Source organism: Salmo salar, chromosome 09 (genome assembly GCF_965601325.2).
Source record: "Salmo salar chromosome 09, fSalSal1, whole genome shotgun sequence".
Taxonomy (NCBI): domain Eukaryota; kingdom Metazoa; phylum Chordata; class Actinopteri; order Salmoniformes; family Salmonidae; genus Salmo; species Salmo salar.
Genome location: NC_138299.1, coordinates 102,188,907 through 102,260,165, shown reverse-complemented (window position 1 = coordinate 102,260,165; position 71,259 = coordinate 102,188,907). Strand labels below are relative to the sequence as shown.

At 42.6% G+C, this 71,259-nt stretch overlaps 4 protein-coding genes and 2 non-coding genes across 14 annotated transcripts; 5 read left to right on the top strand and 1 right to left on the bottom strand.

Moving 5' to 3' along the window:
- Nucleotides 1-14,397: 14,397 nt before the first annotated feature.
- LOC106612272 (dynactin subunit 4) lies at nt 14,398-28,779 on the bottom strand. Of its 7 annotated transcripts, none has more exons than XM_082956108.1 (15): nt 27,392-27,478; nt 26,354-26,424; nt 26,165-26,200; nt 24,869-25,047; nt 24,232-24,275; nt 23,512-23,619; nt 22,765-22,785; nt 22,186-22,259; nt 21,373-21,485; nt 17,827-17,936; nt 17,622-17,695; nt 17,452-17,506; nt 17,102-17,209; nt 16,294-16,391; nt 14,398-15,920 (listed from the first exon to the last, which is right to left on the bottom strand). In XM_082956108.1, the coding sequence occupies exons 2-15, from the start codon at nt 26,386-26,388 to the stop codon at nt 15,704-15,706; spliced, it is 1,272 nt and encodes a 423-aa protein (XP_082812234.1). In that variant the 5' UTR covers nt 26,389-26,424; nt 27,392-27,478; the 3' UTR covers nt 14,398-15,703. The 7 variants fall into 7 exon arrangements, with proteins under 7 accessions (XP_082812234.1, XP_082812233.1, XP_045580209.1 ...); XM_082956107.1 differs by having other exon boundaries at nt 27,388-27,402; XM_045724253.2 differs by lacking the exon at nt 27,392-27,478 and adding an exon at nt 26,730-27,177.
- On the top strand, nt 27,582-40,726 carry pld7 (phospholipase D family, member 7). Of its 2 annotated transcripts, none has more exons than XM_014213278.3 (12): nt 27,582-27,933; nt 29,330-29,452; nt 29,974-30,957; nt 31,435-31,622; nt 36,267-36,450; nt 36,845-36,959; nt 38,055-38,182; nt 38,512-38,715; nt 38,910-39,049; nt 39,278-39,443; nt 39,619-39,718; nt 39,934-40,726. In XM_014213278.3, exons 1-12 carry the CDS (start codon nt 27,847-27,849, stop codon nt 40,125-40,127), a joined length of 2,613 nt encoding a protein of 870 aa, XP_014068753.2. In that variant the 5' UTR covers nt 27,582-27,846; the 3' UTR covers nt 40,128-40,726. The 2 variants fall into 2 exon arrangements, with proteins under 2 accessions (XP_014068753.2, XP_014068754.2); XM_014213279.3 differs by lacking the exon at nt 27,582-27,933 and adding an exon at nt 27,977-28,115.
- Nucleotides 40,727-40,839: 113 nt separating this feature from the next.
- Nucleotides 40,840-44,193, top strand: LOC106612273 (DNA-directed RNA polymerase II subunit RPB7). The gene is made up of 8 exons (XM_014213289.3): nt 40,840-41,028; nt 41,365-41,474; nt 41,816-41,975; nt 43,186-43,236; nt 43,327-43,392; nt 43,515-43,586; nt 43,731-43,764; nt 43,851-44,193. The coding sequence occupies exons 1-8, from the start codon at nt 41,017-41,019 to the stop codon at nt 43,862-43,864; spliced, it is 519 nt and encodes a 172-aa protein (XP_014068764.1). The 5' UTR covers nt 40,840-41,016; the 3' UTR covers nt 43,865-44,193.
- Nucleotides 44,194-44,449: 256 nt separating this feature from the next.
- Nucleotides 44,450-67,712, top strand: eef1g (eukaryotic translation elongation factor 1 gamma). 2 transcript variants are annotated; one of them, NM_001141640.1, is given in 11 exon segments: nt 44,515-44,529; nt 45,739-45,816; nt 46,112-46,192; nt 46,933-46,996; nt 54,534-54,676; nt 58,807-58,950; nt 60,718-60,847; nt 61,342-61,561; nt 65,027-65,199; nt 65,819-65,943; nt 66,453-67,712. In NM_001141640.1, coding segments are annotated over 11 exon segments (1,329 nt in total). In that variant the 5' UTR covers nt 44,515-44,517; the 3' UTR covers nt 66,612-67,712.
- Nucleotides 46,565-46,637, top strand: LOC123724156 (small nucleolar RNA SNORD36). Its single transcript, XR_006756836.1, has one exon. It is a non-coding gene; the product is annotated as a small nucleolar RNA SNORD36 (small nucleolar RNA).
- On the top strand, nt 48,995-49,067 carry LOC123724155 (small nucleolar RNA SNORD36). Its single transcript, XR_006756835.1, has one exon. It is a non-coding gene; the product is annotated as a small nucleolar RNA SNORD36 (small nucleolar RNA).
- Nucleotides 67,713-71,259: the final 3,547 nt, after the last annotated feature.

The following is a 71,259-nucleotide window of genomic DNA, read 5'->3' as shown; positions in this document are numbered from 1 at the left end:
ATGTTGTTTTTGAAAACATGTAAACGGCCAAACATCCTAAAATTATCAATTTTGTCTTGCTGATACTCGAAAAGACATTGTTGGTGTCTTGGCTGACACGAGAAAGTAACTTAGATAGTCAGTTCAGAGCAGGAATTGGAATTAAACTCCTGCCACTGCATCCTGATCCTTGTTTTCAGTTGACTGGCGAGGAGTTTTGTCCCCAGCTGGCTGAAGCGTCTGTCCAACAGACATGGGTTCAGGTAGTATTTGTTTTCTTTCAACTGCCTTTGCTGCACTTGATCGAGCTTCCCTGGCTGCAGTACAACCAACCGGGATAGTCTCAAAAGTTCAAACCTTGCCCATCTGGCCCTGCATGCAGTCTCAATCCAACGCTTAAAAGTATTTGAAAGGAAACAAATACTATTTGAATCTAGGACTGCTGTCCAAAGCTGGTCTTCTTATGAGGGGTGTGTCCTGTACTCTGTCTTGTTCCCAAATGGAACACTGTTCCCTACATAAAGCCTCACAGCCCCCATTCAAAAGTAGCACACTATAGAGGAATAGGATGTAATTTAGTACATTTGATTCCCAGCCCTCCCTCCTCGAAGATCCCAAATCCAAACCCAAATCCAAAGGATCTATGGAGTGAAGGGTAATGATGATAATGATACAATAGTACCTGTTTCAAATAATGTATTTTTTTTTACTTTCTGGTTATTTAAAGTATTTTTCACACAAAATATTTCTGATGACCACTTTACAGCAACATATAATCTTTCTAGCATTCTTTGGGAATGAGCTTACGCCTTCCTATGATATGCTTTCTATTCTCTCTCTGCCACATATCCTGTGGTCTCTCACATCTGTCTCCTCTGCCACATATCCTGTGGTATCTCACATCCGTCGCCTCTGCCGCATATCCTGTGGTATCTCACATCCGTCTCCTCTGCCGCATATCCTGTGGTATCTCACATCCGTCTCCTCTGCCGCATATCCTGTGGTATCTCACATCCGTCTCCTCTGCCGCATATCCTGTGGTATCTCACATCCGTCTCCTCTGCCACATATCCTGTGGTATCTCACATCCGTCTCCTCTGCCACATATCTTGTGGTATCTCACATCTGTCTCCTCTGCCACATATCTTGTGGTATCTCACATCCGTCTCCTCTGCTGCATATCCTGTGGTATCTCACATCCGTCTCCTCTGCCACATATCCTGTGGTATCTCACATCCGTCTCCTCTGCCGCATATCCTGTGGTATCTCACATCCGTCTCCTCTGCTACAAGCAGCTGATTTTTAGCTTTGACTCTCCAATTAGCGTCTACAGCTTTGTTGGCATGCACGCACACACACTGTTCACAAGGTTTTACTGCTAACCTACAAAGCATTACATGGGCTTGCTCCTACCTATCTTTCCGATTTGGTCCTGCCGTACATACCTACACGTACGCTACGGTCACAAGACGCAGGCCTCCTAATTGTCCCTAGAATTTCTAAGCAAACGGCTGGAGGTAGGGCTTTCTCCTATAGAGCTCCATTTTTATGGAATGGTCTGCCTACCAATGTGAGAGACGCAGACTCAGTCTCAACCTTTAAGTCTTTACTGAAGACTTATCTCTTCAGTAGGTCCTATGATTAAGTATAGTCTGGCCCAGGAGTGTGAAGGTGAACGGAAAGGCTGGAGCAACAAACCGCCCTTGCTGTCTCTGCCTTGCCGGTTCCCCTCTTTCCACTGGGATTCTCTGCCTCTAACCCTTTTACAGGGGCTGAGTCACTGGCCTACTGGTGTTCTTCCATGCCGTCCATGGGAGGGGTGCGTCACTTGAGTGGGTTGAGTCACTGACGTGGTCTTCCTGTCTGGGTTGGCGCCCTCCCCTTGGGTTGTGCCATGGCGGAGATCGTTGTGGGCTATACTCGGCCTTGTCTTAGGACGGTAAGTTGGTGGTTGGAGACATCCCTCTAGTGGTGTGGGGGCTGTGCTTTGGCAAAGTGGGTGGGGTTATATCCTGCCTGTTTGGCCCTGTCCGGGGGTATCATCGGATGGGGCCACAGTGTCTTCTGATCCCTCCTGTCTCAGCCTCCAGTATTTATGCTGCAGTAGTTTATGTGTCGGGGGGCTAGGGTCAGTCTGTTACATCTGGAGTATTTCTCTTGTCTTATCCGGTGTCCTGTGTGTATTTAAATATGCTCTCTCTAATTCTCTCTTTCTGTCTTTCTCTCGGAGGACCTGAGCCCTAGGACCATGCCTCAGGACTACCTGGTATGATGACTCCTTGCTGTCCCCAGTCCACCTGGCCGTGCTGCTGCTCCAGTTTCAACTGTTCTGCCTGCGGCTATGGAACCCTGACCTGTTCACCGGACATGCTTGTTGCACCCTCGACAACTACTATGATTATTATTATTTGACCATGCTGGTCATTTATGAACATTTCAACATTTTAACATCTTGACCATGTTCTGTTATAATATCCACCCTGCACAGCCAGAAGAGGACTGGCCACCCCTCATAGCCTGGTTCCTCTCTAGGTTTCTTCCTAGGTTTTTGGCCTTTCTAGGGAGTTTTTCCTAGGGAGTTTTTCCTAGCCACCGTGCTTCTTTCACATGCTTTGCTTGCTGTTTGGGGTTTTGGGCTGGGTTTCTGTACAGCACTTTGAGAATATTAGCTGATGTACGAAGGGCTATATAAAAATACATTTGATTTGATTTGATTTGATTCACAGACTAATTCACAACCACCAACACCCCATATTAACCTGCTGATTTAATTAACTTGGCCTTCGTGGATCCTCCACATGCCATAAACTACAAAGCCCATCCTTAAAGACCACTCACCTCTCCCACCACAACCAGGGTTATGACATAGTTTAGTCTCATTGAGATCCACATCAATATAACAGCACATATTTACAGTAGTCACAGCCAAAGGGTGGAATAACTAACTAACATTCACTCACCATTGGAGCTACAGCATCATGAGATTAGATTTTAAAGCTTGGTTAGTGAACGCCACAGGATAGCCACTGTCTGTTTCAGAGAGAGGGAGAGAATCAGAGAGGGGGAGAGAATCAGAGAGGGGGAGAGAATCAGAGAGAATCAGAGACAGAATCAGAGAGGGGGAGAGAATCAGAGAGAGAATCAGAGAGGGAGAAAATCAGAGAGAATCAGAGAGAGAGAGAGAGAGAGAGAATCAGAGAGGGTGAGAGAATCAGAGAGAGCGAGAGAGAGAAAGAATCAGAGAGAGGGGGAGAATCAGAGAGAAAGAGAGAGTGAGAGAAACCTGGCTCTCAAGAGAAGACAGGCTATGTGCAGACTGCCCTCAAAATGAGGTGGAAACTGAGCTGCAATTCCTAACCTCCTGCCAAATGTATTAGAGACACATATTTCCTTCAGATTACACAGACCCACAAAGAATTTGAAAACAAATCCAATTTTTATAACACATATCTATTGGGTGAAAAATTACAGTGTGTCATCACAGCAGCAAGGTTTGTGACCATTTGCCATAAGAAAGGGGCAAATCGAAGAACAAATACCATTGTAAATACAACCCTTATTTTTGTACTTTAACTAATTGCACATAGTTACAACACTGTATATAGACATAATATGACATTTCAAATGTCTTTATTCCTTTGTAACTTTTGTGAGTTTAATATATACTGTTAATTTTTTATGTTTATTTCACTTTTGTTTATTATCTATTTCACTTGCTTTGGCAGTGTAAACATAAGTTTCCCAAGCCAATAAAGCCCATTGTATTGAATTGTAATTTAATTGAGAGAGAGGGAGAGATAGAGAGTGATAGATGCAGTGGTCTGTGTCCAGTTAACCTGCTAATTAACTTGACCTCAGTGATTCTGATTACTGACTGTGGTCCTTGCACACACTGTAAACTATAAACCCCATTCCCCAATAGGTTAACCAGCAGGTTAACCAGAGCATAGACCCATTGCATCTAGCACTCTCTCTGTCTATTTCAATACTGCGCACCGGAAAGTTCCCGTTTTTCTTCTCGATCTTTCTTTGCGTTCTCTGATGAAAAGGGGCTGGATTTTTGTTGTCAATCCCGTTGGCTACCCCACTTGGAGGTTCGTGCTCTCTGCTTGGCTCATAGTCAAGTTGTCGGCCGCAGAGGAGCATTGCGATTCTACAAGTAGAAACGGCAGGTTCGTCGGTTACGCAGCAGGAACCACTTTTTGTTCTAGCAAGAGAAGGAACGGCCTCATACTTTGATTTGTACCTATAGGGAGTCTATCAGCAGTCAGATTCTCTGTGTTTCATGCTTTAGTAAAATAAACATGGGGTCTACTTCACCCCCCCCCCCCCCCCCCCCCCCCCCCTTGTAATGTCTGTTGTTATTTTTGGTCAGGTCTCTCTCTCAAAAAAAAAAGAGACGACCAGTTTCCAAGAGAATAAACCTGGTAGAATAAGTTGTGTTGTGGGGTTTGGATGAAGGCCTGGGGAATGCTGAGAGAAGGAAACCAGACGGAGACCCACAGACCTCTCTAACAAACAACTAATGTATGTTTAGTCTGGTAGCATGGCTGTCTGCTGGGAGTCTGTAGTATCACAGTAGTATTAAACTGGTAATAGGGTCATGTAATAAAGAACACACGCAGGGGAGGATGAAACCACACCACAGACCCATTACCACCACAGACCCATTACCAGCACAGACCCAGTACCACCACAGACCCATTACCACCACAGTCCCATTACCACCACAGACCCATTACCACCACAGACCCAGAACCACCACAGACCCAGTATCACCACAGACCCAGTACCACCACAGACCCAGTACCACCACAGACCCAGTACCACCACAGACCCAGGATCACCACAGATCCAGTACCACCACAGACCCAGAACCACCACAGACCCAGAATCACTACAGACCCAGAATCACCACAGACCCAGTACCACCACAGACCCTAAACCTCCACCACAGACCCAGTACCACCACAGACCCTAAACCTCCACCACAGACCCAGTACCACCACAGACCCAGTACCACCAGAGACCCTCAACCTCCAGGACAGATGGTGTAATGTATTCCTGCTCTATGTAGACTATGTCCGTTTTATCAATGTGATATTGCGCTCCACAGTGATAACATGATGTAGGTTAATTAAATAATACATAAAAAAAATGTGTGATTTATTTATTAGCTTAGTGGTTATTAAGGGCAAATCATGCAGTTTAAATTAGGCCTCGTGAAATCATTGTCAAAAGTGCAAAGAAGATTATTTATAGATACTGTTCTATGTAGGTCTAGATTATCTATAGATACTGTTCCATGTAGGTCTAGATTATCTATAGATACTGTTCCATGTAGGGCTAGATTATTTATAGATACTGTTCCATGTAGGGCTAGATTATTTATAGATACTGTTCCTTGTAGGTCTAGATTATTTATAGATACTGTTCCATGTAGGTCTAGATTATTTATAGATACTGTTCCATGTAGGTCTAGATTATTTATAGATACTGTTCCATGTAGGTCTAGATTATCTATAGATACTGTTCCATGTAGGTCTAGATTATCTATAGATACTGTTCCATGTAGGGCTAGATTATCTATAGATACTGTTCCATGTAGAGCTAGATTATCTATAGATACTGTTCCATGTAGGGCTAGATTATCTATAGATACTGTTGCATGTACTGTTGAAGTCGGAAATGTACATACATTTAGGTTGGAGTCATTAAAACTCGTTTTTCAACCACTACAAAGTTCTTCAAACTATAGTTTTGGCAAGTTGGTTAGGACATCTACTTTGTTCAGTAATTTTTCCAACAATTGTTTACAGACAGATAATTTCACTTATAATTCACTGTATCACAATTCCAGTGGGTCAGAAGTTTACATACACTAAGTTGATTGTGCCTTTAAACAGCTTGGAAAATTCCACAAAATGATGTCATGTCTTTAGAAGCTTCTGATAGGCTAATTGACATAATTTGAGTCATTTGGAGGTGTACCTGTGGATGTATTTCAAGGCCTACCTTCAAACTCAGTGCATCTTTGCTTGACATCATGGGAAAATCAAAAGAAATCAGCCAAGACCTCAAAAAAAGAAATTGTAGACCTCCACAAGTCTGGTTCCTCCTTGGGAGAAATTTCCAAACGCCTGAAGGTACCACGTTCATATGTACAAACAATAGTACACAAGTATAAACACCATGGGACCCCGCAGCCGTCATACCGCTCAGGAAGAAGATGCGTTCTGTCTCCGAGAGATGAAGGTACTTTGGTGCGAAAAGTGCAAATCAATCCCAGAACAACAGCAAAGGACCTTGTGAAGATGCTGGAGAAAACAGGTACAAAAGTATCTATATCCACAGTAAAATGAGTCCTATATCAACATAACCTGAAAGGCCGGTCAGCAAGGAAGAAGCCACTGATCCAAAACCGCCATAAAAAAGCCAGCCTACGGTTTGCAACTGCACATGGGGACAAAGATCATACTTTTTGGAGAAATGTCCTCTGGTCTGATGAAACAAAAATACAACTGTTTGGCCATAATGACCATTGTTATGTTTGGAGGAAAAAGGGAGAAAATTGCAAGCCGAAGAACACCATCCCAACTATAAAGCACGGGGGTGGCAGCATCATGTTGTGGGGGTGCTTTGCTGCAGGAGGGACTGGTGCACTTCACAAAATAGATTGCATCATGAGGGTGTAAAATTACGTGGATATATTGAAGCAACATCTCAAGACATCAGTCAGGAAGTTAAAGCTTGGTCGCAAATGGGTCTTCCAAATGGACAATGACCCAAAGCATACTTCCAAAGTTGTGGCAAAATGGCTTAAGGACAACAAAGTCAAGGTATTGGAGTGGCCATCACAAAGCCCTGACCTCAATCCTATAGAACATTTGTGGGCAGAACTGAAAAAGTGTGTGCGAGCAAGGAGGCCTACAAACCTGACTCAGTTACACCAGCTCTGTCATGAGGAATGGGCCAAAATTCACCCAATTTATTGTGGGAAGCTTGTGGAAGGCTACCCGAAACGTTTGACCCAAGTTAAATAATTTAATGGCAATGCTACCAAATACTAATTGAGTGTATATAAACTTCTGACCCACTGGGAATGTGATGAAAGAAATAAAAGCTTAAATCAATCATTCTCTCTACTATTATTCTGACATTTCACATACTTAAAAAAGTGGTGATCCTAACTTACCTAAAACAGGGAATTTTTGTAGGGATTAAATGTCAGGAATTGTGAAAAACTGAGTTTAAATGTATTTGGCTAAGGTGTATGTAAACTTCTGACTTCAACTGTACACCTCCAATTGATTCAAATTATGTCAATTAGCCTATCAGAAGCTTCTAAAGTCATGACATCATTTTGTGGAATTTTCCAAGCTGTTTAAAGGCACAGTCAACTTAGTGTATGTAAACTTCTGGCCCACTGGATTTGTGATACAGTGGATTGTAAGTGAAATAATCTGTCTGTAAACAATTGTTGGATAAATTACTTGTGTCATGCACAAAGTAGATGTCCTAACCGACTTGCCAAAACTATAGTTTGTTAACAAGAAATTTGTGGAGTGGTTGAAAAACTAGTTTTAATATCTCCAACCTAAGTGTATGTAAACTTCCGACTTCAACTGTATTAAATACATTCACGTTACCAAATAATTGATTAAAACACACTGTTTTGCAATGAAGGTCTACAGTAGCCTCAGCAGCACTCTGTAGGGTAGCACCATGGTGTAGCCTGAGGACAGCTGGTTTCTGTCCTCCTCTGGGTAAATTGACTCAATGCAAAACCTAGGAGGCTCATGGTTCTCACCCCCTTACACAGTAATTATGACAACTTCCATAGGATGTCCCCCAACCTATCAGAGCTCTTGCAGCATTAACTGACACGTTGTCCACCCAGTCAAAGGATCAGAGAATGAATATAGTACTGAAAGCATAAGCTACAGCTTGCTTTCTAGCACTGCAGTGCATAAAATGTGGTGAATAGTTGACTCAAAGAGAGAATAGTTAATTAATTACTTCAAAAATGAAGGAGAAGCTAATTTGGCCCACTGAAACACCCAGCTCAAACATAGAGCTAGCTATAGCTATCCAACACTTGAACTCTTCCAAGTCGAGGTTTTAATTTTTTTAACAAGGCAAGTCAGTTAAGAACAAATTCTTAATTACAATGACAGCCTACCAGGTAACAGTGGGTTCAGGGGCAGAACGACAGATTTTTACCTTGTCAGCTTGGGGATTCGATCCAGCAACCTTTCGGTTACTGGCCCAACACTCTAACCACTAGGCTACCAGCCGCCCAAAGGTAAGCTTTTAGATGTATTCATTTATTGCCACCGGCACCCGTTAGTGTAACTGCTAAACTGCTTGCTAACTGTAATCTGTAGTGCATGATTGTATCAGGTTTATTAATGCATTAGTTATGTTGACTTGATGTTACCTAATATGGTGACAGTGATGTAGGTTGTGTGTAGTGTTATGAAGGTTTGGCTTGGAAAGGTTTTTTCGCCTGGTCACATACAGCAAATGTGTTGTGCACTGAAGTCCACAATGGAAGGGAAAAGGTGAGAGGAGGAGAGCACGTAGATGCGAGAAGGAATAATCCAATGATCAAATTCTCATTTGCAACTGACTAATGATTACACCATAGATCAGCTAGATGCAGGCAAGAGTGTGCATGGCGGTAATGAATGTGTCACTGTCTGTCACCTTGATTACTCAAATTTCTCTCGATCTGTGCACCTACGTTGTAAACTTGAATTCATAGGCTAGGTTGTATCAACCTCATGATGGGTATTTGGGAACATTTCAGTATCATGTAGTAGCCTAAACCTATCAATGTTACATTGAACTGGGTGAATGGAATATGAATGACAAGTCATCCAATATGCTGTAACAGAAATAAGGCCAAAACAATGTATCCTCATCCCTCATGGCCGCCACTAGTATGACATTTATTAATTTGTGGATGCCAATCGCCCATTTCACATGCTATATGTTTGCAAACAAATTAGCAAACGTACAATATGTATATAATAGAATTTGCTAAAAACGTACATGTTACGAATTCTAGCTAGGGGGTTAACGTTAGCTTGCTAACATTAGCTAGGCTAGGGGTTAGGGTTAGGGGAAGGGTTAGCTAACATGCTAAATAGTTGCAAAGTAGCTTAAAAAGTAGTAAGTAGTTGAAAAGCTGCTAAAATGCTAAAGTTGTCCATGATGAGATTCAAACTCGCAACTTTTGGGTTGCTAGACGTTTGCGTTATACACCCACCCACGTCCCTGGATTTACATGTACTATGTTATGCTTAGTCTATGAGACCAGGCTGTTTGGCCTACAAAACTAATATGAACACTCCATGAAGGGGAGACTCTCATGAACACCACTGTCAGGGGATTCGTCTGAAGGTAAATAAACACAAACGAATGGAAGTATGAAGGTAGTTTTGTGCCTTAAAAAACATGAGCTGGCGCACACACAGAAAAATGTGTTTGTGTGGAGGTGCTGACTAACGGCGAATAATCTATAAACTATCAAAATAAAGAAAGTCGCACACTCCATTTATAATCTCCCAGCAATTAGGGCTAGGCCCATTTTTTCTCCTCTTCCTGTCGGAATGATGTGCCCAAAGTAAACTGCCTGTAGTTTAGGCCCTGAAGGCAGGATATGCATATAAGTAGTTTTATTGGAAGCAAAACACTTTGAAGTTTGTAGAAATGTTAAAAAACTGTAGGAGAATATAACACAATAGATATGGTAGGAGAAAATCCAAAGAAAAACCTATCGGAAATAAAATAAATTTGAGAGACCATCCTCTTACAAATGCAAGAGAAAGGTCATATTGAAATGTAGCTCCATGGATGCAATTTCTATGGCTTCCACAGGGTGTCAGCAGTCTATGTTCAAGGTTTCAGGCTTGTAACTTCAAAAACGAATAAGAAATATCCGTTTTCGTAGAGGGACACAGTCTTGGAAATTCGTGTTTCCATTACGCACCTGCTAAAATCGGTTTCCTATTTAACATACTTCTTTCCGAAAGAAATATTATAGTTTGATTACATTTTATGGTATCTGAGGAGTAAATAGAAACGTATTTTCACTTGTTGAAACAAGGGGTAGATTTTTGGATTCCTTTCTCTGCAAGTTGAACGAGTGGATTACTCAAATTGATGGCGCCAACTAAACAGACTTTTTGGGATATAAAGAAAGATTTTATCTAACAAAACGACACTACATGTTATAGCTGGGACCCTTTGGATGACAAATCAGAGGAGGATTTTCAAAAAGTAAGTGAATATATAATCGTTATACGTGAATGTATGAAACCTGTGCCGGTGGAAAAATCACAGGGCATGCTTTCGCTGTAATAGCTACTGTAAATCTGACAGTGCAGTTAGATTAACAAGAATTTAAGCTTTCAGCCAATATAAGACACTTATATGTACGTAAATGTTTAAAATCCCGCTAGCGGGACACCTAGCCCTATAAAATGGGTATTTACCAACGCTTCGGCATCACTGTGCCTTCCTCAGTTTTGTGCCAACAAAAATAAAGGGTTAAATATGTGTAAAAAGAAAAATAAACTTAGCAGTTTCTGAGAGCTCTAACCTCTTTATATATATATAGATTTACCAAAATATAAGTCTGTCTGTGTGACTGACTGACTGACTGCACCCGGCCAGGACCTCTCCTGTCCACAATTATGTCATTCACAATGACTGCATCTCAAATGGCATCCTATTCCCTATATAGTGTACTACTTTCGACCAGGGCCCACAGGGTATAGGGTGCCATTTGGGACGTAACCCAACCCTCACTCCCATACCTCACCACCAGACTATGCTGCACAACACAGTAAAATAACAATAAGGAAAGGTAGACATAACACACCTGAAGGCAGTAAAACACACAGAACTAATCTAGATAGTATCTGTGGAAGAGCCTGGACATAGACAGGGAACTGATCTAGACAGGATCTGTGGAAGAGCCTGGACATAGACAGGGAAGACGACAAGTACCACTGTGACTGCTGTATTCAGTCATATCCCCCCTCACAAATCAAATGTACAGCAGCATACAGTATACTGTGAGACACACCGAACACGGGTATGTTTTCTCCACTAATAGAAATCATTAGAGAGAGCCATGGTAGTGGCCCAAATGATACTCAATTAGTGCACTACGGAAGGAATAGGGTGGGATTTGGGTCGTAACCTAGCTGTCAGGTGGGCCACTAGATATCCCACAGGGCCCTGGTGATGGCCTGGATACATCACCTTACCTCTGGGGCCAACCAACCAGAGAGAGGAGGAGGAGGAGGAGGAGAAGGGGGGGGGGGGGGGGTTACACAAAATACCAGGATACGTTTTTATACACAACCCCTTCAGGTTGAGAGGAGGGTCTGATTAATCACCATTGTTCTCTGCTCAGCGGACCATCCCCATGCTAATTACAGGTAATATATGATGTCTGGATCAGATGGAAGGATACAGACAGTCCTCAGGGTCTCCTGTTCTGACTAGAACCTGGCCCAACCTGACAAACCTCTGGAATAAATCAACCTTTTTTCCTCTCTTTCTCTGTCATCCTTTCTTTCTCTGCCTCTTTCCCCCTCTCTTTCCATTGTTGACTTTGTGGACCTTGCAGTGAAAAGGAACTCTGACCCACCCACCCACCCACGCTTCCTCCCTCACCCTCAACGCCCTTCTCACCCTTACCCTCTACAACTGTGACATCAGATACAGCTCTGGCCAGTGCCACAGAGAGGAGACGCCACTGGGGAGCCATTTTGGAGACCCCAGGGCTCAAGTGTCTGTTATTGTACTGCAGTATGGCTGTCTGGGGAGTCTAGATGCCCCTTAGTGGAAAGGTTGGAGAGGAAGGAGGGGAGATGGAGAGAAGAACAGAGGAGAAGAGTTGGAGGGGAGATGGAGAGAAGGACAGAGGAGCAGAGTTGGAGAGGAAGAGAGGGGAGATGGAGAGGACATAGGAGAAGAGTTGGAGAGGAAGGAGGGGAGATGGAGAGAAGGACATAGGAGAAGAGTTGGAGAGGAAGGAGGGGAGATGGAGAGAAGGACAGAGGAGAAGAGTTGGAGAGGAAGGAGGGGAGATGGAGAGAAGGACAGAGAAGAGTTGGAGAGGAAGGAGGGGAGATGGAGAGAAGGACATAGGAGAAGAGTTGGAGAGGAAGGAGGGGAGATGGAGAGGACAGAGGAGAAGAGTTGGAGAGGAAGGAGGGGAGATGGAGAGAAGGACAGAGGAGAAGAGTTGGAGAGAAAGGAGGGGAGATGGAGAGAAGGACATAGGAGAAGCGTTGGAGAGGGAGAGAGGTGTCAGGGATTGGCTTAGTAAAAAAGGGGGTGAGGGTAGGAATGATGTGGAAAGGAACACGTAGAGGAATGTCTTAAGCTGTGGTTTTCAGCAGCACGTCAAGAGGATCTGTTGATAGGTTACAGGCTCAGCCACAGGTGTGTCCCTATTGGCCCTGGTCAACAGTAGTGCACTGTAAAGGGAATAGGGTGCCATTTGGGTCACACACACACAACATTCAGCTTCTTGTTTTGGGTTAGCAGTCATCTCTGGGGTTTTCTCATGTCTCTCAGTAGTCTAGTTGACATTCAGCTTCCTGTTTTGGGTTAGCAGTCATCTCTGGGGTTTTCTCATGTCTCTCTGTAGTCTAGACGCTGCCTGATGTGAGGTTGTTGACTGACGTTTTCCTGATGTTGACAGATCACTATTCCACACAGCCTTAAGTAGTTCTATAGTACTAGAACAGTAACAGTAGTAGTATAATATAGTAGTTTTACTACTGAGTCTTAAAAACGCAACTACCACACAGCTCAGCCACCCACATGTTAACCTGCCTGCCTTCCTGGCTCAGTCTGGCTCCATTTACCGAAATTAGTTTACAGAACATTTACTCTACCAGATGTGAGATCGTTAGGTCATTATTTACAGTAGGGATACAACGGCCTCTATCATCAGCAGCTCTCTCTCTGTGAGTGTGTGTGTTAGTTGGATGTTTTTCTTCTAGTGAAGCAACATCTCCTCCAAAGTGTCTTTTCCCCACAAAAACGTAAAGTGTGTTCCATTTACAAACAGCACCGACCTCAAATCCTTTTCGGTAATAATTCATATTTAATCTGTCCGTGAGGACTATTTTCTGCTAAGAAAACTTGTATCATAATATTTTCAGTTTATTTATAGAGAAGCAAGAGAGAATGGATACTTACATCATGGAGGATACCTATATTGGTCGGCAGGTAGCCTAGCATTTAGAGTGATGGGCCAGTGACCAAATTATTACTGGTTAGGATCCCCGAGCCGACTAAGTGAAAAATCTGTCAATGTGCTCGAGCAAGGCACTAAACCCTAATTGCTCTGAGTAAGAGAACCTGCTAAATGACTCAAATGTAAATTGTTCATTTCACTTAAAACATCCTCCCTTTTTTTACTTTTAAAAAGCAATATTCCAAATATAAAAATACACACACAAAAATATATACAATAATAATGTTATTTTTTAGACATCCGCAAACTTAAGAGTAGGACATTCAAGGAGTTTGTCTGATGGGAATCCGTCACGTCATCGGCCTCCCTCTTTGCTTCAGGAACAATAAGGTCACTATTTTAATCCATTGCACACAAGGTCCAACCGAAAATGTGGCTTCTGCTTTTAACCCAACCCCTCTGAAAGACACACATTTTTACATTTTAGTCATTTAGCAGACGCTCTTATCCAGAGCGACTTACAGTAGTGAATACATACATTTCATTTTCATTTCATGATTTAAAAAAATAAATAAAATTGTACTGGCCCCCCGTGGGAATCAAACCCACAACCCTGGCGTTGTACACACCATGCTCTACCAACTGAGCCACAGGGAAGGCTGTACACAAAAGAGGAGCAATAGAGACCCCCCTCCCACTTGTGTGGGAGGGGCCAGTTAAAATGAGGTGAAAAGGAAACTGGAGTCCCACTTTAACCCTAGATAACTGTCCCTCTAATGTAGTTGTCAAAACAGTTGATATACCAGTCACACTGTTGACAGTGACTCGAGGCTGCCACCTACAGGATGTAGTTACATACACACACCCACTATATATATAAAAAAGCCCACAGCTTCACCTTGTGGTGGCATAGTCTACATGCACTAAAATGACAGCCAAATTTCTTGAAGAAAAACAATAAAATGTAAGAATCAAAAAGGTAAAAACACAATAGAATGCTTCAGTTAAAGGCCATTGACTGCCGAAAAGTAATGATTTTAACTCAAATTGTAGAAATAAAAGTATCAAGTTTTTAAATTGTGAGCGAGAGTTGTGATCTTGGGTTTTTTTGGTTGGTTGGTCCTCGTCTCTCGGAGGTTGAGCCCTGGTGCCTTCGATACCTCTCCAATAACACATTAAACACAAGGTGTTTTTCTGACATTATTTTATTAGCCAGTACAGATTAACCGTGTTGTAAAGGCTCTGTCTAACAAACCCGAGGAATTCCTTCTAGACTTCACACAGAGACAAATTAAAATGAGTGCCAGTGAACCACAATGCACAGCAACCAGCCACTGTTGGTCAGATCTTCAGTACAAACCATCCAATGAATATATATACACACACTTTACATTTTATGAAAATGTACGATTGATCGATAGTGTTTTTAGGTAATGTATCTTACCTCAGACAGACACGTTTACAGATCTCACTACTTCAATACTGCTAATAGAACAACTGACTGACTTCAGTACTGAAGACAACAGCAAAATAACTCCTAACTCCTCAGTCTAACCCTACCTTCAACCCAGAGAAGAGTTACAGTAATGACAGTTTAATCCTACCTTCAACCCAGAGAGGAGTTACAGTAATGACAGTCTCACCCTACCTTCAACCCAGAGAGGAGTTACAGTAATGACATCACCTAAGAGACATTTATTAGTAGATAAGATGTAGCCTGGCATAGCATGCAGGTAAATATTCTTCATCCTTAGGAGAAGGAAGATAATGCCTAAGTTGAAGCGTGAAGCAGGAAAGGGTCTCTGGAACTGCTTGGTGGTACAGAGAAGTGTTACTAGTCGAGTACGTGTGTGCACGAGATATGTGATCCAATGCATGTACGGTGTGTGTGTGTTTGTCTGTTAGTGTGTTCACTCTCAACACTGCTCTACAATATATAATGACTATACCAAACATTAGGAACCTGAGGTGCAACCCCCACCCATCCCCTTTAGCCACCAGAACAGCCTTAATTCGTCAGGTCATGAACTCCAAAGTTGACTCTAGTCCCACAGTTGTGTCAAGTCGGCTGGATGTTCATTGGGTGTCGGATCATTCTTGATACATACGGGAAACTGTTGGGTGTGAAAAACCCAGCAGCGTTGGAGTTCTTGACTCAAACCGGTGCGCCTGTCATCTACTACCATACCCTGTTCAAAGGCACTTAGAACTTTAGTCTTGCCCATTCACCCTCTGAATGACACAGATACACAATCCATGTCTCAACTGTCTCAAGACTTAAAAATCCTTCTTTAAACTGTCTCCTCCCCTTCATCTACACTGATTGAAGTGGATTTAACAAGTTACATTAACAAGGGATCATAACTTTCACCTGGATTCACCTGGTCAGTCTGTCATGGAAAGGGCAGGTGTTCTTAATGTTTTGTATACTCAGTGTATATATGCATTTTGTGTTAACGTGTGTGTGTGTGTGTGTATTCAGTGTGTGTAACTTCACGCTACGAGCGGCCCCAGGCTGAGCTCTACGTGGTGTGTGAGCCATATTGCCTCGGTGGGGACATCGTCCTCCTCGCTCGGCCTTATGGGAGCCGCCAAATTCCGGAAGTCGTGGCGAATCTTAAAGGACACCGTGACATCACCGTCCTCCTCGCGCTGAGGGACCACCTTGATGAAGAAACCAATCTTATTGGATTTCCTGAAGGCCACCACGCTGGAGGGGAGACGAGGGCCAGAGAGGGAAGGTTAGGAGACGAGGGCCAGAGAGGGAAGGTTAGGAGACGAGGGCCAGAGAGGGAAGGTTAGGAGACGAGGGCCAGAGAGGGAAGGTTAGGAGACGAGGGCCAGAGAGGGAAGGTTATATTCCCCATGACGTACACTTGTTTTAACCTAGAGCTGATGTCCTTTCTCCTCAGTTCTGACCATATCGTCACTTATAACGGTGTATGTACCAGTGTGTGCGTCTGTGTACCAGTGTGTGTGTGTGTGTGTGTGTGTATACGTGTGTGTGTGTGTGTGTACCAGTGTGTGTGTGCGTGTGTACCAGTGTGTGTGTGTGTGTGTGTGTGTACCAGTGTGTGTCTTACTCTGGGTCGTCCTGGAAGTCCTGAGGCTCAGCCAACTCGTCGTATTCTGCTGCAGCATCCTTCCCTGCCAGGACCAACTCCTTGGTTGGAACCATCACCTATAAAACATCATAAACAACAGAGGTCAGGGGTGAGAGGTCAGCAGTAGGGTTAAAGGAAGGGTATATTCCCGGAAACTTCTTAAATGTACCAGTAAACCACCAGAACGTTGGTATCGTTCAAGGATTTTCTGTCATCTATAACAAGACATCAAGTGGCACTTTTGGGTAGCTGTCTGGCCCTCCGTGTGGCCTTACCACAATATAATTAAATAAGATGATTTTAAAAATAGGGAAAAAAACATAATGACAAAGTTGTCAAACATTTAAATATAAAACATCTACTTAGTGAATAACGACGGTGTTTAATATGAGGGGTTCAGCATGAAATATCATTTTTGGGGGTTTGTTTACTATGTTCATTTGCATTTGTTGTTAAATGTTTTATGGCCAAATTGGTCACAGTTGTGAAAAAAAGTCAATAGTCGGAAGAGTGGCTGAGAGAAAATAATGTAATTGTTGATTAAATGTTTTTTTCATTAATTACACTATTTTTCTCTTGAATCATATGGTCATTCTACTAGAAACGTGTGGACACGCATGAAAAAGTAACACACACACACACACACACGAATACATTATTTATTCAAGTATAAATTACCAAAACTGCGTGAGAAAATCTATGGCAATCAGTTAATTACAAAAATGACTGAAGATTTCTGGTATCTTTGGTAAATTACCGGTAGCTTTGCAACCCGAGTCAGTATTACCTTAGCAGTGCTGTTGATGTCCTCTGGGTCTCCCTCCTCACAGCCCACCAGGGTGACGTGGGTAATGTTCTCCACTGGGTTGGTCAGGGTGAGCAGCACCTGGCTCTCCTACAGACAACACGATACCACTCATACTGTAAATCATTCTGCTCTCCTACAGACAACATGATACCAGTCATACTGTAAGTCATTCTGCTCTCCTACAGACATGATACCACTCATTCTGCTCTCCTACAGACATGATACCACTCATACTGTAAATCATTCTGCTACCCTACAGACAAAATGTGACACAGGATGTCTTCAAACATGTTTTGGGGCCTGTTCCAATACTTGAATAATTGACTTGCCTTCTGGAAGCGCAGGTTTGGAATGGACATTATTCTGACTTCAGGGAGGTAACTCCTTTAGGATTGAAAATAACATCACTTTACTGAGAAATAATACATCAACACCAATAATCAGAGTAGAATACAAGGTGAATGGGTTCAGTACGGAGGAGACGCTAAGCAATGCTTACACAGCCACCAGCTGGATTTTGAACTTTATTGAGGTTGGGTTGAATTCTGGCTTGCTCAGATTGTGCTCACATTTCTAGGAAGAAAAGCAACATTTTTATCATGAGAAATCAAGAGAAATAGGCAGCAAACAACAACAGTAAAATAGTAGTAAAACGCCCTTCCTGAGAAGGGTAGTGTGGTGTAAAGTACTGTGTCATGACCAACCCTGCATCGCAGAGAGCGCTTGATCAGCAGGTGTTTGTGTTTGGGGTGGAGCTGAGAGGCTCCGGCAGGCTGGAAGTCAGGCTGGAGCAGCCGCTGACGCAAGGTGGTCACTGTAATACATAACACACACCAGGGAGCTAACACAACACGGTCAACTAGACAACCCAGGGAGTTAACTAGACAACACCGGAGTTCACAACCCAGGGAGTTAACTAGACAACCCAGGGAGTAAACTAGACAACACGGTCAACTAGACAACACGGGAGTTCACAACCCAGGGAGTCAACTAGACAACCCAGGGAGTCAACTAGACAACACGGGAGTTCACAACTAGAGGTTGACCGATTAATCGGAATGGCCGATTAATTAGGGCCGATTTCAAGTTTTCATAACAATCGGAAATCGGTATTTTTAGACGCCGATTTTTTTTTTTTTTTACACCTTTATTTAAACTAGGCAAGTCAGTTAAGAACACATTCTTATTTACAATGACGGCCTAGGAACAGTGGGTTAACTGCCTTGTTCAGGGGCAGAACGACAGATTTTTACCTTGTCAGCTCGGGGATTCAGCCCTACGTGGCAGTGTGGAAATGATCTCAAATGCAGAAATTTATGAAAATTATGAGCCTGCCTGTTACACGAATGCAGTAAGAAGCCAAGGTAAGTTGCTAGCTAGCATTAAACTTATCTTACAAAAAACAATCAATCAATCATAATCACTAGTTAAACTAGTAATATCGTCAACCATGTGTGGTTATCTAGCCTGTCCTGCGTTGCATATAATCGCTTAGGTACACGTTCCTCCAACCATAAACATCAATGCCTTTCTTAAAATCAATACACAAGTATATATTTTTAAACCTGCAAATTTAGTTAATATTGCCTGCTAACATGAATTTCTTTTAACTAGGGAAAATGTGTCACTTCTCTTTCAACAGAGTTAGTGTATATGCAGCAGTTTGGGCCGCCTGGCTCGTTGCGAACTGTGAAGACTATTTCTTCCTAACAAAGACAGCCGACTTCGCCAAACGGAGGATGATTTAACAAAAGCACATTTGCGAAAAAAAGCACAATCATTGCACGACTGTACCTAACCATAAACATCAATGCCTTTCTTAAAATCAATATACAAGTATATATTTTTAAACCTGCATATTTAGCTAAAATAAATCCAGGTTAGCAGGCAATATTAACCAGGTGAAATTGTGTCACTTCTCTTGCGTTCATTGCATGCAGAGTCAGGGTATATGCAACAGTTTGGGCCGCCTGGCTCGTTGCAAACTAATTTGCCAGAGTTATACGTAATTATGACATAACATTGAAGGTTGTGCAATGTAACAGGAATATTTAGACTTATGGATGCCACCCGTTAGATAAAATACTGGACGGTTCCGTATTTCACTGAAAGGAAAAACATTTTGTTTTTGAGATTATAGTTTCCGGATTCGACCATATTAATGACCTAAGGCTCGTATTTGTGTGTTATTATATTATAATTAAGTCGATGATTTGATAGAGCAGTCTGACTGAGCGATGGTAGGCACCAGCAGGCTGGTAAGCATTCATTCAAACAGCACTTCCGCGCATTTTGCCAGCAGCCCTTCGCTGTGCTTCAAGCATTGCGCTGTTTATGACTTCAAGCCTATCAACTCCCAAGATTAGGCTGGTGAAACCCATGTGAAATGGCTAGCTAGTTAGCAGGTGCGCGCTAATAGCGTTTCAAACATCACTCGCTCTGAGACTTGGAGTAGTTGTTCCCCTTGCTCTGCATGGGTAACGCTGCTTCGAGGGTGGCTGTTGTCGATGTGTTCCTGGTTCGAGCCCAGGTAGGAGCAAGGAGAGGGACGGAAGCTATACTGTTACACTGGCAATACTAAAGTGCCTATAAGAACATCCAATAGTCAAAGGTATATGAAATACAAATCGTATAGAGATAAATAGTCCTATAATTCCTATAATAACTACAACCTAAAACGGCTTACCTGGGAATATTGAAGACTCATGTTAAAAGGAACCACCAGCTTTCATATGTTCCCATGTTCTGAGCAAGGAACGTTAGCTTTCTTACATGGCACATATTGCACTTTTACTTTCTTCTCCAACACTTTGTTTTTGTATTATTTAAACCAAATTGAACATGTTTTATTATTTATTTGAGGCTAAATTGATTTTATTGATGTATTATATTAAGTTAAAATAAGTGTTCATTCAGTATTGTTGTAATTGTCATTATTACAAATAAATAAATAAATTAAAAAAAATCGGCCGATTAATCGGTTGGGCCTCCAATAATCGGTATCGGCATTGAAAAATCATAATCGGTCGACCTCTATTCACAACGCAGGGAGTTAACACAACATGGTCAACTAGACAACAGAGGGAGTTAACACAACACAGCAGATTGCAAAACAACCAAAGTTTACCATATCCCTGATATAACTGTAGACTTCAATATTAGAACATAACTCTCAGTAAAAGTTGTGTATAAAGCTAATAATTAGTTGCTACATCCATGTTGGACTTATAAATTAATGAGATAAACCCATTTATATTTTTCATGAATCAATGGGTCTCTCACTCATTTGTAAGTTAAGTGATTCATGAAAAATATAACTTATAAATGAATGAGATATTTTTTTGTTATATTTTTCATGAATCACTTAAATGAATGTGATTATACCCATTGATTCATGAGGAATATAACTTGTAAATGCCTCATGAGCTTCGTTCATTAGTCTTTACCAATCACAAACTAAAATAGAACCTTGTTTTACTCCAATGTAAATGTAAACACTGAATAGCCTCATAACATGGTTAAAACTACAATGTTGATATCATGGATGGTCAGTTATTTCATCCATAGCTCTGTTCATTAATTTGAGAGTTGTTACATTTCTCCAGCCCCTTCTCTTCAATGTTTTACTAAAAAGCTGTGGGGAGTATGGTTTGTTATCGTTTCAATTAAGGATTCTAGCTTTAAAAAGTAGTGGTCATTGTTTCCCTCAGGTAGGTTGATGGGTCTGGTGTAGGGTTAGTGTAGTGTTCCAGGTCGGGGGAATAGTGTAGTGTTCCAGGTCGGGGGGAATAGTGTAGTGTTCCAGGTCGGGGGGAATAGTGTAGTGTTCCAGGTCGGGGGGAATAGTGTAGTGTTCCAGGTCGGGGGGAATAGTGTAGTGTTCCAGGTCGGGGGGAATAGTGTAGTGTTCCAGGTCGGGGGGAATAGTGTAGTGTTCCAGGTCGGGGGGAATAGTGTAGTGTTCCAGGTCGGGGGGAATAGTGTAGTGTTCCAGGTCGGGGGGAATAGTGTAGTGTTCCAGGTCGGGGGGAATAGTGTAGTGTTCCAGGTCGGGGGGAATAGTGTAGTGTTCCAGGTCGGGGGGAATAGTGTAGTGTTCCAGGTCGGGGGGAATAGTGTAGTGTTCCAGGTCGGGGGGAATAGTGTAGTGTTCCAGGTCGGGGGGAATAGTGTAGTGTTCCAGGTCGGGGGAATAGTGTAGTGTTCCAGGTCAGGTGTTAGTGTTTGGCTTAGGGGTGGATAGATCTTACCCTCAGGTAGGTTGATTGGTCTGGTGTAGTAGTCTTCAGGCAGTGGTTCCACCTCATCTAAGGCCTGGGCTGGCTCTATGTTAATCTCCTTTTGGTCTTCACCTTCCTTCAGACTGGAATAGCAGAAAGGGACAGACACAGTTGAGGGCCATCACAGGAGACGGGGACAGACACAGTTGAGGGCCATCACAGGAGACGGGGACAGACACAGTTGAGGGCCATCACAGGAGACGGGGACAGACACAGTTGAGGGCCATCACAGGAGACGGGGACAGACACAGTTGAGGGCCATCACAGGAGACGGGGACAGACACAGTTGAGGGCCATTACAGGAGACGGGGACAGACACAGTTGAGGGCCATTACAGGAGACGGGGACAGACACAGTTGAGGGCCATTATAGAAGACGGGGACAGACACAGTTGAGGGCCATTATAGGAGACAGGGACAGACACAGTTGAGGGCCATTATAGGAGACAGGGACAGACACAGTGAAGGCCATTATAGGAGACAGGGACAGCTGTATTTATTAACTCTAACACAAGGCAGTGGCTTTATCCCAAACTGCACGTCATTCCCTAATTAGTGCACAACTTTTGACCAAATAGCCTATACAAAGGTAATGCACTACAATGGGCAATGGGTGCCATTTGGGACTCAGTCCTTGTATAGGCTATTTGTGATGTGCTAACATCAACATGATTTGTCACGTAAAATGTACAATAAATAAAATGGTACAGTATAGTATTATCTGAGGATGTGATACTCATACTTTATGAACAGTAACGTTTTTGTATATTCATGTAATACTCACGAAAGACCAGCCAAACTGGTGATAGGAGCTCCAGGCCTCTGTCTCTGTAGTCTGGTACCCAGACCATACTTCTCCTTTACAGAGCAACACAACCACAAATGTCAACTAACTCACAGACAAGACATACCACCATGTGGTAGACTTAAGGGAGAGGAAACACTGGCATTTCTATTGATGACTGATAAATGTTTATGTTTTTTCCTTTACTTGGGAAAAGAGAGGCAATTTTTCCTAATAAGACGCTTTCAAAAAATCAAATTAGGAAAACATGAACATAAATGGCAAAAAATAGAATTGGGATCAAAACCAAAGACATAAACCAAATCTAGGGATAATTAATACTCTCTACTATACAACAGGCTAAAACAGCATAGAATGCATCCTATTGCTTCTCTTCCCCTCCAGTCAACATAAAGGATCCAATTGTGCTCCTGGTAATATCTTTCTCCTGAGGGGACACTCATGTGATCAGGGAGATCACTCAGTTACAGATTAGATACGGAGAACTGATGGGGGGGGGGGGGGGGAGAAAGAGAGAACAGTGTTTGGACTATTAAAGTTGTGAAAAATACAACTCACCACCACATGAATAGTGTGTTGCTGGGGGAGGGAGGGGTTAGAAACCAACATATCAGCGTGCAGAAGCAAAGAAAAAGAAGAACGTATCAAGTAAAATCAAAGCAGTTAAAGCAAACAGCTAGCAGCTAGCTTATAGTGACTACCTACTATATAGCTAGCTAGCACACTGCTAGCAGCTAGCTTATAGTGACTCTTCAGCTGCAGTATCTACTATATAGCTAGCTAGCACACTGCTAGCAGTTAGCTTATAGTGACTCTTCAGCTGCAGTAACTACTATATAGCTAGCTAGCACACAGCTAGCAGTTAGCTTAGTGACTATTCAGCTGCAGTTGCTACTATATAGCTAGCTAGCACACAGCTAGCTTATAGTGACTCTTCACCAATCACAGGGTCTGAAATCAATGTTCCAGTATGCCCCAGGTTCTAATCTAAACCAATCCTTCTGCCTATACACATTAACTAGACATGCATGTCAATCAATGTCAACATACTGTAACAAAATATTACAGTACAAATGTAAAAATGTACGCTATTCAGAAATAGCTGCCTTGTTAATTTCAGCAGGGTTAATAACACAGCAATAACCATCACAAACAAATAAATATGAAAAGCATGACTTGTGTCATTATAAAAGGTGGGAGCCGGGCTTATTGAGAGAGGTTACCGTGTTCCAGAGAGAAGTGCAAAGGCTTAGCATGTTATCTGCCGGAGTGTGTGTGTGTGTGTGGAAAGATGTGCGTTTGTACCGAGAAGGCCAGTGGCATGTAGGGTCGTCTCCTGGACAACTTCTTCCGGTCCCTCTCCAGTTTCTCTCTCTGGGCCAGCTGCTGGTAATACTCTATCAGTTTATTGATCTGGAGGAAGAATACCCAATAATACCATGAGTATCTGGAGGAAGAATACCCAAAAATACCATGAGTATCTGGAGGAAGATTGCACATAACATGAGTCAGAATGTCATAGACTAGCCCCATGCAGTGCTACTATTCTTATAGAAGGGGAAAGCATCGGCCTACACAGAGAACCATGTATACAGCATATTCCTCTCACATCAAGAAAATAGAAAGCATAACATTTCAACTTTAGAAAATCTGACTGCACGAGTCTGACTGCCAACTAATATTCTGCAGTGCTATTATACTTACAGAAAGGTGGAAATTATAGTCCAGAGAACCATGTATACAAGATGTATCATCAGCATACCATGTATATTACCAGCAGGAAAATAAATAGCAGAAAGCACAGTCATAAAGCCAACATTTAGGCCTGGAGCCTGTATCAGGAGTGTGCTGTTTGTGGTTGATCATACAGTGCTTTTTTTGTAATACAGAATCAATTACAATAGACAACTTCCCTGTGTCATAGCATTCTACAGCCTAGGGGTTGTCTAGCTCAACCGAAGCTTTCCCCATGTGAGCAACACTTGAGAGAGAGAAAATAGATCAGACCAAAGGAAGGCAACACACCCGTTGAGTATGAGGGTTGTCCGGCTCTTGCCATCCTCCACTGGCTGAAGTGAAGACACACACAAAAAAATAAAAGAAGTGAAATAGTACTCCAGAAAACACCCAACAAGTCAATCACACAACAGACATGTAAGGCTACTAGTCATGTACATGATAAGGGACACATCTCTATTCAGAGTAACAAATCCAAACAAAGCTCCATACATCAGATATGAATTAGTTTACATTTTACTCATTTAGCAGACGCTCTTATCTAGAGCGACTTACAGTAGTGAACGCATACATTTCATACAATTTCATACATTTTTTTCTGTGCTGGCCCCCCGTGGGAATCGAACCCACAACCCTGGCGTTGCAAACACCATGCTCTACCAACTGAGTTTAGCATTTGAACCATTCTAACATGGCCTATTGTCAGTCCCATATCTCCCCCTCATCACCAGTGCAGGGGGCACTTCATTCAATAGTTTTGTAACTATGATCACTAGCAAGGTTTGCGATTGATTTGGTTGAAGCTACTTCTCACACTCACTCAGCTACGGAATAGTTGGCCATGCCTAACACTGGCCCAATGTAAATAGTCAATAGCCCAATACCTCCCTTTCATCATCAACAGTAAGGTAGGCCTGTCACTCACCCACAGACTTGTCAGCCATGCCCACATCTCTGGATGTCCAGCGACAGAAGCCACAGGCCAGGTAGTAGGCCTTCTTCATGGCCGTCTTGCTGGGGTCGTCAGGAAGAGGGGCTGGGATGTTGGTTGCCCGGGTGGACAGGGTGTGCATGCAGCATGGGCAGTCGAAGCAGTTGGCACATCTGGGGCACGCAGAAGAAGAAGGTATAGCTAGTTATAAACACTACCTTTGTTCTTCAACCGGAGTAAACAATCGCAGTACTCAAACCCAATGCTAGCTTTTATGGCTTTCCTTTTTCTTTTCAAACCTTTATTTAACTAAGCAAGTCAGTTAAGAACAAATTCTTATTTACAATGACGGCCTACCGGAGAACACTGCCTTGTTCAGGGACAGAACGACAGATTTTTACCTTGTCAGCTCGGGGATTAGATCCAGCAACCTTTCGGTTACTGGCCCAACGCTCTAACCACTAGGCTACCTGCCGCCCCTACACTCTAACCACTAGGCTACCTGCCGCCCCTACACTCTAACCACTAGGCTACCTGCCGCCCCTACACTCTAACCACTAGGCTACCTGCCGCCCCTACACTCTAACCACTAGGCTACCTGCCGCCCCTACACTCTAACCACTAGGCTACCTGCCGCCCCTACACTCTAACCACTAGGCTACCTGCCGCCCCTACACTCTAACCACTAGGCTACCTGCCGCCCCTACACTCTAACCACTAGGCTACCTGCCGCCCCAGGTCACCCTGACCTCACGTAAACTAGGCTATACCTAACTTTAATGTAACATTCAACCCCATCGAATTACATATAGAATAGTGATGGAGGAAAAATGTATAGTTACATATCGGGATATTAATTGACGATATATCATATAGTTTTGACAATATTGCAGTATACTTTTTGGGCTAATTGGCTGTACCTGCACCAAAACTGCAGTATTTTTTCTTCATATCTTGCTCTCCATCCTCTTTTTAAATAGGGAGCCAATTTGTTTTTAACATTTTCATTTCCACGACTCATCCAAACTATTTTTCTCCTTGCTCTCCATGTCCCTCTGCAGCAGACATATGGTGAGCAATATGTTAGGAACATCGAACCGCAATAAAAATCACAGTATTGAATCGCAATACATATGGAATTGTGAGAGTTGTAAGAATCGCAATACATATCGTGTCGGCACCTAAGCATTGTGTTAATATCGTATTGTGAGGTCCCTGGCAATTCCCATCCCTAATATAGAATATAAACATTAATTATAGATAACCCTAAGCTTAACCTCTATGCCTAACCTGAAGTTTTCGTTCAGCTGGTTGAATATCCTCTTCCTAGAACAAAACAGAGAGCTGGGAAATGTAGGCTGGATGCAGTGAGAAGTCATGCAGTGACCATTGTCAATGGCTACACAGTAAAGAATAGGTCTATGCCATAGACCGTATATAACAGGTCTAGACTGATGCTCAGTTGCAAATGTTTCTCACCTGTTCTTCTTCAGCTTTGCCTCCGCTGAAGGCATATTCTCCAGGCAGCTTGGACAGTAATGGGAGTCCACCTAGAAACCAAAAAGAGGCAGCATTCAACAATCTGTTTGTGGAAATACATGCATGTGCATAGCTATCCCTCGTAGCTAGCTAGTAGTTATAACGGCAGAAAGTAATTATTGTTTCAGAATATACCAGTGTGCGTTTGACTGCTAACAGATACTGGTCCAGCTTCAGTAATAAAAGTGAGTTTCTGTGGGCAAGGGTCACTGTTCGTTGTGTGGCTGTGTAAATTAAGAATCAAAGCTCTCTGACGTGGCACGTATCAAAATAGATAACTAGATAGCTACAAACAATTTTTTTTTAATTTAGTTACCTAAATAAGACATGTGGTCACTGCCTGGGTGTGGTGATGAATAGCGTACGTTAGCTAGTCTGCTGTTAGCTGGCTAACTAGGAGGTTTTTCAAACAGTTGTTAGGTTTTAGTTGTATTTCCAGTGGGAATTTGTGTCACTGTTAATTGGAGAAAAGAAGCCCATAGTGAACACCGACCAAATAAACACTATATGATTATGATGTTTGGTTAGCTGTCTCGCTTGCTTGTTAACCTTTAGCTTAGGTAGCTAGATAAAACGTACACAAATTTGAAAGTAGGACGGAAGTAAAAACGGCAACGGCCAATCAGACGACAGGGTTGTTGAATAAATGTTGATTGACGTGCGGTATGACAAATACATATTTTGTTATTGTACAGGGGCTGGACCTGGGTTAACCAAACTCTCCAAAACCGCTAACGCTACGAAGCTAGCTAGATTTAACACTACGATAGCAATAACTAGCCACGGTAGTGTTGACATACCTCGTGAGACACACATTCTAAAGAACGCAATTCACTGCAATACCGACAAAAATACAGTGTAGACAACGGCGATCGGATTTTTTTCTCTCCGTGAACAAGATAGAGAACCCTGTCAGGCTGCAAAAGGGACGCCATCTTTTTGACTGAATCCTCTCGCGTCGCCGTCACGGTTACCTACTGTTGTCGTTTGCTCGATGTCGCCCCCAGGTGGTGGATTATGATATTGGACATTTTCGGTCAGGTGAAGTTTTATTTTCTACCAACAGGGGGCGGGGCAGCTTTATCTCCATGCCTGCATTTGTCAATGCTTTTTTGTTGTTGTGGCAACCACCAACCATCATCAAAGACAGGAAATCGCGGTTACTTCAATTGTATTGTTTTGTAAGTGTGGTGTCTTTTAAGTTTAGCTAACAAACCTAAATGTTGAAACAAAAATAAGTTACCGTCGGGTGCAATGCGTAGCTGTCACAAGTAGGATAGTTTACAAGCTAGTTATTTTTTTGTTAATTTACAAACGTTTGTTGACTTTCTAATAGTATTTTTTTTTTTTGCGCGCGCGCGAAAACATTAACGTTAGCTAGCTAGGCTAACTTTTGTGACTTGGCCCGCTCTGAGGCTGTAGCGACTTGAAAGATGGAGCTTCGAAGGAAATCTACTCGAGTTGGGATGCAAGTCAAAAGGTCGACCCGTCTCAGAAAAAATACCAGCACATTTTTAGAGGTGGGTGATTTTTTTTTTTTTTTGGGGGGGGGGAATTGAGTGAGTTAGTTTTTCCGCCTTCCTCTCTCTTCCTCATCCGACTTTTCATAGCCACGTAGCTAACAAGGTTGACACTAGTGTAGAAGTGCGAGAGTACAACACGTTCAGCTGGTTTGATTGTAGCTGGCTGCGATAAACTCCTGGTAAGTTTAAACTACCAAGCTAAAATCCTTGAATATACATTCAAAGCTTTAGGTGAATCACTATATTAGACGCCAGGTTTTCAAGCTTTGAAAGCTAGGTAATAGTTTCCCCTTCGAGTTTCTAACTTCGTTTCTGTTGGATCAGACTGGTCTCATAGACTAGACGTAACATCGTAAACTAAAGTCGGGCTACTCAAATTAGTATCTTATGTTTGTTATGGTTACAAGATGGAAGATTACTTGAAGTTAAAGCGAAAGGACGATGGGTGGGTGTATAACGCGGAAGTTTAGCTATCCAAAGGTTGCTTGTTCAAATCCCAGCACAGACAATTGAAGCTTATTAGCAACTTTACAACTGTTACTTATTACTTTTTTAGTTACTTTGTAACTACTTAGCATGTTAGCTAACCCTAACCCATTTAGCTAACGCCTACCCGTAACCCCTAGAGCTAACTTAAGCCAGCTAACGTCAGTTAGCGTTAGCCCCTTAGCTAACGTTAGCCACAACAAATACGTTTTGCAAATTCGAAACATATTGTATATTTTGGCAGCTCGTAACATATCATACGAATTGCAATTCATATCATACAAAATGGATGATGGACAACCACAAATTACTACATGTCATAGAACAAGGGTACTTAAGTAGAAGAGAAGGTCCAGTCATAAAATATCCATGGTGGCAAAAGTACAGATGGATGTTGTAATTTATCAGCATAATAACAAACACCCACCTCGTGATCCCAAACTGTTCACACTCCTTGTTGGAGAGAACATTTCGCAGTTTTAAAACAAATTATCCACAATTCTACACATTTTGCATGTGGCAGAGATTGTTTTTGCTCTTTTTAAAGCTACTATCCTGAAATTCTACGCATTCTTATGTGTCTTTATATGATACCTGTGGTCGAAGCACGGCTTAGTAAAAAAATAAATAATACATATATTTCTTTTTCTGGACCCCACAGTCCATATTGACCCCTGTCTGGATCCAGTCTGTAGTCCGCCAGTTGATTATGGGCCCATAGGACATCCACAAATTAACACATTCCATATGAAAACGTAACATATCACACTAAATGGAGCGTCTCGGATTTTACATAAATAATTTATACAAAATGCTCAGAACACGTTGGTTGTATCCGTTGGAACTAGGAGTTGCAGTAGTGTCATGTGCAAAATGACCACCGACTTGATTGTGTGACTCATTCTAGGATACAGAGGAAGATACAGAAGAGCTTCAGAACCAAGTTATGATGGATGATGATCATTCTCCAGCCCTGTCAGAAGATGATGCCACCATAACGCGGTCTGAGGACTCCCACCCGGAAGTGATGGTAGGTTTTAACTATACATCTTTTTTTAATTTCTTTTTTTATTATTTATTTTGCCGTATACACAACTTGGCCTTGCCCTGTATAATTTAGCCTACTCCTCACAGGAAATGAAAACATTTAAAGCTCTATGACCGTGTCTTGATTTAAAGTTTCTTACTGTTTGCATGAAAGAAACTAACTGTAGTGGAGACACTTTTTAAACGTTGGCCTTGTCCCGTATGATTTACTCTTCACATCAAATTAAATCATAAATGTCTTTTAGTATGTATCGATCATTTCCTTTCTGTTACTTTACATTGATGAAACTGTAGGTAGTACACTGTGAAATGATTCATTTTAAATGAAAAGACTTGTATTCTGCTCTCGCCCCTGTCACTTTTTATTATCTACCATCTCTTCAAATGATTCACACACACCTTGCAACAAGCAACCTAAGATTAGTTTTTTTCCTGTTTTTAAACTATTAATTTCTGACATTCTTTCCATTCCTGACCCCGTGGGGAAATTATTTTTTAAAACAGGGAGCTAAGAATTGGACTGTAATGTTGAACCGGTTAGACCAAGAGGAAGACTCTGAGAAGAAAGAGGATGAAGAAAAAGAAGACGCACGCAAAACTGGGAAACAACAACATGCGTCTCGAATTCCTGCTTTTCACAAAACATTAGCCAAAAAACGCCCTACCACCAGCAGCAGCAGTCAACGCTCAGATCCACCTGCCCTATCTATTACCAGCAAAGAGTCTTCTAACCAGGCAGCTTTAACCGTTGCAGCTTCAACAAGCAACAGTGGAGAAATGTCAAGATCAAAACTGCCCAGTATTAGAGAAACAGGTCTCCCTCTTCCTACAGTCCGTCTACATAAACTCAATCCTCAGACCCTGTCTCATGCTGTTAGCTCCTCAGAGCAAAGCCCCAGCTCTCTGGATATTACTCCACCTGAGGGGGATCAGGAGCAGCTCCATCCCATGACAGCAACCCTCAGACCGGCCCTCAGGGCTGAAGCAGGGGACTACGATGACCCGGGAGAACCACCACTCCATACCACTGAAGCTGCACAGAAGGCGATGGAGGAAGAGTTTGAGGCTGAGGTTAGAATGGATAGTGGCGACGTCCCTTCTGGTCATGCTGAAAAGGAATCCCTAGAGACAGATGAAGGTGAGGAGGATGAGACTGGTCTGAATCAGCATGATGATGATGATGATGATGATGAGGAAACTCCCTGTGAGGCTGAAGCCATGGAGATTGATTTTCTGTTAGAAGAGGATGGAGATGGGTTGGACTCCTCCCCGTTGCTGGAGGAGAAGGAGCTTGAGAAGCCCAGTGTTGAGACTGAGAGCTTCAGGAAATTGGAGGTTGTTCGTGAGAATCAAGATAAGTCTGCCAACAAGGAGAAGGCTTCTGGGAAATGGTCAAAAACCCTAGAGGATACAACCGACGCTGATACCGCAGTCCCCTCTAACAGAGCAGTGCCTCGTAGAACAACTAAATCCAGTCAGTCAAACAAGGTGAGGTGTCTAGATACCAGTTCTTTCTCTTGATATTACCCATCTTGGTATGCCACACCATCGGCATCATCTGTATTGTATTTATTTTATCTGCAATTGTATATTTCCTTTGTTTTGATTGTAGGCTATGCACAGAGCCGCAGACACAATGACCCCATGGAGATAGTCATTATCTTATGTTGGGCTAATCTTAACGACATCCAAACGTCTTAGCAGCCTGATCTTAATGACATCCAGACGTCTTAGCAGCCTAACCTTAACGACATCCAGACGTCTTAGCAGCCTAACCTTAACGACATCCAGACGTCTTAGCAGCCTAACCTTAACGACATCCAGACGTCTTAGCAGCCTAACCTTAACGACATCCAGACGTCTTAGCAGCCTAACCTTAACGACATATAAACAATCCCTTCTTGTAATAGTTAACAAGATCTGTTCTCTTTCTCATGTTTAAATCTCACTCTCTTAAATTTGTAGACGTCGTGGTGCTGCAGCTTTGTACTATTCTGCCTTTTCCCGTCCACTCTGCTTGTGATTGGGGGATTCGGTCAACACGTATGGCACTATGGGATGCCTCTGTCGGTGTCACAGTTGATGGGACAGTTGGAGCTGCACTGGCTGGAGGGACTGTGGGTGCCACACAAGCCTTGTAACTCAGATTGTCGGTAAGAAAAAAGTGTGACACAAGATAAATTGTAACATATTTTATTTGCCCCTTAACAAATCTATTCACATGTTTTTATATGTCATTTATAAGTAATTAATTGTTTCACAGCTTTTGGTGGATGTTGGCATGGGGAACAGATCTAGACTTTTATTTTTTAAATATTTAGTGCACTGCTTTGGACCAGAACCCTTTGGGGTCATTTGGGATGTACCCTATGGGTGGCTCTGGTAAGAAGCAGAGCACATTATTTTTTATTTTTTTTTTTTATTTCACCTTTATTTAACCAGGTAGGCAAGTTGAGAACAAGTTCTCATTTAGAATTGCGACCTGGCCAAGATAAAGCAAAGCAATTCGACAACATACAACAACACAGAGTTACACATGGAGTAAAACAAACATACAGTCAATAATATAGTAGAAAAATAAGTCTATATACAATGTGAGCAAATGAGGTGAGATAAGGGAGGTAAAGGCAAAAAAAGGCCATGGTGGCAAAGTAAATACAATATAGCAAGTAAAACACTGGAATGGTAGATTTGTAGTGGAAGAAAGTGCAAAGTAGAAATAATGGGGTGCAAAGGAGCAAAATAAATAAATGTATTCTAGGGAATAGAGTGGCATTTTGGGACACAGCCATGGGTTTGTTACCGTTGGCATCATCTACCACAATGACATCGTCATTGAGATGTCCAATCCCTTAATCCCCTTAAAGAGCGACTGTTTTTAAAAAGCAACAAATCCCTTTGGAAAAAAATGCCTGTATGGCATTAATATGAGCCAGAAGCAGCTATTCTAGTGTTACAATTGACTACAAAGTGTAAAAGGATAATTTTGGTCAGAAAGTCAATCTCGTCTAAAACGGAGCTCGTAACATCCATGCGTCACAACGGGTAAATGAAGGTTGGGTTTTGATTTGACGATGTTCATTTGCCCACTAATGTGGGGTGTGTTAACTCGTAATGACACAACGACAAGGTTCCAGTTTAACAACGTTTACTAAACCGTATTAGCACACTACATGGTTGCCATTAGCACTGAGGCCAGGTTCATCAACAACGAGACTGCTGCGCAGGCGTACTAATAAGAGTGATAGCCCCGTAATAACAGGGTGATAGCCCCGTAATAACAGGGTGATAGCCCCGTAATAACAGGGTGATAGCCCCGTAATAACAGGGTGATAGCCCCGTAATAACAGGGTGATAGCCCCGTAATAACAGGGTGATAGGGATACTTAAAAACGTGAATGTAGCAGGGTGAACAGCTGTGATGATTGCTTTCTATCCAGTAGCATAGACAGTGCGACAGACATGTCCAGCAGCTCTGACTATTGACATAAAACAACACGGCACATGTTTGTTTTTTTACTTTAGAAATACAGCACCAAACACCTTAGTTGGATGTAAAATTGCTCAACAAAAAACATATTCTACAAAAAAGTCAATTCAAGATATCTGTAATCGATTTTTATCTTAGATTCATTCTGGGGATTTTATAGGAAGTGAAATAGACTTCCTACAGTGTCTCATCGGGGACAATCATTTACCAAACGCAAAATTGGTCAGGAAACACCTTCTCCACCAAGACTGAAATCACATTTTTTTTCTAATGAGTAACAGAAAAACACACTAGCCAATCGGTGTGTTCAGTGGCTCTTTAAGAAGACCTGTAGCTGGGTCTGTTATCTCCTCTGTCCCTCTCCCACCGCAGAACCTGTCTGGTTCACCACCAGCCCAACACCTGTTATCTCCTCTGGCCCTCTCCCACCGCAGAACCTGTCTGGTTCACCACCAACCCAATGTCTGCAGTTGGAGATTACTGTGTTCACCCAACACAAGAACAGTCACGAGCCTGCTTCAATTTCCCTTTGTGCTGTACAGCTAACTCCTATGGTCATTTTGACTATACAGTACAAACTGATCTGGGACCAGGCTAGCAGGTCACAGCTTTCTCATGTCATAATGTCTTAACAGTCTGCACAATGAAGTTAAAGGTGTCAGTGGACTTTTGTGAACCAAGTCCAGTGAGTAGCAATGTCCAGTACCAATATAAAAGACACTGTCTGAGCCCATGTACTTGGCATGGGCTCCCGAGTGGCTCAGCGATCTAAAGCACTGCATCTCAGTTCAAGAGGCGTCACTACAGTCCCTGATTTGAATCCAGGCTGTATCAGATCTGGCTGTGATTGGGAGTCCCATAGGGCGGCGCACAATTGGCCCAGTATCGTCCGGCTTTGGCCGAAGTAGGCCGTCATTGTAAAAAAGAAATTGTTCTTAACTGACTTGCCTAGTTAAATTAAACATTTTTTAAAAATGGTTCACTGTTGATAAAGGGATCTTTTTCTGCTCTGCTGTTGAAGGCATCTCTAACACTTTCGGTAGGACACATCATGGAAATAGGACACATCCAATGTCTCCAGCCCACAGTTTTTATTTTATTTTACCTTTTATTTAACTAGCCAAGTCAGTTAAGAACAAATTCTTATTTTCAATGACGGCCAAGGAACACTGCCTTGTTCAGGGGCAGAACGACATATTTTTACCTTGTCAACTCGGGGATTCGATCGTGCAACCTTTCGGTTACTAGTCCAGCGCTCTAACCGCTAGCCTAGAGCTTTGGACAAGTAACCGAAAGGTTGCAAGTTTGAATCCCCGAGCTGACAAGATAAAAACCCACTTTGTTGTTCAATGTGTTATTTAATGTCTCTGCCTGTTTGTTCTATCAACCAATCACATTTTATTTGTCATATGCTTAATTGACAACCGGTGTAGACTGCAGTGAAATGCTTACTGACAGGTCGTTTTCCAACAATGCAGAGTTAAAGATTTAAAAAATAGAAATAGTGACAGTGAATAAAGAGGAAATATAACATGGCTATATACAGGAAGTAGAAAATAACATGGCTATATACAGGAAGTAGAAAATAACATGGCTATATGGCTCCAGCAGGTATATCTCACTGGTCATCCCCAAAGCCAACACCTCCTTTGGCCGCCTTTCCTTCCGGTTCTCTGCTGCCAGTGACTGGAACGAATTGCAAAAATCGCTGAAGCTGGAGACTTATATTTCCCTCACTAACTTTAAACATCAGCTATCTGAGCAGCTAACCGATCGCTGCAGCTGTATATAGCCCATCTGTAAATAACCCACCCAAGCTACCTACCTCATCCCCATATTGTTTTTATTTACTTTGCTGCTCTTTTGCACACCAGTATCACTACTTACACACCATCATATGCTCATCTATCACTCCAGTGTTAATCTGCTAAATTGTAATTAATTTGCTACTATGGCCTATTTATTGCCTTACCTCCTCATGCCATTTGCACACACTGTATATAGACTTTCTTTTTATCTATTTTGTTATTGACTGTACGCTTGTTTATTCCATGTGTAACTGTGTCGCACTGCTTTGCTTTATCTTGGCCAGGTAGCAGTTGTAAATGAGAACTTGTTCTCAACTAGCCTACCTGGTTAAATAAAGGTGTGGGGGAATATACATACATGCATGCATATACAGGGAGTACCAGGTAATAACGTGGCTATATACAGGGAGTACCAGGTAATAACGTGGCTATATACAGGGAGTACCAGGTAATAACGTGGCTATACACAGGGAGTACCAGGTAATAACGTGGCTATACACAGGGAGTACCAGGTAATAACGTGGCTATACACAGGGAGTACCAGGTAATAACGTGGCTATACACAGGGAGTACCAGGTAATAACGTGGCTATACACAGGGAGTACCAGGTAATAACGTGGCTATACACAGGGAGTACCAGGTAATAACGTGGCTATACACAGGGAGTACCAGGTAATAACGTGGCTATATACAGGGAGTACCAGGTAATAACGTGGCTATATACAGGGAGTACCAGGTAATAACGTGGCTATACACAGGGAGTACCAGGTAATAACGTGGCTATACACAGGGAGTACCAGGTAATAACGTGGCTATACACAGGGAGTACCAGGTAATAACGTGGCTATACACAGGGAGTACCAGGTAATAACGTGGCTATACACAGGGAGTACCAGGTAATAACGTGGCTATACACAGGGAGTACCAGGTAATAACGTGGCTATATACAGGGAGTACCAGGTAATAACGTGGCTATACACAGGGAGTACCAGGTAATAACGTGGCTATATACAGGGAGTACCAGGTAATAACGTGGCTATACACAGGGAGTACCAGGTAATAACGTGGCTATACACAGGGAGTACCAGGTAATAACGTGGCTATATACAGGGAGTACCAGGTAATAACGTGGCTATATACAGGGAGTACCAGGTAATAACGTGGCTATACACAGGGAGTACCAGGTAATAACGTGGCTATACACAGGGAGTACCAGGTAATAACGTGGCTATACACAGGGAGTACCAGGTAATAACGTGGCTATACACAGGGAGTACCAGGTAATAACGTGGCTGTATACAGGGAGTAGCAGTACCTGTACATATAGGTGGGGTAAAGTGACTAGCAGCGGTGTGTGGCGTCAGTATGCAGGTGTGGGTATATGTAGTGTGTAGACTTAATATAATTGACATGTGTCTGGTACATTGCTGTAGCCCTAATAGAATTGCTCTCAGAGGACCAATAGCATTGTTTGAATTGAATTGCTCTTCTCTAATCAGTGTGAGCCTGGTGGAGAGCATCCCTGAAGGTCTATCCTACCCACTGGATTCCTCGTCCCTGCCAAGCATCTCTGATACATGGACGAACCTACTGACCAGGGCCAACAGCTCTGTGGACATAGCTGCCTTCTACTTTACCCTCCGAGACACTGACCTGGGACGCACAGAGCCTAGTGCTGCACAGGTAGGAGAATACTGACCTGGGACTCACAGAGCCTAGTTATGTACAGGTAGGAGGAGAAAAAGGTTGATTTGTATTTTTAACACATTGTGGGGGGTTTACCATTTAATACATTTAAAGGAAAACATTTTAATCTATTCCTTTGTGTTTTGGTGATAATATACAAATGAATCACACAATCATCATAACAAATCTCAAATGACTTCCCCATTCCAAGGTTACCGGTGGATGTTTAGGATAGCTGTACCGTTGAGCTCTTTTGTACATTGTTTTCTCACCGACCAGTTCTATTTTTGTGTGTGTGCGTGTGCGTGTGTGTGTGTGTGTGGATAACACACAGCATTTTTTTTTTATTTTTATGTGTCGTCACTTTGACATGCATGTTTTTTTTTTACAGGGTAAACAGGTCTTCAAGCAGCTGATGGAACTTGAAGCAAAAGGAGTGGAACTTCAGATTGCTGTTAATGGTCCTCAGACTGATACTCGAGACGCGGCTGATTTAACCAGAACGGGTACATGCAGCAGCTTGCACATCTGTCACTGTTACCACAGCTGGCCCTGCTTGCATGGAATTTTGTTCTTCACGTTATGCATGTATTCTGTAAATTACTTGCAAATGGACTGTATGTGGTTGTCTATCCTACCTTAGTTGACTGATATGTGGTTGTCTATCCCACCTTAGTTGACTGATATGTGGTTGTCTATCCCACCTTAGTTGACTGATATGTGGTTGTCTATCCCACCTTAGTTGACTGATATGTGGTTGTCTATCCTACCTTAGTTGACTGATATGTGGTTGTCTATCCCACCTTAGTTGACTGATATGTGGTTGTCTATCCCACCTTAGTTGACTGATATGTGGTTGTCTATCCCACCTTAGTTGACTGATATGTGGTTGTCTATCCCACCTTAGTTGACTGATATGTGGTTGTCTATCCCACCTTAGTTGACTGATATGTGGTTGTCTATCCCACCTTAGTTGACTGATATGTGGTTGTCTATCCTACCTTAGTTGACTGATATGTGGTTGTCTATCCCACCTTAGTTGACTGATATGTGGTTGTCTATCCTACCTTAGTTGACTGTGATATGTGGTTGTCTATCCTACCTTAGTTGACTGATATGTGGTTGTCTATCCTACCTTAGTTGACTGATATGTGGTTGTCTATCCCACCTTAGTTGACTGTGCTATGTGGTTGTCTATCCCACAATAGTTGACTGTGCTATGTGGTTGTCTATCCCACCTTTAGTTGACTGTGATATGTGGTTGTCTATCCCACCTTAGTTGACTGTGATATGTGGTTGTCTATCCCACCTTAGTTGACTGTGATATGTGGTTGTCTATCCCACCTTAGCTGACTGTGATATCTGGTTGTCTATCCCACCTTAGTTGACTGTGATATGTGGTTGTCTATCCCACCTTAGTTGACTGTGATATGTGGTTGTCTATCCCACCTTTAGTTGACTGTGATATGTGGTTGTCTATCCCACCTTAGCTGACTGTGATATGTGGTTGTCTATCCCACCTTTAGTTGACTGTGATATGTGGTTGTCTGTCCTACCTTTAGTTGACTGTGTCTAACCTCCTGCTTTGTTTCTGTGTTCAGGTGCAGAGGTACGGGAGGTGGATCTCCATTCAGTGACGGGAGGTATCATCCACACCAAGCTGTGGGTCGTGGATCAGAAACACCTCTACCTGGGCAGTGCCAACATGGACTGGCGGTCCCTCACACAGGTATTTCCTGAAGTACTGATATAAAATACCCTCCTCTCTAGTTCATTTAGTTTTTTATAGAAAACATAATCTGAACTGTTGAACGGGGAAACTGATGAAACCGTATGTTAGTTGGGAGTCCAGGCTGTATAAAATATGAGCGATTTTTATTTGTTAATTATTTTTAAAATATTTTTTTTGTTATTTTTTTTATATCTTTTTTTTTGTATAAAAAAAAGATTTCTTAAAAATATATATATTCTTTTATTTTTTAACAATTGATGTGTCTCATCATATATCAATGCATTGATCGATGATTGATTGATTTCACGATTGATTGATCATCTCAGGTGAAGGAGGTGGGAGTTTCTGTGGAGGACTGCAGCTGCCTGGCACAGGATGCATTAAGGATATTCGGGGTGTATTGGAACATTGGTGCTCAAAAAAATGGCTCCCTACCCCCCTTCTGGCCTGCCCGATACTCTGCCCTCTCTAGCTCCAAGCACCCCTTGAATCTCAAACTCAATGGAGTCCCTGCACAAGTATATCTCTCTGTGAGTTGGATCTTGTAGTTTTTGCTACATTCCAAATGGCAACGTATATCTCTACATAGTGCGCTACTTTTGACCAGAGCTCTATAGGAGAAAATGGTGTCCTTTGGGACACAGTCTTTGATTAAATAACCCTTTCCACTCATTTTGCATAATGCTACTGATAGTTAAATAAACAAACTGTCCTATTGTTTCAGAGCGCTCCACCCCAGATATCAGCTTATGGACGCTCAGACGATCTATCCACCATCCTCTCTGTCATCGCAGATGCCCAGAAACATGTCTACATCTCAGTCATGGACTATCTTCCGCTGTCCCAGTTCACTGAGCCACTCAGGTGACTGTCCGTACTCGGCTGAATCGTAACTTCCACTTAAGTAGAATTTTCACTTCTCCCATTGACATCAATGCTGGAGTGAAAATTCAATTTAAGTGGAAGTTAAGATTCACTCCTTAATGATTCTCTAACTTTGGATCAGATTTGTTTTTCATGAAGACATTTTATTGGATGTGTGTTGTGTATATGTTTTAAACGTCTAACCAATCAGGTCCATTTATGTATTAGGTTCTGGCCTGCGATTGACTCAGCCATACGGGAAGCAGCGTGTACTAGAGGTGTGGAGGTCAATCTACTGGTGAGCTGCTGGTCACACTCTCCAGGCTCCATGTTCCTCTTCCTACAGTCTCTGACTGTCCTCAACAGATCTCCCCTGGGATGCAACATCAATGTGGTACGTATGCTGTTTTAATTTCTCCGTTTTTTGGGGGGGGGGGAAGAATACCATTAAAAAATACTTGTAGACAGCTGAAGCAAGCACACAATTTTCTTCATGAAATGTATCTTTTTTTCTAGTTTTGCATTTGGTTGTTGAAATTCATGTCCTATTTCCATGATGTGTCCAACAGAAAGTGTTTGAGGTGCCTTCGACAACAGAGCAGAAGAAGATCCCTTTCTCAAGAGTGAACCATGCCAAGTACATGGTGACCGATAGAGTCGTCTATATCGGTACTGTACATCACAATCACTAATCATTGGACAAAATGTCTTGTTGCTTTTATGGATTTGATTCTGCTGCAAAACCAATGTCTACTGTTTTTTTTTTTTTTTATTTTTTTACAATATAAACATTACATTGCACATAGCGTTCTGTTGTACACAGAAACTTTTTTTGACCTGCTGTATAAATACACTAACTTGTATCTTGTATTGTGTGATCACAGGAACCTCCAACTGGTCAGAGAACTATTTCACCCACACTGCAGGTATTGGGCTGGTGGTGAACCAGACAGGTTCTGTGGTGGGAGAGGGCCAGAGGAGTTTACAGGTCCAGCTACAAGAAGTCTTCATGAGGGACTGGACATCTCAATACACCCGAATCCTTTCCAATGACGATGTCAAACACTGTGGTAGATGATGCTAATGGTGATGACTCGGGACTTCATCCCAAATGGCACCCTATTCCCTATATAGTGCACTACTTTTGACCAGAGAAAATAGTGCACTATGTAGAGAATAGGGTGGGTGCCATTTTGGGACACAGACCCATATCAGTTTTAGATAATTGTTTTGGCATTTACTTTCACCGGCGCTCAGTATGCTGCCTATCATAAGATGCTTACCTTGCATTGCTTATTTTTTTTGTTTTTTTTTACCACTCCCATTTGACAATTCTGTTGTTACATGCAGCATTTGACTGTATATATTTGCCATTTTTTGGTGTATACATATTTTCTACTTGAGTTATTTGCTGTAACTTTTTTCCCCCCTTCTGAATGGAAGTGTCAATATTGAATGAATCTTGAAGTTCTGTTTTTGATGAATTTCCTTTTCTTTGACTGACTGATGCTGTCAGTGACACAAGGCATGTGTTGTCTATAAGGGAAAAGACTGATGACCTTTGTCATGCCAGGTGCATTTTTGTGTTATATCATATGTTTATACATTTTTTTTTTAACCAAAGATGTTTCAACTTCATTCTTATTCTTGAAATTAAATATTTGTTATTATTTTTAAGTCAACAAATCCTTGTCTTTTATCATAATCAGCGATCACATTATTGAGACCAAAAAAGCTAATGATCTTCCAGTCTGTTTTAAGCCGATGAAATATACACAGGGCTTTTATTTTGAAAGCCGACGTCACACAAATCTTCTGCTCCGGAAGTAAAAACTTTTTTCCCCCCAGAAGTTGAATATAACCACCTTCCTGTGATTTGCTGCTGGATTTAATCATTTAGAGACGATTAATTCCTTTCTGATAAATTAAACAGAAGACTACAATCAAGAAAGAGTGAGCGGGGAAAAATGTTTTATCACGTAAGTAGTTAGATTTGTATGATATTGTGACGATAACAAGCACCACCATGTCTAACTATGCTATCTCTGGTGCTAGCTTTGTTAACCGGTTGGCTAGCTAACTGCTCTCTTAACGAAATCTTGCCAAAACGAAAACAAATCAACGTCCATAATAGTTCTGCATATTTAATGGGTTTATACCTGTCTGGTGATGTTAATTTGTTAAAACCAGCTATGAATCAGATATCTACATGGTTCTTAAACTCAATGAAAGTAAGTGCTAGCATTCTCAGCAATAGGTACAGTAATTTAGTACTATTGTAAAACAAACTGTACACTAACGTATAAAATTCACAGATTTCCCTGGAGCATGAGATCCTGCTCCACCCTCGCTACTTTGGTCCCAATCTCCTGAACACTGTGAAACAGAAGCTCTTCACAGAAGTGGAGGGAACATGCACAGGGAAGTGAGTGGCATTGTATCAGTGCGGCTTTCCTTTCATTAGCCTGGAACCGATAAATCAGTATTGCTGAGTGTAGTGATATTCAGTGTGGACTCCAGGCTAAATTTCAAAGTAGAATAAAGACGAAACAGTTTACAGTTTCACAACACTGGGTAGGTTGTTTTGACCAGTAACAAGTTGATTTGCTTGCTCAGTTAATTTTTACATTTACATTTTAGTCATTTAGCAGACGCTCTTATCCAGAGCGACTTACAGTAGTGAATGCATACATTTCATACATTTCATTTCATGCATTTTTTGTATTTTTTGTTGTTGTACTTAATGACACTGACTCTCTGTTCCAGATATGGGTTCGTCATTGCGGTGACCACCATTGACAACATTGGTGCAGGTGTCATCCAACCAGGCAGGGGATTCGTGCTTTACCCTGTCAAGTACAAGGCTATTGTCTTCCGTCCATTCAAAGGCGAGGTGGTAGATGCCGTGGTCACCCAGGTCAACAAAGTAAGGAAACTAAATAAAGGCTATGTCACAAATGGAAACGTATTCCCTATATCGGGGATCCTCAACTAGATTCAGCCGTGGACAGATTTAAAATAAATATATATAAAATTAATTTACAAATTGTTTGAAGACTGCAAATTGACTAAATGAAACAGATATATTTGACTAAACCAACCAATTACGACCACATATCTCTATTATGCGTGAGAATACTTTGTAAATTTGTAAATCTGTTCCAATCACTTGATTTGCTGGTGTTTTTACATTCTTATGTCCAACAATTAATAATAAAGGGCCGGCAGGTAGCCTAGTGGTTAGAGCGTCGGGCCAGTAACCGAAAGGTAGCTCAGTTGGTAGAGCATGGTGTTTGCAACGCCAGGGTTGTGGGTTCGATTCCCACGGGGGGCCAGCAAAAAAAATGTATGAAATTGTATGAAATGTATGCATTCACTACTGTAAGTCGCTCTGGATAAGAGCGTCTGCTAAATGACTAAAATGTAAATGTAAGATCAAATCCCTGCGCTGAGAAGGTAAAAATCTGTCGTTCTGCCCCTGAACAAGGCAGTTAACCCACTGTTCCTAGACCGTCATTGTAAATAAGAATTTGTTCTTAACTGGCTTGCCTAGTTAAATAAAGGTGAAATAAAATGTAACTTTGGGGGGAGTGAAATTACCCGTGGGCCAAATTCAATGTTCTAGGTACAAAAAAAATACAAAACATTTACTGTACCTAGACCTACATGATGTCCTAATGAGAATAACTAGAGGTTGCATGAAAACATTGAATGCTGACAGACACTGGAGTAGTTCATTGAACTGGGACAGTGGAAGATGGTCCATGACTGAGATGTGGACATATTTCTGGGGACAAATGACAGAGAGGATGGTGGAGAGAACATCTGAGCGTCCATTAGATGATACCTGTATGTGGTGTGGAGCACTCTGAAAGAATGGGACAGTTAATTTAACTATTATAAGCATTATGCAAAATATGAGTGGAAGGGGTAAGTTTTTCAAAGACTGTTTGAAAAATAACACCCTCTTCCCTTTTTATAGTGCCATACTTTTGACCAGAGCCAATAGGGTGCCATTTGGGACACAGCCGAATCTTATTTGATCTTATTAACATCTGAATAAGGACTGACTAGAATAGATCATATTGTTTTCATGGTGTGTTGAAATTTTATACAAAATGTTCTGTTCTTTTCAGGTTGGCCTTTTCACAGAGATCGGTCCCATGTCCTGTTTCATCTCTCGTCACGTAGGTCCACATGGAAATGTTTCTTGTTGTTGTTGAATGTTTTTATTGATAAACTCTTAATGTCAATATGGTTACTTACTGTTTCTGCAGTCCATTCCCTCAGAGATGGAGTTTGACCCCAACTCAAATCCTCCCTGTTATAAGACCACTGATGAGGTGAGACCTAAAACTAGCCCTGCTTTTCACTAAAATTGTGGTCGTCATTTGAAAATGAATATTTAGTAAACACAACTCTTGGCCACGTCATCTTATTAAGGATTCTGTCTTCTCCCCATTAGGACATTGTAATCCAACAGGATGATGAGATTCGGTTGAAAATCGTGGGAACAAGAGTGGATAAAAACGACATTGTGAGTACGCTGTCAAATCACCATAAACTAAGGATGCTGCTACCTGATAGGCCCAAAAAAATCCTCACAGATTGCAAGCCACCTCTGGCTATCTAAAGAGACCTGCGAGTTGTAACTTGGAATAATTGCTTTCTTCTGTTTCAGTTTGCCATTGGATCCCTCATGGACGATTACCTGGGTATGTTGGCGTTATTAGTCTTCTTTCATAGGTGTCAAATAAATGATTGAATTGATCTGCAATTTAGTTTTTTCTCTGTTTCTCAGGTCTTGTCAGCTGATGTCCCTGCAGTGCTATGCTGGTTTATCAACATACATCTCTTATATTTCATGTAAATGCCCCTACAATACAGTATTGTCAGTACAAATATTTTCCCAGGTTGATCATGTGTTATTGCTGCACATAGTCAAGTCCTGTAGTTAATGGGGAAGGATCAATGATCCTTTGACACAGTATGAATACGTACTATTGAAACCACAGAGCCTGGTGATAAGCAGGTGGTTATGTTGTCGTATTAAACGCTACTGTATCGTCTGAGTTACCCTTCAGTTGCTGTTTTATATTGTATTTCGACAACTGAAATAAACGTGTTTTTTTTGATAATGTGAACCTTGTCTCCATTGAGTGTTCTGTCATTGTAAAATATGCTTTTGCCTTGGTCTGCTCCATTTTGTATGTGTTGTGCTTTTTCAAATGATAATGCACACAACAAATAGAATAGTTATCCATCATGTTCAATCAATGGAAATTAATTGAAACCTACGTAGAAAAATGTAATAATTTTATTGTGTAAATGTAAAGTCGTGCCCATATTTTCTTATTTGGGAAAAAAAATTATTTCTTTTCAGTTAAAAGTTTGATTTCAGCGACGCGCCCGAACTGGCAGTACATACGTCACTGGTGCGCGACCACGTTCTTTCTCTCGTCCTAAAGATGGCGGCAGGGGTGAGTGAACTGGAGAGGTGCCTTGTCACACAATTATTACTTGCGTTTTAACAACCATCTGTACAATATCAGCCCCATCCATCCACGTCTCCGCTACTTTTTAGTGCATCTGAAATATTTATGCCCTTTAAACTATATTGCCATGTTTATTTGTACCCCTTTTCAGTCTTTCTTGACGATGCAGCATAATAGCTTGGGTGGTGGTTAAATGACGCCTCTTTCCGTGCCTTATGCCACGTTGGTTTTTTTCAGAGTCCGTGACGAATGAATGATATTTCCTTGCAGTCGAATGTATACCTTCTGCGTGTCAAGGCATATTTACAACTTTAATTTTCTGATCAAAGCATCCAAATATTGCCATCCGGAGTCTATTGGTAGCTTACTTGTGACTAACGTTAAACTGAACAATAATGTAAACGTACGGTGTTTGTTCTATGTTTCATGAGCTGAAATAAACGTTCCCAGACATTTTCCGTACGCCCTAAAACCGGAATTCTCTTAAATGTTGTGCACACGTTTGTTTACGTTCCTGTTAGTAAGCATTTCTCCTTTGTCAAGATAATCCATTTACCTGACAGATGTGGCATATCAAGGAGCTGATCAAACAGCATGATCATTACACAGGTGGACCTTATGCTGGGGACAAGCTAATGTCCACTCTAAAATGTGCTGTTTTGATACACACCACAAATGTCTCAAGATTTGAGAGTTTGCAATTGGCATGCTGACTACAGGGATCCACCAGAGCTGTTGCCAGATTTTTTTTGTCTGTTTATAATTTTGTTTGGTATGTCTTACCTCTTTTATGTCTGTGGGATTCGAGAAGAAAGATGTAGAGTTAAATGGTGAGCCTGTCAGTTAGCCTTAACTCCAGCCCAGCCTCGCTGACGCTATGCTATTTTCCAAATGTTTTGTTGTTGTTGTTGACCACTTTATTTCTCTCTGGCCTCCGTTGATTATTAAGTCACCCTAATCCTAAAAGGGTAAAAACTCAATTACTTTTGTTATATTATTTGACCTATTGGTTAAAAGGTGGTTTTGATTGGACACCCTATATAGCCTACTGTTAGAAACCCATAGTTGTGTAGCTTCGTCTAGTTCCTTCCTAAACCACCACCACCTGGATCTAGAAGCACTGCTGTGTACATGGTTTTCCTTCCCATTTTTAATTAAGTTGTGATTGTTCTCTCTCTTTTCTCCCTTCCACAGACTCTGTACACATATCCAGAGAACTGGAGAGCCTTCAAGGCTCAGATTGCAGCCCAGTACAGCGGTGCACGCCTCAAGGTACTACAGGTTTAACCTACACGTTTAACCTGCCTTATCATATGTATTTATTCTTATTGTCCTGTGATTTGTTTTTAAATGTATTTATATTGTTTTTTACTATGGCTGTAACGATGACAAACTTACTCTGTTTACACAGGCAGCCCAATTCTGATCTTTTTCCACTAATTGGTCATTTGACCAATCAGCTATTTTGGCCATAATTGGGAGGAAAGAAAATCAGAATTAGACTGCCTGAGTAAATGCAGTCTAATTTCTCTTGGGATTAATAAAGTATCATCTCGTCTCTCTTAAGGTGGCCAGCAGCGCCCCTGCCTTCACCTTTGGGCAGACGAACCGTACCCCTGCCTTCCTCAACAACTTCCCCTTGGGCAAGGTCAGTTTCAGCATCCATTTTGTACTGGGATGCGTCTTAAACGGTACCCTATTCCCTACACAGTGCACTACTTTACCAGGACCCTATACTGGTAATAGGGTGTGACTTTGCATACTACCATGGTTTCCATTTTAGTCATTTAGCAGAAGCGCATCCAGAGCAACTTACAGGAGCAATTAGGGTTAAGTGCCTTGCTCAAGGGCACATAAACAGATTTTTCACCTAGTCACCTCAGGGATTTGAACCTGCGATTTTTCGGTTACTGGCCCACCGCTAGGCTACCTGCTTACCGTGTACATATCCTTGAACTTGGACGATAATATTTTGTATTGTCTGTGGTAGTAGGCTTATATTCCTAAAATAGTTTGTATGATGCAATGATGATTTGAATTTCTTCACCTGAAATAATCATGAAGTTTTATTGAGCTTTTTAACCCTGAGCATCAGATGTAAACAGACTATTTTAAGACTTATGGGTTGAACGTAGCCTGATCCCAGATATGTGCTGTCATATCAATTCCTCGTCATGCCAAACACGGCAAGGTGTGGCACGATGGCACAGACTGCTGCCCGAGCTAGATTGAACATGAGTTTCATATCAATGCTGTATTTTCCCATAAAGAAAACAAAATGGTGGTTGTCGCCCGTCTAGGGACAGGTGTTGAAAATAGACTCAAACTAATCAAATAAATTACTGATTTTTTTTGTTTTTGTTTTGTTTTTACTGTCCACCTCAACAGGTTCCAGCTTTTCAGGGCGATGATGGCTTCTGTCTTTTCGAGAGTAATGCCATTGCTCACTACCGTAAGTCTGCGTTTCACATCCCATCCTTTTCTGTGTTCGTCCCAAATGGCACCCAATCCTCTATATACAATAGTGCACTATCTTTGACCGGAGGCCATAGGGTAGTGCACACTATAGGGAATATGGTGGCATTATGGACTCTAGCCCTTCTGCATTTTATGTGGACTGAAAGTGTTTGAAGATTAATTCGGGGATGCAAACTAGTCACCTTTTGGTAAAATGTACAGTTTTGAATCCAAAATAGGTGACCTACGTGATTTGTGTAGATTCGATGAGAAAAGTTTTTCGGGGGTGGATCACTACTGGCTCTAAGCGAACAAGTGATGTGCGTTTGGAGCAATACTGGCTGTATCCAAGGCTCAGTCAATCATTTGACATAACAGAATGCAGCACACGACTGAAGAGAGAAGAGACGACCAATTTGCTAGTTACAGCATCAGCACACGCTATGGAAAGACAGTAGGAGAGTGGAAAGGCAGTTTGTCAGTTACAGCAGTGCGTCCCCTGAAGATTAACGAAGAGGTAGGTGACAGGCCTGACCACGGAGACCGGGGTGAGAAGGTGATGAAGCAGTACTTCATGAGCTGTAACCGCCAAAAAATAACTGGCATTTGGGAAGTTTGAGGTGAGGGAGACAGTGGTGGAACAAGTATTGTTAGCATTTTGAAGTATCTTGCTAGCTGGATCGAATTCGCCGTTAGCTAGCCAGAGAAATGTTGAGCAACATTAGCCAACTTAACTGATCAAATAATTGAGTTTATGGTGTGAAAATTATCTGGCTCATAAAGTCAGACAGCTAACGTTAGCTAGCTAACATTACAACATCAGATGAGCTAACGTTAGTAACCTGACCAATTCGCTATAGTATTAACTGCTATGCGACTCCTTGCCGTTCCTCAAGTTATAACGCGTTAGTTGCTAACGAACTAACTACTATCTGTGAACTAATATTTTCCCTCTAAAGTATGTGGTTAATTTTCAGAATGAGAGAATTAGTTGAAAATGAGGTGTTGCTTGTTAAACAGGTGGATTCAGGGATCAAGTGTAGCTGGAGCTGGGCCTGGCTTAATAAGATGGATTCCACTATAGAGGTGAAAGGAACACCACGCACTTTCCCTTTCTCACCTTTTCAATAAAAAGGGCTATGCCAGGTGTACTCTGCCTGAAAGAGATCAATTATGCCAACAATGGGTATCATGCTGTGCTGGAACATAGTAGAGATGTCCACAGGCAGAAAGTGTACAATGTAATAATGTGCAGTGTAGCCCAAATATATTGTTTTAGTTGTGTTGAATTTGACAGTGTAACACGTGTGAGTGAGGGGGGATTATTCCATGTTTTACTCAGTGAATGTTATTTTTGCACACATGTAGCCTTGTGCACTTGATCAATGTCTACTATAGTGGCCACTATAATAAAACAACAATTACATTTACATTTAAGTCATTTAGCAGACGCTCTTATCCAGAGCGACTTACAAATTGGTGCATTCACCTTATGATATCCAGTGGAACAACCACTTTACAATAGTGCATCTAAATCTTTTAAGGGGGGGGGTTAGAAGGATTACTTTAATCCCTCTTAGTTTCATTCTATTTCTACTTAAATATGTTCTTTTCTCCAAGAGTTCTGTTATAAAGGTTGTCGTGGTGACAAGCGTTCTGTTATAAAGGTTGTCGTGGTCACGAGCGTTCTACTTTACCAGGACCCTATACTGGTAATAGGGTGTGACTTTGCATACTACCATGGTTTCCATTTTAGTCATTTAGCAGAAGCGCATCCAGAGCAATTTACAGGAGCAATTAGGGTTAAGTGCCTTGCTCAAGGGCACATAAACAGATTTTTCACCTAGTCACCTCAGGGATTTGAACCTGCGACTTTTCGGTTACTGGCCAACCGCTAGGCTACCTGCTTACCGTGTACATATCCTTGAACTTGGACGATAATATTTTGTATTGTCTGTGGTAGTAGGCTTATATTCCTAAAATAGTTTGTATGATGCAATGATGATTTGAATTTCTTCACCTGAAATAATCATGAAGTTTTATTGAGCTTTTTAACCCTGAGCATCAGATGTAAACAGACTATTTTAAGACTTATGGGTTGAACGTAGCCTGATCCCAGATATGTGCTGTCATATCAATTCCTCGTCATGCCAAACACGGCAAGGTGTGGCACGATGGCACAGACTGCTGCCCGAGCTAGATTGAACATGAGTTTCATATCAATGCTGTATTTTCCCATAAAGAAGACAAAATGGTTCTTGTCGCCCGTCTAGGGACAGGTGTTGAAAATACTCAAACTAATCAAATAAATGACTTTGCATATGGTCACAAGCGTTCAGTTATAAAGGCTGTCGTGGTAACAACAGTTCTATAATAAAGGCTGTCGTGGTAACGAGCGTCCTGTTATAAAGGCTGTCGTGGTAACGAGCGTCCTGTTATAAAGGCTGTCGTGGTAACGAGCGTCCTGTTATGTCATTTGCAGTAATGTCTTGGCAACAAATAACATTAGATTGCTTTTGTTACATTTTTTTGCTGTGAGCTCGGTTCACATGAACCACTTTTTATTTTACACACAGAGACTGATCATGTAGATTACATTCTTTGTTTAATTAGTTAACCTGCATTTCACCCTAGCAGCGATTTCATATATTACATTTTTTGCATGTTTGAGTGCAAAAAAAAAGTGACCTTTTTGTGCCCTCAGCAGTTTACATCCCTGTGAATTGTTTTGATCCTTTAAGACAGCTACCCTCCTCCATAGCAGCCCTCATACAGGGTTTGGTTTCCAAATGTCCTAATTGAACACCTAATTCTACTAATCAGCTGCCAATCATGAACTTGGTTGGTTGCATTGGGTGTTTTGGGCTGTATACCCACAGGATGGTTTCCATATACCGTCAATATTGCAAACTATTTTAGTTTTAGTTTTTCAATAGATTTGAATCTTTTGTAGACACTTAAGTAAATACCTGCAGTCAACTTGTGCAGTACGCACAGGAGATTAACGACAGATCTCGTTATTCATTTTGCCTGTCACATTATTAGTCATTGAAGCTCACCGTAGTTCCCCCAGAACAGCCTGAGCTGGTGAATAGAGTGTTGTACGTCTTATCAGTGAGTCTGTGTTGTGTGGTGCACCTGAGGTGAAGTAATTCACTACATAATGTTTCGTATCTTATAACTGTCTTAAGATGTGCTATAGTCTCCAGCTGTGTATTTGGTTTCTTGTTAGTTATCGAAGTGGCTGATTTTAATAAGGAGACACGGGGGTTCTTTCTGCTTTGTTTTCAGTCAAAGATCTCTGGATCTGTGCAGCTGCCATATCCTAGCGTCCCCCCCCCACCCTGTGGTTCCTGCTAGCGTCCCCCCCCCTCCCCGTGGTTCATCCTAGCGTGCCCCCCCCCCCCCACCCTGTGGTTCATCCTAGCGTCCCCCCCCTCCCCGTGGTTCATCCTAGCCTGCTAGCGTCCCCCCCCTCCCCGTGGTTCATCCTAGCGTCCCCCCCCCTCCCCTTGGTTCATCCTAGCGTCCCCCCCACCCCGTGGTTCCTGCTAGTGTTCCCCCCCACCCCGTGGTTCCTGCTAGCGTCCCCCCCCACCCCGTGGTTAATCCTAGCGTCCCCCCCCCCCCCCCGTGTTTCATCTTAGCGTCCCCCCCACCCCGTGGTTCATCCTAGCGTCCCCCCCACCCCGTGGTTCCTGCTACCGTCCCCCCCACCCCGTGGTTCCTGCTAGCGTTCCCCCCACCCGGTGGTTCCTGCTAGTGTTCCCCCCACCCGGTGGTTCCTGCTAGTGTTCCCCCCACCCGGTGGTTCCTGCTAGTGTTCCCCCCACCCGGTGGTTCCTGCTAGTGTTCCCCCCACCCGGTGGTTCCTGCTAGTGTTCCCCCCACCCGGTGGTTCCTGCTAGTGTTCCCCCCACCCGGTGGTTCCTGCTAGTGTTCCCCCCACCCGGTGGTTCCTGCTAGTGTTCCCCCCACCCGGTGGTTCCTGCTAGTGTTCCCCCCACCCGGTGGTTCCTGCTAGCGTCCCCCCCCCCCCCACCCCGTGGTTCCTGCTAGCGTCCCCCCCCCACCCCGTGGTTCCTGCTAGCGTCCCCCCCCACCCCGTGGTTCCATCTAGCTTCCCCCCCACCCCGTGGTTCCTGCTAGCGTCCCCCCACCCCCACCCCGTGGTTCCTGCTAGCGTCCCCCCACCCCGTGGTTCCATCTAGCGTCCCCCCACCCCGTGGTTCCTGCTAGCGTCCCCCCACCCCGTGGTTCCTGCTAGCGTCCCCCCCCCACCCCGTGGTTCCTGCTAGCGTCCCCCCCCACCCCGTGGTTCCTGCTAGCGTCCCCCCCACCCCGTGGTTCCTGCTAGCGTCCCCCCCCACCCCGTGGTTCCTGCTAGCGTCCCCCCCACCCCGTGGTTCCTGCTAGCGTCCCCCCCACCCCGTGGTTCCTGCTAGCGTCCCCCCCACCCCGTGGTTCCTGCTAGCGTCCCCCCCACCCCGTGGTTCCTGCTAGCGTCCCCCCCACCCCGTGGTTCCTGCTAGCGTCCCCCCCACCCCGTGGTTCCTGCTAGCGTCCCCCCCACCCCGTGGTTCCTGCTAGCGTCCCCCCCACCCCGTGGTTCCTGCTAGCGTCCCCCCCACCCCGTGGTTCCAGCTAGCGTCCCCCCCACCCCGTGGTTCCAGCTAGCGTCCCCCCCCCACCCCGTGGTTCCTGCTAGCGTTCCCCCCTGTGGTTCCCGCTAGCGTGTGTTTCCCCCCCCCCCCCCCCCCCACCCGTGGTTCCCACATTTGTTTGTTTTGGTTCCAGCACTACACAGCTGATCCAAATAACCAACTCATTAAGCATTTGATTATTTGAATCAGCTGGGACAAAAAGCAAAACGTGCTCCCAGGGGGGAACCCCATGACTGTGTTTAGGAAAACCGTGTGTTAGAGAACAGATGGCTTGAGGTCCTGGTGTGTTTTCTCCATGACAAGGTTCTAGGTTTTATTCATGAGAGGTATTGACATGTTGAATGCACTGAGCTGTCTGTCTAAACTACTGGCACACAGCTCAGACACCCCATATGCATACCCCACAAGACATGCCACAAGGGGTCTCTTCACAGTCCCCAAGTCCAGAACAGACTATGGGAGGCGCACAGTACTACATAGAGACACGACTACATGGAACTCTATTTCACATCAAGTAACTGACGCAAGCAGTAAAATGTAGATTTAAAAAACAGATAAACACGTTATAGAACAGCAGGGACTGTGAAGCATCACAAAGATTGGCACCGACACTTGCACACACAATAACAACATACGCACGATACATACACATGGATTTAGTACTGTATATATGTGGTAGTGGTTGAGTAGGGGCCTGAGGGCACACAGTGTGTTGTGAAATCTCTGAATGTAATGTTTTTAACCCCTGTGCGGCCTCAGGACGGACATCCAGCGAAAAATCCTATCGCCATTAGCATAACAAAATTTAATATATATTTTTTCAAATTATATCGTTTTATAGATACACCTCTCCTGAATCGAACCACGTTGTCCGATTTCAAAAAGGCTTTACAGCAAAAGCAAAACATTAGATTATGTTAGAGGAGTATATCGTAAAAGTAGCCACATAGCCATTTTCCAACCAACCACATGCATCACAAATAACCAAAAAACAGCTAAATGCAGCACTAACCTTTTACAAACTTCATCAGATGACACTCCTAGGACATCATGTTACACAATACATGCATTCTTTTGTTTGATAAAGTTCATATTTATATATAAAAACAGCATTTTACATCGTTGCGTAACATTGACTATTTTCCCTCAAATGCATCCGATGAAACAGCGCTACAATTTACTAAATTACTATTCGAAAACATTTTTAAAATGTAATATTGTCATTCCAAGATTTATAGATGAATATCTCTTGAAAGCACCTGTAATGCCAGATTTAAAAATAACTTTACTGGGTAATCACACTTTGCGATAAAAGGGGATGCGATACTCAGAACAATAGGCTAGCAATACAGGTCAGCGCCATCTTGGAACAATCGCATATCAAATCTAGTCTTGTATACTTTTGTCAATACCTTTGATTATCTTCATCCTTAGGCACTTCCAGGAATCCAAGGTCCACAACAAATGTATTTTCGTTCGAAAAAGTTCATCCTTTATGTTCCATTAGCTTGTTGTTGTTAGCGCGTTCTGAAGGCTGCACCAAAAGCTCCGTGGCCGCGGGACTATTCTTTCAACAAAATGCATTTTTTTCTTATTTAGGTTTGTTCAAACATGTCAAACGTTGTATAACATAAATCTTTAGGGCCTTTTTCAACCAGAGCTCCAATAAGATTCAAGGGGGACGATTGCATTGTCTTTATAAACGTTTCAAAAGGGGAGGGTAGCCAGGGGCGCCGGCGTCATAATGGTGATGGCCCTCTCCGTGTGACCACGTTCCACAGCGTGTCATTCTGTCAGTTTTCACAGTAGGAGACTCAAATCACTTTGTAAAGACTGGGGACATCTAGTGGAAGCAATAGGAAGTGCTCAATGAACCATAGCTCACGGTGTGATTAATAGGCAACGTGATGAAGTTGAGTCCGCAATTCAGAATTCCACTTCCTGTTTCGATCTGTGTCGGGGTTTTGACTGCCATATGAGTTCTGTTATACTCACAGACACCATTCAAACAGTTTTAGAAACTTTAGGGTGTTTTCTATCCACAAGTATTAATTATATGCATTTCCTAGCTTCTGAGTTTGAGTAGTAGGCCGTTTAAAATGGGCACACATTTTTTTCAAAATGCGCTGTGGCGCCCCCTATCCTAGGCGACCGTCAAGAGGTTAACTGCCTTAATTTTGCTGGACCCCAGGAAGAGTAGCTGCTGCTTTGTCAGCAGCTAATGGGGATCTATAATAAATACAAATAGGTAAACCTCCCACAGAAGACAAAAGGAAATTGTTTGTTAACCTCTAAGCTTCTTAAACGTTGGTAAATGCTGAAATCATTTGAGGGGGAGAAATAAAAACTGTTAGAGCACAGAACACTCAATCTTTTTCCTTCTCAATGACAACGGTTTCGATCAGAGCTGTCCAACCCTGTTCCTGGAGAGCTACCCTCCTGTAGGTTTACACTCCAACCCCAGTTGTAATTAACCTGGTTCTGCTTTTCAACCAGCTAATTATTAAAATGAGGTGTGTTAGATGAGGGATGGAGTGAGAACCTACAGGACAGTAGCTCTCCAGGAACATGGGGTGGACAGCCCTGGTTTACATGATTCACTTGTTCCATCCTTTTTCAGTGGAATTTCTCTGGTTCAACACCAGGGTGTTTTATAAGGAGTACCACTGCAGTGGAAAAGCCCTACTGCTAGCATACTGTATCTGGGTTTTGATCTGAGATACAGGTCACGACTGGACTGTTTTCTAAGAAAGGCCATTGGTCTGAAAAGTCCACCAAAGCGCTTGGATTCACTGCCCTTTGGGGACGACATTACCTTGTTAAGATCTGTGCCCACATTCTCATCGTATGTACCGTCTTCTCCTCCAGTGAGCAATGAGGCCCTGCGTGGCAGCAGTCCCCAGGCCCAGTCCCAGGTGCTTCAGTGGGTGAGCTTTGTTGATGCTGAAATCATCCCTCCAGCCTCTGCGTGGGTCTTCCCCACTTTGGGAATCATGCAGTTCAACAAACAGGTATGTACTGTTTATCACTGATGCTATTTCAAAGGTTTGTTCTAGGTCCTCTGTATTGGAGTTAATGCCGTAGATCAGGGGTGGGTAATTCCAGTCCTCGAGGGCCTGATTGTTGTCAGTTTTGGCCCCAGGGCCCCAGCTAACACATGACTCCAATAATCACCTAATCATGATCTTCAGTTTAGAATGACATTTGATTAATCAGCTTTGTTTGCTATTGATGAAGAAGTGTGACTCCAATCAGGCCTTGGAGTTGCCCAGTCCTGCTGTATATGATATCTCAGTCGGTGGTGGGAAATTCACTTTTTTTCTTCACCAGCCACATAAAAAATCTACCAGTCAGTCAGATTTTTCCCAGCAAAAATATGATTTTTATTATTACACCAAAAAATATGATTTCCTTTGTGTGTGTCTGTATATAGTAACTTAGAAATAGTACTATATTTTTGTTCAGTAATACTTATCTACTGGCATTAGTCCTGTGGGTTATTACTGCAGGACATTAATAACCTGTTAGGGCTACCCCCCCACTTCTCTTAATTTCCGCCTAAAGACATACCCAAATCTAACTGTCTGTAGCTCAGGCCCAGTAGCAAGGATATGCATTTTCTTGGTTTCATTTGAAAGGAAACACTGAAGTTTGTGGAAATGTGAATTGAATGTAGGAGAATATAACACAATAGATCTGGTAGAAGAAAATACAAGGAAACAAACATACGTTTTCTGGTTTCTATTGTTGTTGCACCATCTTTCAACTGAAAAGGAACAGCCAAACATTCAGATAGGATGCTGGGGATAATTTCTATGCAGAATGTAAGAGGGCAACAGTATCTGAGAAAAGTTTCAGAAACATATTTTCAGGAATGAGCGAGCTACATGACATTGAGCATGAAGTCACCCAGGTGTCCCACACAAATGTACCCAAGTGTCCAAATTGGTCCAGTGATACATTTTGATGTAAAAAACTATATACAAAAATTATATTCTAACACACCCCTCAAAAAAAGTACCAAAAAAAATACAAATATAAAATGTTGAAAATGTTTAATAACAAGGGTAACTATTTACATACATTCAATGTACAGTATTGTGAGGACCCTCAGTCCTCTACACAAAATTGTGCTGCTTGTGCCATGGCCCATAGCAGTCTCTTTCTGCTGTAAAGCAGAGGGTTACTGAACAGGTGGTGCAGGTGATGGGGCTGCACCAGACGATCAGTGGTGATTGGTCCGAAATACAGTCAATCAACGAAGCACTGGTGATATCATTGGCGCGCAATGTCATTGTTAGGTGTGTTCGAATCAGGTATTTTCGGTCAATACGTCCCGCAAAAAGAACAATCAAGTATGGTTGTGTTACTAGCAAACAGGAGATTGCAATGAAGCCAACCATGACTGGATAAACGTGTGTTTAGCGGGAGTAATTACATCGAATGCTTCGTCGAAAGTTGAAGGAGTCGGAATTCATGACACTAGCCGGTTAGGAAATGTTTCGTGTTATGCTATAAAAATGGATTTGATAGAACAAACGACCATTTATTGTGAAGATTGGGCCTTTTGTATCACCAAAAGAAGATCTTCAAAGGTAATTGATTATTTTATTGCTATTTCTGACTTTAGTGACGCTAATGCTTGGTTGGAAAATGCTACTAATGCTTGTGTTTGCGGGACGTTGTCCTCAGATTATTATAATCTATGTTTTCACCGCAAAGCCTTTTTGAAATCGGACAGTGTGGTTAGATTAACGAGAGTCTTGTCTTTAAAATGCTGTAAAATAGTCATATGTTTGAGAAATGGAAGTAATAGCATTTCTAAGGTATTTGAATAACCCGCCACAGGATTCAACTGGCTGTTGAGGTCCCACCTAGCCCAGAGAGGTTAATAATACTGTCATTAGTCCTGTGGGATATTACTGCAGGACATTAATAATACTGTCATTAGTCCTGTGGGTTATTACTGCAGGACATTAATACATATCTACTGTCATTAGTCCTGTGGGTTATTACTGCAGGACTTTAATAATACTGTCATTAGTACTGTGGGTTATTACTGCAGGACATTAATACATATCTACTGTCATTAGTCCTGTGGGTTATTACTGCAGGACATTAATAATACTGTCATTAGTACTGTGGGTTATTACTGCAGGACATTAATACATATCTACTGTCATTAGTCCTGTGGGTTATTACTGCAGGACATTAATACATATCTACTGTCATTAGTCCTGTGGGTTATTACTGCAGGACATTAATACATATCTACTGTCATTAGTCCTGTGGGTTATTACTGCAGGACTTTAATAATACTGTCATTAGTACTGTGGGTTATTACTGCAGGACATTAATACATATCTACTGTCATTAGTCCTGTGGGTTATTACTGCAGGACATTAATAATACTGTCATTAGTACTGTGGGTTATTACTGCAGGACATTAATACATATCTACTGTCATTAGTCCTGTGGGTTATTACTGCAGGACATGAATAATACTGTCATTAATCCTGTGGGATATTACTGCAGGACATGAATAATACTGTCATTAGTCCTGTGGGATATTACTGCAGGACATGAATAATACTGTCATTAGTCCTGTGGGTTATTACTGCAGGACATTAATACATATCTACTGTCATTAGTCCTGTGGGTTATTACTGCAGGACATTAATACATATCTACTGTCATTAGTCCTGTGGGTTATTACTGCAGGACATTAATAATGCATATCTCTCATTAGTCCTGTGGGATATTACTGCAGGACATTAATAATACTGTCATTAATCCTTTGGGTTATTACTGCAGGACATTAATAATATTGTCATTAGTCCTGTGGGATATTACTGCAGGACATTAATAATACTGTCATTAGTCCTGTGGGATATTACTGCAGGACATGAATAATACTGTCATTATTCCTGTGGGTTATTACTGCAGGACATTAATAATACTGTCATTAGTCCTGTGGGTTATTACTGCAGGACATGAATAATACTGTCATTAGTCCTGTGGGTTATTACTGCAGGACATTAATAATGCATATCTCTCATTAGTCCTGTGGGATATTACTGCAGGACATTAATAATACTGTCATTAATCCTTTGGGTTATTACTGCAGGACATTAATAATACTGTCATTAGTCCTGTGGGATATTACTGCAGGACATTAATAATACTGTCATTAGTCCTGTGGGATATTACTGCAGGACATTAATAATACTGTCATTAGTCCTGTGGGATATTACTGCAGGACATTAATAATACTGTCATTAGTCCTGTGGGATATTACTGCAGGACATGAATAATAATCACATTTATTTATATAGCCCTTCTTACATCAGCTGATATCACAAAGTGCTGTACAGAAACCCAGCCTAAAACCCCAAACAGCAAGCAATGCAGGTGTAGAAGCACGGTGGTTAGGAAAAACTCCCTAGAAAGGCCAAAACCTAGGAAGAAACCTAGAGAGGAACCAGGCTATGAGGGGTGGCCAGTCCTCTTCTGGCTGTGCCGGGTGGAGATTATAACAGCACATGGCCTAGATGTTCAAATGTTCATAAATGACCATAATACTTTCATTAGTCCTGTGGGATATTACTGCAGGACACTAGTCCTGTGGGATATTACTACAGGACATTAGTCCTGTGGGATATTACTGTAGGACATGTACTAATCACTCCTAAATGTTGACCAGTTAGATATCCTATAACTAGTAACTGTGTAAAACATGTTAAATGCTCTGCAGTTGTGCATTTGGTTGACTAATTTAGTAGCTACTTAGCTGTCTAGCTAAGTGGTTAATGAAAACATAACTATTTCGTCTGTATTGCTGGTGATTCTCTCACAACACCTAGAGAATGTTAATTCAGATGCAATAGGAATCATCTGAGATGTGCAGCGTGACCATCCATTTCACGCTGTAAGTAAAACAACTCATTGAAATGCGGTTTGGTGGCTAGTTGTTAATGAAGCGTCTTAGGAGCTACTTTATCTGTTCTAGTTAACTGTGCTACTCGGCTCAATTCGGTGCCATGTCTCTTGCCCTGTAGCCTCTAGTCATGTACAATGTAATGTATCCATTGGTAATTGTAATGCATTGCATCACACCCCCCCCCCCCCCCCCCCCCTCCAGGCAACAGAGCAGGCCAAGGAGGAGGTAAAGAAGGTTCTGTCTGTCCTCAACCATCACCTCAACACCAGGACCTTCCTGGTTGGAGAGCGAGTCAGCCTGGCTGATATCAGCGTGGCCTGCAGCATGATCTGGCTCTATAAACAGGTTTGATATTCTCTTTTACTGTTATGACAGCGAATACCCTAGGGCTTCATGTCTCTGACTTAGTCTAGGTTGGTGTTTCCCCTATCCATTCCTCAAAGTACCTGTTGGATTGCACACATTTTGCTTCAGATAACTAATCAATGGTTTGTTGAATCAGGGAACCCCTTGTATTTATTAACAAACAGGATATGTCTCAAATTGGCTCCCTATTAAGTGCACTTTGGGACTAAAACATGGGGACGATTTACGAGACAGTAACCCTAGTGATGGACCACAACACAGGGACGATTTACGAGACAGTAACCCTAGTGATGGACCACAACACAGGGACGATTTACGAGACAGTAACCCTAGTGATGGACTACAACACAGGGATGATTTACGAGACTGTAACCCTATTGATGGACTACAACACAGGGACGATTTACGAGACAGTAACCCTAGTGATGGACTACAACACGGATGATTTACGAGACAGTAACCCTAGTGATGGACTACAACACAGGGACGATTTACAAGACAGTAACCCTTGTGGTGGACTGACACGGGGACAATTTACCAGACCGTAACCATAGTGATGGACTAGAACACACTAGTGTTCCATTCAGGATGGTTTACCAGAGACCGTAACCATAGTGATGGACTACAACACACTTTCAATGGAGATTGAAAAGTCCATTGAAGGATTTTGAATCCATGATTTAATATGGGTCCGGGAAACCGGATGATGTGGGTTTGATGTCCTATGACTTGGCCAAGGTTAGTATTTCTCTGTCCATTCCTCGAGGGAGTACCTACTAGGACTGCACATATCAACCCTAGATACAAACTTGCCCGGTGGATTGGGATACATTGTCCACGTGGTTGGTTTATTGTAGTAGAGCTAGCCACGTGGTTGGTTTGGTGTAGTAGAGCTGGCCACGTGGTTGGTTTGGTGTAGTAGAGCTGGCCACGTGGTTGGTTTGGTGTAGTAGAGCTGGCCACGTGGTTGGTTTAGAGTAGTAGAGCTGGCCACGTGGTTGGTTTGGTGTAGTAGAGCTGGCCACGTGGTTGGTTTGGTGTAGTAGAGCTGGCCACGTGGTTGGTTTGGTGTAGTAGAGCTGGCCACGTGGTTGGTTTGGTGTAGTAGAGCTGGCCACGTGGTTGGTTTGGTGTAGTAGAGCTGGCCACGTGGTTGGTTTGGTGTAGTAGAGCTGGCCACGTGGTTGGTTTGGTGTAGTGGTGCTGGCCACGTGGTTGGTTTGGTGTAGTGGTGCTGGCCACGTGGTTGGTTTGGTGTAGTGGTGCTGGCCACGTGGTTGGATTGGTGTAGTGGTGCTGGCCACGTGGTTGGATTGGTGTAGTGGTGCTGGCCACGTGGTTGGATTGGTGTAGTGGTGCTGGCCACGTGGTTGGATTGGTGTAGTGGTGCTGGCCACGTGGTTGGATTGGTGTAGTGGTGCTGGCCACGTGGTTGGATTGGTGTAGTGGTGCTGGCCACGTGGTTGGATTGGTGTAGTGGTGCTGGCCACGGTGGTTGGATTGGTGTAGTGGTGCTTGCCACGGTGGTTGGATTGGTGTAGTGGTGCTGGCCACGGTGGTTGGATTGGTGGAGTGGTGCTGGCCACGGTGGTTGGATTGGTGGAGTGGTGCTGGCCACGGTGGTTTGGATTGGTGGAGTGGAGCTGGCCACGGTGGTTGGATTGGTGGAGTGGAGCTGGCCACGGTGGTTGGTTTGGTGGAGTGGAGCTGGCCACGGTGGTTTTAAATTACCCTCTCCTCCTGTAGGTCCTTGAGCCTTCCTTCCGCCAACCTTTCCCCAACGTGACCCGCTGGTTCCAGACCTGCGTCAACCAGCCCCAATTCAAGACTGTGCTCGGAGAGGTCAAGCTCTGCGACAAGATGGCTCAGTTTGATCGTAAGGACCAACCTTATCGTTAAGGATTGTTCTAGTTCCATGATCCAAAAATACTTTTTTCTATAAAGCATAGTGTTGTATTTTCTGCACATTTACACATTTTTGATAGATTTCTAAATGACAAGTATTTGGAGTTTGCTTTCATGGAGAAGATTGAAAGGTGTTTATATGAAGTAATTGTCACCCACCCAAGACCGTACTATCATGACAAAGGCATCCACCTCGTTGTGAAATCTAGTCCTTGGGAGAATAACGCAGGACTTTGGCACAGGTTAAAGTAGACCCAATCTACAATAATCTGACTAGAAGACCTGGGACAATAGTTAGTATTTTATGAGCGGTGCAGGTACGCCCCAGTTAAAGCACTGATGTATGCTAATGTTGTTGTCAAATGGTAATAGCATTTTGTTTTGATGTTAAAAGATGCAAACACAAGGATACACTCGGTGTAGTACACTACACTGGATTGGTTATTGAATGTCTTTATTCTCTAGCCAAGAAGTTCTCTGACATGCAGCCCAAGAAAGACGGCCTTTCCAAGAAAGACACCCCCCCCAAGAAAGAGAAAGCTGGAAAGGAGGGAGGCAAACCTCAGGAGAAGAAGAAGAAGGAAGAGAAGGAAGCTGCCCCTGCTGAGGAGGAAATGGACGAGTGTGAAGCAGCTCTGGCTTCAGAACCCAAAACAAAGGACCCCTTCGCTCACCTGCCAAAGAGGTACATCATATGTCCACATACATCAGACCTGAGGGTTACACGAATGATCTGGATCAATGAGTTAGCCAGCTAACTTGCCTAAATATTGTGATTTTAATTTGTTTGGAAGATGAGCTTGACATGGTCTTGGTGTAATTGACTTAAACACTTGAGTGTGTTTTGTGATCTTGGATATTTGTTTTGTATTATATTGTATTTATAAATTGTACGTGCATGGCTCCCTCATAAAAGAGATGTAAACCTCATTGCTACTCCTGCTAAATGTACGTGTACATACAGTGCCTTCGGAAAGTATTCAGACCCCTTGAATTTTTCCACATTGTTATGTTGCAGCCTTATTCTAAAATGTATTCAATATTTTATTTTCCCCCTCATCAATCTACACACACTACCCCATAATGACAAAGCATAAACAGGTTTTCAGACGTAAGTATTCAGACCCTTTACTCAGTACTTTGTTGAAGCAACTTTGGCAGTGATTACAGCCTCAAGTCTTCTTGGGTATGACGCTACAGGCTTGGCACACCTGTATTTGGGAAGTTTCTCCTGTTCTTCTCTGCAGATCTTCTCAAGTGCTATTTTCAGGTCTCTCCAGAGACATTCGATTGGGTATAATTCCGGGATCTGGCTGGGCCACTCAAGGACATTGAGACTTGTCCCAAAGCCACTCCTGTGTTGTCTTGGCTGTGAGCATAGGGATACCTTCGCCCCAGTCTGAGTGCTATGGAGCAGGTTTTCATCAAGGAACTCTTTGTACTTTGCTCCGTTCATCTTTACCTCGATCCTGACTAGTCTCCCAGTCCCTGCGGCTGATAAATATCTCCACCGCATGATGCTGCCACCACCATGCTTCACAGTAGGGATGGTGCCAGATTCCCTCCTGATGTGACGCTTGGCATTCAGGGCAAAGACTTCAGTCTAGGTTTCATTTGACCAGAGAGTTCTTTGGGTGCCTTTTGGCAAACTCCAATCGACCTGTCATGTGCCTTCTACTGAGGAGTGGCTTCTGTCTGGCCACTCTACCATAAAGGCCTGATTGGTGGAGTGCTGCAGAAATGGTTGTCCTTCTAGAAGGTTCTCCCCATCTCCAGAGAGGAACTCTGGAGCTCTGTCAGAGTGACCATCGGGTTCTTGGTCACCTCCCTGACCAAGGCCCTTCTCCTATTGCTCAGTTTGGCTGGGCAGACAGCTCTTCTAATAGTCTTGGTGGTTCCAAACTTCTTCCATTTAACAATGATGGAGGCCACTGTGTTCTTGGGGACCTTTAATGCTGCAGACATTTTTTGGTACCCTTCCGCAGATCTGTGCCTCGACACAATCCTGTCTCAGAGCTCTACGGACAATTCCTTCGACCTCATGGCTTGGTTTTTGCTCTGACATACACTGTCAACTGTGGGACCTTACATAGACAGGTGTGTGCCTTTCCAAATCATGTCCAAACAATTGAATTTACCACAGGTGGACAATCAAGTTGTAGAAACATCTCAATGATGATCAATGGAAACAGGATGCACCTGAGCTCAATTTTGAGTCTCATAGCAAAGGTTCTGAATACTTATTTAAATAAGGTATTTCTGTTTATATTTGCAAAACAAAATTAAAAACCTGTTTTTGCTTAGTCATTAATGGGGTATTGTGTGTAGATTGAGGAAACATTTTAGTAAATCAATTTTTAGGATAAGGCTGTAACGAAATGTGAAAAGTCAAGGGGTCTGAATACTTTCCCGAATGCACTGTATACTGAACAAAAATATAAACGTAACATGTAAATGTGTTGGTCCCAGGTTTCATGAGCTGAAATAAAAGAGCAACAAATGTTCCATATGCACAAAAAGCTTATTTCTCTCCCTGTTAGTAAGCATTTCTCCTTTGCCAAGATAATCAGCCACCTGACAGGTTAAACATCCAATTCTCTGGCAACAGCTCTGGTGGATATTCCTGCAGTCGGCATGCCAATTGTACGCTCCCTCAACTTGAGACATCTGTGGCATTGTGTTGTGACAAAGCTGCACTTTTTAGAGTGGCCTTTTATTGTCCCCAAGCACAAGGTGCACCTGTGTAATGATCATGCTGTTTAGTCAGCTTCTTGATATGCCACGCCTGTCAGGTGGATGGATTATCTTGCCAAAGGAGAAATGCTCACTAACAGGAATGTAAACAAATTTGTGCACAACATTTTAGAGATGCTTTTTGTGCGTATGGAACATTCCTGTGATATTTTATCTTCAGCTCATGTAACATAGGACCAAAACATTTACATGTTTTAATATTTTTCTTCAGTGTATATTGGCTTCAGAGGAGAGGGTGAGCTTAAGATTCTGGCTGACTATTTGACCGTATGTGTAGAGACTCAAGCTGTCCCAAATGGCTCCCTATTTCCATAGGGCTCTGGTCAGAAGTTGTGCACTGCGTAAGGAACCCAGTACCATTTGGGAGGTATCCCAAAAGGCAGAGATTGAGTTAAGAATGCCACAGATGTCTCAAGTTTTGAGGGAGTGGGAAATTGGTATGCTGACTACAGGGAATGTCCACCAGAGCTGTTGACAGTTTGGCAGTACATCCAACCGGCCTCACAACCACAGACCACGTGTATGGCGTTGTGTGGGCTCGCTGTTTGCTGATGTCAACGTTGTCAACAGATTGGGGTTATGGTATGGGCAGGCATAAACTACGGACAATGAAAACAATTGCCTTTTATCAACATCAATTTGAATGCACAGAGATACCGTGATGAGATCCTGAGGCCACTTGTCATACCATTCATCCACCTCATCACCTCATGTTTCAGCATGATAATGCACAGCCCCATGTCTCAAGGATCTGGACACAATTCCTGGAAGCTGAAAATGTCCCTGTTCTTCCATGGCCGGTATACTCACCAGACATGTCACCCATTGAGTATGTTTGGGATGCTCTGGATCGACATGTACAACGTGTTCCAGTTCCTGTTGATTTCCAGCAACTTCGCACAGCCATTGAAGAGGAGTGGGACAACATTCAACAGGCCACAATCAACAGCCTGATCAACTCTGTGAAGGAGATGTCATGCTGCATGAGGTGGTCACACCAGACTGACTGGTTTATATATATATAATATAATCTGTGTATTCCCAGTCATGTGAAATCCATAGGTTAGGGCCTCATTCATTTACTTTGACTGACTGATTTCCTTAGGAACTATAACTCAGTAAAATCTTTGTAGTTTTTTTAAAAATATATTTATTTTTGTTCGGTATATTTAGTCCTGTGTATCCTACATGATCTGCTCATAACTCAATCTCCTCTTTTCTCTACTGGGTCAATAGTTTGTGTACATGGTCAGATTGGGGTTTAATAACACAATCTTCTATACCTCTCATTCACTATAGTGGTCCAAAGTCAATATATATCAACCTGTGTACACTACATAGTCACTTATTAACTCAGTCTCCTCGTGTCCTGCTTCCTCTCTCCTCCTCCCTGCAGTGCATTTGTCATGGACGAGTTTAAGAGGAAGTACTCTAACGAGGACACTCTGACTGTAGCCGTGCCCCACTTCTGGGAACACTTTGACAAGGAAGGTTACTCCATCTGGTACGGCGAGTACAAATACCCCGAGGAGCTTACCATGACCTTCATGAGCTGCAACCTCATCATGGGTGAGATAGCTACCACAGCCGTCCGTAGGCTCTGCACCCACAGATCCACACAGCCGTCCGTAGGCTCTGCACCCACAGATCCACACAGCCGTCCGTAGGCTCTGCACCCACAGATCCACACAGCCGTCCGTAGGCTCTGCACCCACAGATCCACACAGCCGTCCGTAGGCTCTGCACCCACAGATCCACACAGCCGTCCGTAGGCTCTGCACCCACAGATCCACACAGCCGTCCGTAGGCTCTGCACCCACAGATCCACACAGCCGTCCGTAGGCTCTGCACCCACAGATCCACACAGCCGTCCGTAGGCTCTGCACCCACAGATCCACACAGCCGTCCGTAGGCTCGGCACCCACAGATCCACACAGCCGTCCGTAGGCTCGGCATGCATCAGAGTCCCAAATAATAATTTAGAAAGTAGTGACAGGTGTACGTCAATACTGTTATGTAAACAACTGACTCAACCGTAAATTCAAGTCCATCTCAATTTGCACGCAGCGTTACGGCCATGTATTTAGAGTCAAGGATTCCTCATCTATTGATCATTGTCAAAAAACTGAATGTCGCGAGTCTGAGGGTGTAAAAATGCCAGTGTTCTAAGAGAGGATTTGTCTTTCAGGGATGTTCCAGCGACTTGACAAACTCCGCAAGAATGGCTTTGCCAGCGTGATTCTGTTCGGCGGGAACAACGACAGTAGCATTTCTGGAATCTGGATCTTCAGAGGACAGGACTTGGCTTTCACTGTGAGTTTCTGTTTTCCCCTTGGGGTGGAAGGACATTCACTAGGCCATTCTTGTCTGTTAGTCCCCCTGGGGGATAATAAAGTTGACTAAACTGAACAGTCTTGGAGAGACACTGGGGACTGGTTTCCCAGACATAGATTAAGTGTAGTCCAGGACCAAAAAAATTCAAACGTTCCATTGACCAAGCTTTTAGTTCTGGACTGAACTTAATGTGTCTGGGAAACTGGTCCCAGGGGCTGAATTGAAAATGTTCCCTTGGAGATCTGTGTGTGTGTGTATGTCTGTGTGTGTGTGTATGTATGTATGTATGTATGTATGTATGTATATATCTATCTATCTATCTACACACACTGTACATATATACAAGTGACTTGGTTGATCTAGTTATAGTCTCACCAAGCATTGAACCTGTAGGTTTTATCATTCTTCTGTCCTAATAGTGGGGATATTGTTAATTCAATGATTGTATGCTTGCCGTTAGTTGACCACCTATCATCTCTCCTGTGTAGTTGTCTGATGACTGGCAGATTGATTACGAGTCTTACGCCTGGCGCAAACTGGACCCCGACAGCAACGAAACCAAGACCATGGTCAAGGAGTATTTTGCTTGGGAGGGAGAGTTCAAACACGTGGGCAAACCCTTTAACCAGGGCAAGTGCTTCAAGTGAGCAGCGTGGAGGATGATGGCACCATGACCCCTATACGTCCGCCGCTATACATCAACACCTTAACCTAAGGACATTCAACCACCTTAAACTCCACTTGGACCTTCTCTAACTGATCTTCAGTAGGAGTGGATTCTGTCTCAATGGTCCCAACAGAAGTGCTTGTTTTGAGTTGACAAATAAACATGTTTTCCACAATGCCGTTTTTGGTGATAGAATTCCCCCAAAAAAGGAATGGTAGATTTCTTGACTCTTTTTGTTGTTTTGTGGCCTTGAGTTGTATCCCCTCACCTCTTGAGCCTGAATCTCTTCTCAGTTCTAGCCAGAGTGCCAGTCTGTTTGAGCCATCATACCGACTCCCTTGTCAGTCATTGTCATGTTTGGCTTAACAATGAGCATTGGAATTGGATAGAGCACAAACAGATCTGGGACCAGGCTAATTCGGTTAAAATATTCAGTAATTTTATTGTTTTGGTGTTTCTATCATGGAGCTGAAATCTGGACATGGGGTAAAAAAGAATTGGATTGCTGCCCATTAAATAATTGGTTGTGTACATTATAGCCTTAATGTGGTGAAAAATAAATACAATTACATCTATAGTCTCCCGTCCCTCGGCCCCGTGACTCTCTCCCGTCCCTCGGCCCCGTGAGTCAGTGACAGTGTCTCTGTCCCAAATGCTACCCTATTCCTTATAAAGGGTGCCTAAATTGTGTCCTGTATATAATCACAGTAAATAGAGTACCACAGTACGAGTCATAATACCCATAAAACCTAGCGGTTCCAATAATTTTTCCACCATTCATTTTTCTCATAGGGGATTTTAAAAACATTTAAATAAGGGCTGTGTTTCGTGTAGGCTTACCCTGACGTGACGTTTTGATATCAGTGTAAATCTCTCTCGGACAAGGTGACTGTTATCAATATATTCACATATATTTACCCCCCCAATCAGGAAATGCCTATTATCTGCTAACATGGCTATCATGAACTACAAATGCCTGATCTGGACGAGACTGCCACTATTGAGGCAAAGCTAAGAATTTCTGGATTAACTGTAATGAATAAATTGGGTTACATTGTCTATAAATGGACAATTCTGTGAACTGTCTTGTGCATGTTTTAAATTGACACAATATCCGATAGCAAAGATGTCCGCTAGAGATGATGTACAAGGAGCTTGCAGGGATTTTTTGTTTTGCGTGTCTACTTTTTGATGCTAATTAGCATTTTCTAACCAGAGTGTAAATGTGGAGCCAAATACATTGATAAATCAGCTCGTCCGTGAGAGATTTACATGGTTATCGAAACATCACGCCAGGTTAAGCCTTTCCTGTGGGAAAAACTGGTGGATAAATGATGGGAACCATTTCCCTGTTTGACCACTAGGTTTTATGGGTATTAGGACACCACTGTGGGGCTCTAGACCAGCCTTTTTCATAATGAATGAGAATATTTGCATATGATTTCATTTGTATACGTTTTATGTGCTCTATGAAATTGGAAAATATTTTGATTTCATCATGTTAAATAATTTTCTTAGTGAGTAACATAAGAACAAGTCATGTCTGGAGCTAGTTTCAAAACAAAGGCTACAAAATGGCAGCTTTGGTATTTAAATGAGCAATACTTTTTGGTGGGGGTAGATGGGTGGGTGAATATGGTGATGGTGCAGTATTTTCTTTGTCCTCCAGGGGGCGTACAAACCCTTGGATTAGATACAATATTTCTGAACGGGGTGGAATGGAAAAAGTCTTGTGTTCTCCAGAAAACAAAGACATGCAACAAATGAGAATGTTTTCACCCAGGGCCTGTTTCCAAGGTACAGTTTAAGCCTAGTCCTATACTAAAAATGTTCAATGAAGATTCTCCATGTGACGTGTTTCTTAATCTTTGAGAAACCAGCTCTCAAATGGGTTATGGTTAACATTCTCAAACTAATACAATTCTCAAATGTATTTTACAATCGGCAGTTGTCAAACACCAAAGAGCAATACAATCCTAGTGGGCAGGAAAAACTCCCCAGAAGAAAGGAACCAGGTTTTTGGTAATTCAGAATGTATTCTAGACCTATTTTTTTTATTTATTTTAACTAGGCAAGTCAGTTAAGAACAAATTCTTATTTATAATGACGGCCTACCGGGGAACAGTGGATTAACTGCATTGTTCAGGGGCAGAACGACAGATTTTTACCTTGTCAGCTCGATCTTGCAACTTTTCGGTTACTAGTCCAACGCACTAACCACTAGACTACCTGCCATCATGTCACTAACATTGAATGTAAATTGTTTACTATGATAAAGAACGGGAGATGAAAGCGGCAACCAGAAGAACCAGCATGGGGTGGAACGAGATTGAGAAGACAGCCCAGAACAGGGAGGGGGGAGGGAGGGCTTTTTCCTACTCTATTGCATTAACTGCTCATAGTCTACAGTCAAATTCCTCAGGCATGTCATTCAATCATCTGAGCATACAGTATCTGTTGTCCCTAGAAGGGGAAAAAATTGCCCTTTTTTTTTATCAGTCAACACTCAAGTATAACCACTTCACAACCAGACCACTCACTGGTTAGTTAACCAGCTTCCTATAACATGGTCATAAAGAGGAACACAAAACACATCCTTTGCTTATGTTGCATATTGTCAAGACCTCAGGCTTCACCGGCAGTGCAGGGAGTGTTTTTCACTGCATTTTTTACCAGACCAACAACACAGTGCCAGTTGTAGACCATTTCAACTGGGGGGGCCAAGCTGGGGCCAGTTGTACTGTTAGAGGGGCCAGTTACATTAGACGTTATTGTTGTCATATGGTTTTCTTCACTGCATTGCAGGCATTAGCAGGCAAAAGACCATATTCATAATCATTCGATGCCACTGTCTGATAACGGATTTATAAAAACAGAACGATAGCAAAAATGTGTTATGTAAAAATTATTTCATACTCCACATTTAGGGGGGCCACAAGGGGGTCCAAAATTGCCCCCCCCCCAGAACCACCCCCCCAGAACTGCTAGTGCCACAACATGCATGACAGTTTTTCCTTTTTGATAGCTGACGAGATGAACTGCTCTTCTAGTTTTTATGGGAAGTATTACTGTAATGAAAATTCCAGATAGTCTGCGTTAATCAAATAACATTCAGCTCAGACACCCATACCCTGCAAGACATACCACCAGCGGTGTCTTGTCTTCACAGTTTCCGGAATTCACGGCAACACAGCAGAGCCATGAACGCAAGGAACTCCCTCCTGTCTCCAATTATTCAAGCAAAACAAACACTCACAAACACACGCGCACAGACAGACGCACATTATTGTTTGTATATTGTTGTATTTTACATTTATGTGACTGTCCTTGTATATAGCTAGCTAGGTTTCCATCTAATTTGGGACTGATTTTTATGCGGATATTCTAAAACAATTTGCGCATTTTCCTACCAGAGATGTGTTTCCATCAAACTGATTTATTGCGAATCAAAGGTTGTGTGTGATGACGTAGTGCATATAACTTTTGCGGTTAAATTCCCATGTACCGAATGGAAAATACAAGTTAAATGGGTTTCCATCACGCTTTCAACTCTACTAATGGTTTTGTGACAAACTGTTGCATTTTATAGCAAATGTTTTGCCGCTCTGACATTGCTCGTCCATACATTTGATATATTCTTAATTCCATTCCTTTACTTAGATTTGTGTGTATTAGGTGTATATATATTGTGAAATTGTTAGATTACTTTAGATATTACTGCACTGTCTGAGCTAGAAACACAAGCATTTCGAAACACCCGCCATAACATCTGCTAAACATGTGTTATGTGACTAAGAAAATTTGTTTTAATTTGATGTGCCCACTCTGGTCTTGGAGCATGCGCTCTAACTACATCTTGCACATACAGTCGTGGCAAAAAGTTTTGAGAATGACACAAATATTAATTTTCACAAAGTATGCTGCTTCAGTTTGTATGATGGCAATTTGCCTATACTCCAGAATGTTATGAAGAGTGATCAGATGAATTGCAATTAATTGCAAAGTCCCTCTTTGCCATGCAAATTAACTGAATCCCCCCCCCCAAAAAAAAATTCCACTGCATTTCAGCCCTGCCACAAAAGGACCAGCTCACATCATGTCAGTGATTATCTTGTTAGCACAGGTGTGAGTGTTGACGAGGACAAGGCTGGAGATCACTCTGTCATGCTGATTGCGTTCGAATAACAGACTGGAAGCTTCAAAAGCAGGGTGGTGCTTGGAATCATTGTTCTTCCTCTGTCAACCATGGTTACCTGCAAGGAAACACTTGCCGTCATCATTGCTTTGCACAAAAAGGCCTTCACAGGCAAGGATATTGCTGCCAGTAAGATTGCACCTAAATCAACCATTTATCGGCTCATCAAGAACTTCAAGGAGAGTGCTTCAATTGTTGTGAAGAAGGCTTCAGGGCGCCCAAGAAAGTCCAGCAAGCACCAGGACCGTGTCCTAAAGTTGATTCAGCTGTGGGATTGGGGCACCACCAGTACAGAGCTTGCTCAGGAATGGCAGCAGGCAGGTGTGAGTGTGTCTGCACGCACAGTGAGGTGAAGACTTTTGGAGGATGGCCTGGTGTCGAGAGGGGCAGCAAAGAAGCCACTTCTCTCCAGGAAAAATATCAGGGACAGACT

Excerpts from the sequence above, each read along its gene's own strand:
- pld7 (XM_014213278.3), top strand. The coding sequence starts at position 27,847 with ATGGAGCTTCGAAGGAAATCTACTCGAGTTGGGATGCAAGTCAAAAGG. Across the intron at positions 30,958-31,434 it reads AATCCAGTCAGTCAAACAAG|ACGTCGTGGTGCTGCAGCTT; the intron begins GTGAGGTGTCTA and ends TTAAATTTGTAG. Across the intron at positions 36,960-38,054 it reads GGCTGATTTAACCAGAACGG|GTGCAGAGGTACGGGAGGTG; the intron begins GTACATGCAGCA and ends TTCTGTGTTCAG.
- eef1g (XM_082955472.1), top strand. Across the intron at positions 46,997-54,533 it reads TAATGCCATTGCTCACTACC|TGAGCAATGAGGCCCTGCGT; the intron begins GTAAGTCTGCGT and ends CTTCTCCTCCAG. Across the intron at positions 60,848-61,341 it reads CAAGATGGCTCAGTTTGATC|CCAAGAAGTTCTCTGACATG; the intron begins GTAAGGACCAAC and ends TTTATTCTCTAG.
- LOC106612272 (XM_045724251.2), bottom strand. The coding sequence starts at position 27,348 with ATGGCGTCCCTTTTGCAGCCTGACAGGGTTCTCTATCTTGTTCACGGA. Across the intron at positions 23,620-24,231 it reads ACAACCCTCATACTCAACGG|ATCAATAAACTGATAGAGTA; the intron begins GTGTGTTGCCTT and ends TTCTTCCTCCAG. Across the intron at positions 17,937-21,372 it reads ACCAATCAACCTACCTGAGG|TGACCACCTTGCGTCAGCGG; the intron begins GTAAGATCTATC and ends TATGTATTACAG.
- LOC106612273 (XM_014213289.3), top strand. Across the intron at positions 41,475-41,815 it reads GAGGGAACATGCACAGGGAA|ATATGGGTTCGTCATTGCGG; the intron begins GTGAGTGGCATT and ends TCTCTGTTCCAG. Across the intron at positions 43,393-43,514 it reads GTTATAAGACCACTGATGAG|GACATTGTAATCCAACAGGA; the intron begins GTGAGACCTAAA and ends TCTCCCCATTAG.